Source organism: Colletes latitarsis, unplaced genomic scaffold (assembly GCF_051014445.1).
Source record: "Colletes latitarsis isolate SP2378_abdomen unplaced genomic scaffold, iyColLati1 scaffold0025, whole genome shotgun sequence".
Classification (NCBI taxonomy): domain Eukaryota; kingdom Metazoa; phylum Arthropoda; class Insecta; order Hymenoptera; family Colletidae; genus Colletes; species Colletes latitarsis.
Window position 1 is genome coordinate 9,140,097 of NW_027488375.1, and position 72,089 is coordinate 9,212,185.

Here is a 72,089-nt window from a genome sequence, read left to right on the forward strand (position 1 = left end):
ACCACGTAGTAATGTGGTACCACACAGAAACAGTCAAATAAACCTAGTTGCGATTAATATTTTAGAGGATAACGCCGGTTATGTCTCGGTTAGGTCTGGGATTTGCCCTCATCTGGCTCGAACTTTCGCATTTTTCTGATACTTGTTGGTCAGATCCTGGGCTTTATCTGGTTTGGATCACGCAGTAATGCGTTACCACACCGAAACAGTCAAATAAACCTGGTTGCGATTAATATTTTAGAGGATAACGCCGGTTATGTCTCAATTAGGTCTGGGATTTGCCCTCATCTGGCTCGTACTTTCGCGTTTTTCGCATACTTGTTGGCCAGATCCTGGGTTCTTTCTGGTTTGGATCCCGTTGTATTGTGGTTCCATAATGAAACAGTCAATTAAACCTGGTTGCGATTAATATTTTAGCGGATAACGCCGGTTATGTCTGGGTTAGGTCTGGGATTTTCCCTCATGTGGCTCGTACTTTCGCGTTTCTCGCATTCTTGTTGGCCCGATCCTGGGATTTTTCTGGTTTGGATCTCGTAGCAATGTGTTACCACACTGAAACAGTCATTAAAAGCATGTTCCGATTCGTATTTTAGAGGATAACGCCGGTTATGTCAGGCATAGTTCTGGTATTTGCAATCATCTGGCTCATACTTTCGCATTTTTCGCATACTTGTTGGCCAGATCATGGCCTTTTTCTGGTTTGGATCACGTAGTAATCCGGTACCACACCGAAACAGTCAATTAAACCTGGTTGCGGTTAATATTTTAGAGGATAACGCCGGTTATGTCTCGGTTAGGTCTGGGATTTGCCCTCATCTGGCTCGTACTTTCGCATTTTTCGCATACTTGTTCGCCAGATCCTGGGCTTTTTCTGATTTGGATCACGTAGTAATGTGGTACCACACTGAGACAGTTAACTAAACCTGGTTGCAATTAATATTTTAGAGGATAACGCCGGTTATGTCTCGGTTAGGTCTGGGATTTGCCCTCATCTGGATCGTTCTTTCCCATTTTTCGCATACTTGTTGGCCAGATCCTGGGTTCTTTCTGGTTTGGATCCCGTAGTAATGTGGTTCCACAACGAAACAGTCAATTAAACCTGGTTGCGATTAATATTTTAGCGGATAACGCCGGTTATGTCTGGGTTAGGTCTGGGATTTTCCCTCATGTGGCTCGTACTTTCGCGTTTCTCGCATTCTTGTTGTCCCGATCCTGGGATTTTTCTGGTTTGGATCTCGTAGTAATGTGTTACCACACTGAAACAGTCATTAAAAGCATGTTCCGATTCGTATTTTAGAGGATAACGCTGGTTATGTCAGGCATAGTTCTGGTATTTGCAATCATCATGCTCATACTTTCGCATTTTTCTCATCCTTGTTGGCCAGATCCTGGCCTTTCTCTGGTTTGGATCACGTGGTAATGCGGTACCACACCGAAACAGTCAATTAAACTTGGATGCGAATAATATTTTAGAGGATAACGTTGGTTATGCCTGGGATAGTTCTGGTATTTGCAATCATCTGGCTCATACTTTCGCGTTTTTCTCATAGTTGTTGGCGAGATCCTGGGTTTTTTCTGGTTTGGATCCCGTAGTAATGTGGTTCCACACCGAAACAGTCAATTAAACCTGGTTGCGATTAATATTTTCGAGGATAACGCCGGTTATGTCTCGGTTAGGTCTGGGATTTGCCCTCATCTGGATCGTACTTTCGCATTTTTCGCATACTTGTTAGCCAGATCCTGGTCTCTTTCTGGTTTGGATCATCGTAGCAATGCGGTACCACACCGAAACAGTCAATTATACCTGGTTGCGATTAATATTTTAGGGTATAACGCCGGTTACGTCTGGGTTAGTTCTGGAATTTGCAATCATCTGGCTCATGCTTTCGCATTTTTCGCATACCTGTAGGCCAGATCCTGGGCTTTGTCTGGTTTCGATCCCGTAGTAATGCGGTTCCACAACGAAACAGTCAATTAAACCTGGTTCAGATTAATATTTTAGAGGATAACGCCGGTTATGTCTCGGGTAGGTCTGGGATTTGTCCTCATCTGGCTCGTACTTTCACGTTTTTCGCATACTTGTTGGCCAGATCCTGGGCTTTTTCCGGTTTGGATCACGTAGCAATGTGGTACCTCACTGAAACAGTCAATTAAACCTGGTTGCGATTAATAATTTAGAGGATAACGCCGGTTATGTCTCGGGTAGGTCTGGGATTTGCCCACATCTGGCTCGTACTTTCGCTTTTTTCGCATTCTTGTTGGCCTGATCCTGGCCTCTTTCTGGTTTGGATCACGTAGTAATGCGGTACAACACCGAAACAGTCAATTATACCTGGTTGCGATTAATATTTTAGAGGATAACGCCGGTTATGTCTCGGTTAGGTCTGGGATTTGCCCTTATCTGGCTCGTACTTTCGCATTTTTCTCATACTTGTTGGCCATATCCTGGGCTTTATCTGGTTTGGATCACGTAGTAATGTGTTACCACACTGAAACAGTCATTAAAAGCATGTTCCGATTCGTATTTTAGAGGATAACGCTGGTTATGTCAGGGTTAGTTCTGGTATTTGCAATCATCATGCTCATACTTTCGCATTTTTCTCATCCTTGTTGGCCAGATCCTGGCCTTTCTCTGGTTTGGATCACGTGGTAATGCGGTACCACACCGAAACAGTCAATTAAACTGGTTGCGATCAATATTTTAGAGGATAACGCCGGCTATGTCTCGGCTAGGTCTGGGATTTGTCCTCATCTGACTCGTACTTTCACATTTTTCTCAAACTTGTTGGCCATATCCTGGGCTTTATCTGGTTTGGATCACGTAGTAATGCGGTACAACACCGAAACAGTCAATTAATCCTGGTTGCGATTAATATTTTAGAGGATAACGCTGGGTGTGTCTCGGTTAGGTCTAGGATTTGCCCCATCTGGCTCGTACTTTCGCGTTTTTCTCATAGTTGTTGGCCAGATCCTGGGTTTTTTCTGGTTTGGATCCCGTAGTAATGTGGTTCCACACCGAAACAGTCAATTGAACCTGGTTGCGATTAATATTTTAGAGGATAACGCGGGTTATGTCTCGTTTAGGTCTGGTATTTGCCCTCATCTGGCTGGGACTTTCGCATTTTTCGCATACTTGTTGGCCAGACCCTGGCCCTTTTCTGGTTTGGATCACGTAGTAATGTGGTACCACACTGAAACAGTCAATAGAAGCTGGTTCCGATATGTATTTTAGAGGATACCGCTGGTTATGTCTGGGTTAGTTCTGGTATTTGCTATCATCTGGCACATACTTTCGCTTTTTTCGCATACTTGTTGGCCTGATCCTGGCCTCTTTCTGGTTTGGATCACGTAGTAATGCGGTACAACACCGAAACAGTCAATTAAACCTGGTTGCGATTAATATTTTAGAGGATAACGCCGGTAATGTCTGGGCTAGGTCTGGTATTTGCCCTCATCTGGCTCGTACTTTCGCATTTTTCGCATACTTGTTGGCCAGATCTTGGACTTTTTCTGGTTTGGATCACGTAGTAATGCGTCACCACACCGAAACAGTCAATTAAACCTGGTTGCGATTAATATTTTAGAGGATAACGCCGGTTATGTCTCGGTTAGGTCTGGGATTTGCCCTTATCTGGCTCGTACTTTCGCATTTTTCTCATCCTTGTTGGCCAGATCCTGGCCTTTCTCTGGTTTGGATCACGTAGTAATGCGGTACCACACCGAAACGGTCAATTAAACCTGGTTGCGATTAATATTTTAGAGGATAACGCTGGTTATGTCTGGGTTAGTTCTGGTATTTGCAACCATCTGGCTCATGCTTTCGCATTTTTCGCATACCTGTTGGCCAGATCATGGGTTTTCTCTGTTTTGGATCCCGTAGTAATGTGGTATCACAACGAAACAGTCAATTAAACCTGGTTGAGATTAATATTTTAGCGGATAACGCCGGTTATGTCTCGGGTAGGTCTGGGATTTGTCCTCATCCGACTCGTACTTTCACGTTTCTCGCATTCTTGTTGGCCCGATCCTGGGATTTTTCTGGTTTGGATCTCGTAGTAATGTGTTACCACACTGAAACAGTCATTAAAAGCATGTTCCGATAAGTATTTTAGAGGATAACGCTGGTAATGTCTGGGTTAGTTCTGGTATTTGCTATCATCTGGCACATACATCCGCGTTTTTCGCATACTTGTTGGCCAGATCCTGTGCTTTTTCTGTTTTGGATCCCGTAGTAATGAGGTTCCACACCGAAACAGTCAATTCAACCTGGTTGCGATTAATATTTTGGAGGATAACGCCGGTTATGTCTCGGTTAGGTCTGGTATTTGCCCTCATCTGGCTCGGACCTTCGCATTTTTCGCATACTTGTTGGCCAGATCCCGGCCTTCTTCTGGCTTGGTCCACGTAGTAAAGTGGCACCAGACTGAAACAGTCAATTAAACCTGGTTGCGAATAATATTTTAGAGGATAACGCTAGTTATGTCTGGGATAGTTCTGGTATTTGCAATCACCTGGCTCATACTTTCGTTTTTTCTCATAGTTGTTGGCCAGATCCTGGGTTTTTTTCTGGTTTGGATCCCGTAGTAATGCGGTTCCACAACGAAACAGTCAATTAAACCTGGTTGCGATTAATATTTTATCGGATAACGCCGGTTATGTCTGGGTTAGGTCTGGTATTTGCCCTCATCTGGCTCGTACTTTCGCATTTTTCGCATACTTTTTGGCCAGATCCTGGGTTTTTTCTGGTTTGGATCCCGCAGTAATGTGGTTCCACAACGAAACAGTCAATTAAACCTTGTTGCGATTAATATTTTGGCGGATAACGCCGGTTATGTCTGGGTTAGGTCTGGTGTTTGCCCTCATCTGGCTCGTACTTTCGCAAGTTTCGCATACTTTTTGGCCAGATCCTGGCCTTTTTCTGGTTTGGATCACGTAGTGATGTGGCACCACACTGAAATAGTCATTAAAAACATGTTCTGATTCGTACTTTAGAGGATAACGCTGTCTATGTCAGGCATAGTTCTGGTATTTGCAATCATCTGGCTCATAATTTCGCATTTTTCGAATACTTGTTGGCCAGATCCTGGCCATTTTCTGGTTTGGATCACGTAGTAATGCGGTACCACACCGAAACAGTCAATTAAACCTGGTTGCGATTAATATTCTAGAGGATAACGCCGGTTATGTCTGGGTTAGGTCTGGGATTTGCCCTCATCTGGATCGTACTTTCGCATTTTTCGCATACTTGTTGGCCAGATCCTGCGTTTTTTCTGGTTTGGATCCCGCAGTAATGTGGTTCCACAACGAAACAGTCAATTAAACCTGGTTGCGATTAATATTTTAGAGGATAACGCCGGTTATGTCTCGGTTACGTCTGGGATTTGCCCTCATCTGGATCGTACTTTCGCATTTTTCGCATACTTGTTAGCCAGATCCTGGCCTCTTTCTGGTTTGGATCATCGTAGCAATGCGGTACCACACCGAAACAGTCAATTATACCTGGTTGCGATTAATATTTTAGGGGATAACGCCGGTTTTGTCTGGGTTAGGTCTGGTACTTGCCCTCATCTGGCTCGAACTTTCGCATTTTTCTCATACTTGTTGGCCAGATCCTGGGATTTATCTGGTTTGGATCACGTAGTAATGAGGTTTCACACCGAAACAGTCAATTAAACCTGGTTGCGAATAATATTTTAGAGGATAACGCTGGTTATGCCTGGGATAGTTCTGGTATTTGCAATCATCTGGCTCATACTTTCGCGTTTTTCTCATAGTTGTTGGCCAGATCCTGTGCTTTTTCTGTTTTGGATCCCGTAGTAATGAGGTTCCACACCGAAACAGTCAATTCAACCTGGTTGCGATTAATATTTTGGAGGATAACGCCGGTTATGTCTCGGTTAGGTCTGGTATTTGCCCTCATCTGGCTCGGACCTTCGCATTTTTCGCATACTTGTTGGCCAGATCCCGGCCTTCTTCTGGCTTGGTCCACGTAGTAAAGTGGCACCAGACTGAAACAGTCAATTAAACCTGGTTGCGAATAATATTTTAGAGGATAACGCTAGTTATGTCTGGGATAGTTCTGGTATTTGCAATCACCTGGCTCATACTTTCGTTTTTTCTCATAGTTGTTGGCCAGATCCTGGGTTTTTTTCTGGTTTGGATCCCGTAGTAATGCGGTTCCACAACGAAACAGTCAATTAAACCTGGTTGCGATTAATATTTTATCGGATAACGCCGGTTATGTCTGGGTTAGGTCTGGTATTTGCCCTCATCTGGCTCGTACTTTCGCATTTTTCGCATACTTTTTGGCCAGATCCTGGCCTTTGTCTGGTTTGTATCACGTAGTAATGCGGTACCACACCGAAACAGTCCATTAAACCTGGTTGCGATTAATATTTTACAGGATAACGCCGGTTATGTCTCGGTTTGGTCTGGGATTTGCACTCATCTGGCTCGTACTTTCGCATTTTTCGCATACTTGTTAGCCAGATCCTGGCCTCTTTCTGGTTTGGATCATCGTAGCAATGCGGTACCACACCGAAACAGTCAATTAAACCTGGTTGCGAATAATATTTTAGAGGATAACGCTGTTTATGTCTGGGATAGTTCTGGTATTTGCAATCATCTGGCTCATACTTTCGCTTTTTCGCATAGTTGTTGGCCAGATCCTGGGTTTTTTTCTGGTTTGGATCCCGTAGTAATGCTGTTCCACAGCGAAACAGTCAATTAAACCTGGTTGCGATTAATATTTTAGCGGATAACGCCGGTTATGTCTGGGTTAGGTCTGGTATTTGCCCTCATCTGGCTCGTACTTTCGCATTTTTCACATACTTGTTGGCCAGATCCTGGTCTTTTTCTGGTTTGGATCACGTAGTAATGCGGTACCACACCGAAACAGTCAATTAAATCTGGTTGCGATTAATATTTTAGAGGATAACGCTGTTTATGCCTGGGATAGTGCTGGTATTTGCAATCATCTGGCTCATACTTTCGCGTTTTTCTCATAGTTGTTGGCCAGATCCTGGGTTTTTTCTGGTTTGGATCCCGTAGTAATGTGGTTCCACACGGAAACAGTCAATTAAACCCGGTTGCGATTACTATTTTAGAGGATAACGGCGGTTATGTCTGTGTTAAGTCTGGTATTTGCCCTCCCCTGGGTCATACTATCGCATTTTTCGAATACTTGTCGTCCAGATCCTGTGTTTTTTCTGGGTTGGATCCCGTAGTAATGTGGTTCCACACCGAAACAGTCAATTAAACCTGGTTGCGATTAATATTTTAGGGGATAACGCCGGTTACGTCTCGGTTAGGTCTGGGATTTTCCCTCATCTGGTTCGTACTTTCGCATTTTTCGCATTCTTGTTGGCCCGATCCTGGGATGTTTCTGGTTTGGATCACGTAGTAATGTGTTACCACACTGAAACAGTCATTAAAAGCATGTTCCGATTCGTATTTTAGAGGATAACGCTGGTTATGTCAGGGTTAGTTCTGGTATTTGCATTCATCATGCTCATACTTTCGCATTTTTCTCATCCTTGTTTGCCAGACCCTGGCCTTTCTCTGGTTTGGATCACGTAGTAATGCGGCACCACACCGAAACAGTCAATTAAACCTGGTTGCGATTAATATTTTAGAGGATAACGCCGGTTATGTCTGGGTTAGGTCTGGTGTTTGCCCTCATCTGGCTGGTACTTTCGCATGTTTCGCATACTTTTTGGCCAGATCCTGGCCTTTTTCTTGTTTTGATCACGTAGTGATGTGGTACCACACTGAAACAGTCATTAAAAACATGTTCTGATTCGTGTTTTAGAGAATAACGCTGTTTATGTCAGGCATAGTTCTGGTATTTGCAATCATCTGGCTCATAATTACGCATTTTTCGGATACTTGCTGGCCAGATCCTGGCCTTTTTCTGGTTTGGATCACGTAGTAATGCGGTACCACACCGAAACAGTCAATTAAACCTGGTTGCGATTAATATTTTAGAGGATAACGCCGGTTATGTCTCGGTTAGGTCTGGTATTTGCCCTCATCTGGCTCGGACCTTCGCATTTTTCGCATACTTGTTGGCCAGATCCCGGCCTTCTTCTGGCTTGGTCCACGTAGTAAAGTGGCACCAGACTGAAACAGTCAATTAAACCTGGTTGCGAATAATATTTTAGAGGATAACGCAAGTTATGTCTGGGATAGTTCTGGTATTTGCAATCACCTGGCTCATACTTTCGTTTTTTCTCATAGTTGTTGGCCAGATCCTGGGTTTTTTTCTGGTTTGGATCCCGTAGTAATGCGGTTCCACAACGAAACAGTCAATTAAACCTGGTTGCGATTAATATTTTATCGGATAACGCCGGTTATGTCTGGGTTAGGTCTGGTATTTGCCCTCATCTGGCTCGTACTTTCGCATTTTTCGCATACTTTTTGGCCAGATCCTGGGTTTTTTCTGGTTTGATTCCCGCAGTAATGTGGTTCCACAACGAAACAGTCAATTAAACCTTGTTGCGATTAATATTTTGGCGGATAACGCCGGTTATGTCTGGGTTAGGTCTGGTGTTTGCCCTCATCTGGCTCGTACTTTCGCAAGTTTCGCATACTTTTTGGCCAGATCCTGGCCTTTTTCTGGTTTGGATCACGTAGTGATGTGGCACCACACTGAAATAGTCATTAAAAACATGTTCTGATTCGTACTTTAGAGGATAACGCTGTCTATGTCAGGCATAGTTCTGGTATTTGCAATCATCTGGCTCATAATTTCGCATTTTTCGGATACTTGTTGGCCAGATCCTGCGTTTTTTCTGGTTTGGATCCCGCAGTAATGTGGTTCCACAACGAAACAGTCAATTAAACCTGGTTGCGATTAATATTTTAGAGGATAACGCCGGTTATGTCTCGGTTACGTCTGGGATTTGCCCTCATCTGGATCGTACTTTCGCATTTTTCGCATACTTGTTAGCCAGATCCTGGCCTCTTTCTGGTTTGGATCATCGTAGCAATGCGGTACCACACCGAAACAGTCAATTATACCTGGTTGCGATTAATATTTTAGGGGATAACGCCGGTTTTGTCTGGGTTAGGTCTGGTACTTGCCCTCATCTGGCTCGAACTTTCGCATTTTTCTCATACTTGTTGGCCAGATCCTGGGATTTATCTGGTTTGGATCACGTAGTAATGAGGTTTCACACCGAAACAGTCAATTAAACCTGGTTGCGAATAATATTTTAGAGGATAACGCTGGTTATGCCTGGGATAGTTCTGGTATTTGCAATCATCTGGCTCATACTTTCGCGTTTTTCTCATAGTTGTTGGCCAGATCCTGTGCTTTTTCTGTTTTGGATCCCGTAGTAATGAGGTTCCACACCGAAACAGTCAATTCAACCTGGTTGCGATTAATATTTTGGAGGATAACGCCGGTTATGTCTCGGTTAGGTCTGGTATTTGCCCTCATCTGGCTCGGACCTTCGCATTTTTCGCATACTTGTTGGCCAGATCCCGGCCTTCTTCTGGCTTGGTCCACGTAGTAAAGTGGCACCAGACTGAAACAGTCAATTAAACCTGGTTGCGAATAATATTTTAGAGGATAACGCTAGTTATGTCTGGGATAGTTCTGGTATTTGCAATCACCTGGCTCATACTTTCGTTTTTTCTCATAGTTGTTGGCCAGATCCTGGGTTTTTTTCTGGTTTGGATCCCGTAGTAATGCGGTTCCACAACGAAACAGTCAATTAAACCTGGTTGCGATTAATATTTTATCGGATAACGCCGGTTATGTCTGGGTTAGGTCTGGTATTTGCCCTCATCTGGCTCGTACTTTCGCATTTTTCGCATACTTTTTGGCCAGATCCTGGCCTTTGTCTGGTTTGTATCACGTAGTAATGCGGTACCACACCGAAACAGTCCATTAAACCTGGTTGCGATTAATATTTTACAGGATAACGCCGGTTATGTCTCGGTTTGGTCTGGGATTTGCACTCATCTGGCTCGTACTTTCGCATTTTTCGCATACTTGTTAGCCAGATCCTGGCCTCTTTCTGGTTTGGATCATCGTAGCAATGCGGTACCACACCGAAACAGTCAATTAAACCTGGTTGCGAATAATATTTTAGAGGATAACGCTGTTTATGTCTGGGATAGTTCTGGTATTTGCAATCATCTGGCTCATACTTTCGCTTTTTCGCATAGTTGTTGGCCAGATCCTGGGTTTTTTTCTGGTTTGGATCCCGTAGTAATGCTGTTCCACAGCGAAACAGTCAATTAAACCTGGTTGCGATTAATATTTTAGCGGATAACGCCGGTTATGTCTGGGTTAGGTCTGGTATTTGCCCTCATCTGGCTCGTACTTTCGCATTTTTCACATACTTGTTGGCCAGATCCTGGTCTTTTTCTGGTTTGGATCACGTAGTAATGCGGTACCACACCGAAACAGTCAATTAAATCTGGTTGCGATTAATATTTTAGAGGATAACGCTGTTTATGCCTGGGATAGTGCTGGTATTTGCAATCATCTGGCTCATACTTTCGCGTTTTTCTCATAGTTGTTGGCCAGATCCTGGGTTTTTTCTGGTTTGGATCCCGTAGTAATGTGGTTCCACACGGAAACAGTCAATTAAACCCGGTTGCGATTACTATTTTAGAGGATAACGGCGGTTATGTCTGTGTTAAGTCTGGTATTTGCCCTCCCCTGGGTCATACTATCGCATTTTTCGAATACTTGTCGTCCAGATCCTGTGTTTTTTCTGGGTTGGATCCCGTAGTAATGTGGTTCCACACCGAAACAGTCAATTAAACCTGGTTGCGATTAATATTTTAGGGGATAACGCCGGTTTCGTCTCGGTTAGGTCTGGGATTTTCCCTCATCTGGTTCGTACTTTCGCATTTTTCGCATTCTTGTTGGCCCGATCCTGGGATGTTTCTGGTTTGGATCACGTAGTAATGTGTTACCACACTGAAACAGTCATTAAAAGCATGTTCCGATTCGTATTTTAGAGGATAACGCTGGTTATGTCAGGGTTAGTTCTGGTATTTGCATTCATCATGCTCATACTTTCGCATTTTTCTCATCCTTGTTTGCCAGACCCTGGCCTTTCTCTGGTTTGGATCACGTAGTAATGCGGCACCACACCGAAACAGTCAATTAAACCTGGTTGCGATTAATATTTTAGAGGATAACGCCGGTTATGTCTGGGTTAGGTCTGGTGTTTGCCCTCATCTGGCTGGTACTTTCGCATGTTTCGCATACTTTTTGGCCAGATCCTGGCCTTTTTCTTGTTTTGATCACGTAGTGATGTGGTACCACACTGAAACAGTCATTAAAAACATGTTCTGATTCGTGTTTTAGAGGATAACGCTGTTTATGTCAGGCATAGTTCTGGTATTTGCAATCATCTGGCTCATAATTACGCATTTTTCGGATACTTGCTGGCCAGATCCTGGCCTTTTTCTGGTTTGGATCACGTAGTAATGCGGTACCACACCGAAACAGTCAATTAAACCTGGTTGCGATTAATATTTTAGAGGATAACGCCAGTTATGTCTCGGTTAGGTCTGGGATTTGCCCTCATCTGGATCGTACTTTCGCATTTTTCGCATACTTGTTGGCCAGATCCTGCGTTTTTTCTGGTTTGGATCCCGCAGTAATGTGGTTCCACAACGAAACAGTCAATTAAACCTTGTTGCGATTAATATTTTAGAGGATAACGCCGGTTATGTGTCGGTTAGGTCTGGGATTTGCCCTCATCTGGATCGTACTTTCGCATTTTTCGCATACTTCTTAGCCAGATCCTGGCCTCTTTCTGGTTTGGATCATCGTAGCAATGCGGTACCACACCGAAACAGTCAATTATACCTGGTTGCGATTAATATTTTAGGGGATAACGCCGGTTTTGTCTGGGTTAGGTCTGGTATTTGCAATCATCTGGCTCATGCTTTCGCATTTTTCGCATACTTGTTGGCCAGATCCTGGGCTTTTTCTGGTTTGGATCGCGTAGTAGTGCGTTACCACACCGAAACGGTCAATTGAACCTGGTTGCGATTAATATTTTAGAGGATAACGCCAGTTATGTCTCGGTTAGGTCTGGGATTTGTCCTCATCTGGCTCGTACTTTCACGTTTTTCGCATACTTGTTGGCCAGATCCTGGGCTTTTTCCGGTTTGGATCACGTAGCAATGTGGTACCTCACTCAAACAGTCAATTAAACCTGGTTGCGATTAATAATTTAGAGGATAACGCCGGTTATGTCTCGGGTAGGTCTGGGATTTGCCCACATCTGGCTCGTACTTTCGCTTTTAACGCATTCTTGTTGGCCTGATCCTGGCCTCCTTCTGGTTTGGATCACGTAGCAATGTGGTACCTCACTCAAACAGTCAATAATACCTGGTTGCGATCAATATTTTAGAGGATAACGCCGGTTATGTCTCGGCTAGGTCTGGTATTTGCCCTCATCTGGCTGGGACTTTCGCATTTTTCGCATACTTGTTGGCCAGACCCTGGCCCTTTTCTGGTTTGGATCACGTAGTAATGCGTCACCACCCCGAAACAGTCAATTAAACCTGGTTGCGATTAATATTTTAGAGGATAACGCCGGTTATGTCTCGGTTAGGTCTGGGATTTGCCCTCATCTGGCTCGTACTTTGGCATTTTTCGCATACTTGTTGGCCAGATCCTGGGCTTTTTCTGGTTTGGATCGCGTAGTAGTGCGTTACCACACCGAAACAGTCAATTGAACCTGGTTGCGATTAATATTTTACAGGATAACGCCGGTTATGTCTCGGTTTGGTCTGGGATTTGCACTCATCTGTCTCGTACTTACGCATTTTTCGCATACTTGTTAGCCAGATCCTGGGCTTTTTCTGGTTTGGATCGCGTAGTAGTGCGTTACCACACCGAAACAGTCAATTGAACCTGGTTGCGATTAATATTTTAGAGGATAACGCCGGTTATGTCTCGGTTAGGTCTGGGATTTGCCCTTATCTGGCTCGTACTTTCGCATTTATCTCATCCTTGTTGGCCAGATCCTGGCCTTTCTCTGGTTTGGATCACGTAGTAATGCGGTACCACACCGAAACAGTCAATTAAACCTGGTTGCGATTAATATTTTACAGGATAACGCCGGTTATGTCTCGGTTTGGTCTGGGATTTGCACTCATCTGTCTCGTACTTTCGCATTTTTCGCATACTTGTTAGCCAGATCCTGGCCTCTTTCTGGTTTGGATCATCGTAGCAATGCGGTACCACACCGAAACAGTCAATTAAACCTGGATGCGAATAATATTTTAGAGGATAACGCTGGTTATGCCTGGGATAGTTCTGGTATTTGCAATCATCTGGCTCATACTTTCGCATTTTTCGCATACCTGTTGGCCAGATCCTGGGTTTTCTCTGTTTTGGATCCCGTAGTAATGTGGTACCACAACGAAACAGTCAATTAAACCTGGTTGAGATTAATATTTTAGCGGATAACGCCGGTTATGTCTGGGTTAGGTCTGGTATTTGCCCTCATCTGGCTCATACCTTCGCATTTTTCGCATACTTGTTGGCCATATCCTGGTTTTTTTTCTGGTTTGGATCCCGTAGTAATGTGGTTCCACACCGAAACAGTCAATAGAAGCTGGTTCCGATAAGTATTTTAAAGGATAACGCTGGTTATGTCTGGGTTAGTTCTGGTATTTGCTATCATCTGGCACATACTTCCGCGTTTTTCGCATACTTGTTGGCCAGATCCTGTGCTTTTTCTGTTTTGGATCCCGTAGTAATGAGGTTCCACACCGAAACAGTCAACTAAACTGGTTGCGATTAATATTTTAGAGGATAACGCCGGTTATGTCTCGGGTAAGTCTGGGATTTGTCCTCATCTGACTCGTACTTTCACGTTTCTCGCATTCTTGTTGGCCCGATCCTGGGATTTTTCTGGTTTGGATCTCGTAGTAATGTGTTACCACACTGAAACAGTCATTAAAAGCATGTTCCGATAAGTATTTTAGAGGATAACGCTGGTTATGTCTGGGTTAGTTCTGGTATTTGCTATCATCTGCCACATACTTCCGCGTTTTTCGCATACTTGTTGGCCAGATCCTGTGCTTTTTCTGTTTTGGATCCCGTAGTAATGAGGTTCCACACCGAAACAGTCAATTGAACCTGGTTGCGATTAATATTTTGGAGGATAACGCCGGTTATGTCTCGGTTAGGTCTGGTATTTGCCCTCATCCGGCTCGGACCTTCGCATTTTTCGCATACTTGTTGGCCAGATCCCGGCCATCTTCTGGCTTGGTCCACGTAGTAAAGTGGCACCAGACTGAAACAGTCAATTAAACCTGGTTGCGAATAATATTTTAGAGGATAACGCTAGTTATGTCTGGGATAGTTCTGGTATTTGCAATCATCTGGCTCATACTTTCGCTTTTTCTCATAGTTGTTGGCCAGATCCTGGGTTTTTTTCTGGTTTGGATCCCGTAGTAATGCGGTACCACACCGAAACAGTCAATTAAATCTGTTTGCGATTAATATTTTAGAGGATAATGCCGGTAATGTCTCGGTTAGGTCTGGTATTTGCCCTCATCTGCCGCGTACTTTCGCATTTTTCGCATTCTTGTTGGCCAGATCCTGGCCTTTTTCTGGCTTGGACCACGTAGTAATGTGTTACCACACTGAAACAGTCATTAAAAGCATGTTCCGATTCGTATTTTAGAGGATAACGCTGGTTATGTCAGAGTTAGTTCTGGTATTTGCAATCATCATGCTCATACTTTCGCATTTTTCTCATCCTTGTTGGCCAGATCCTGGCCTTTCTCTGGTTTGGATCACGTAGTAATGCGGTACCACACCGAAACAGTCAATTAAACGTGGTTGCGATTAATATTTTAGAGGATAACGCTGGTTATGTCTCGGTTAGGTCTGGGATTTGCCCCCATCTGGCTCGTACTTTCGCGTTTTTCTCATAGTTGTTGAACAGATCCTGGGTTTTTTCTGGTTTGGATCCCGTAGTAATGTGGTTCCACACCGAAACAGTCAATTGAACCTGGTTGCGATTAATATTTTAGAGGATAACGCCGGTAATGTCTCGGTTAGGTCTAATATTTGCCCTCATCTGGCGCATACTTTCGCATTTTTCGTATTCTTGTTGGCCAGATCCTGGCCTTTTTCTCTCTTGGACCACGTAGTAATGTGGTACCACACCGAAACAGTCAATTAAACTTGGATGCGAATAATATTTTAGAGGATAACGTTGGTTATGCCTGGGATAGATCTGGTATTTGCAATCATCTGGCTCATACTTTCGCGTTTTTCTCATAGTTGTTGGCCAGATCCTGGGTTTTTTCTGGTTTGGATCCCGTAGTAATGTGGTTCCACACCGAAACAGTCAATTGAACCTGGTTGCGATTAATATTTTGGAGGATAACGCCGGTTATGTCTCGGTTAGGTCTGGTATTTGCCCTCATCTGGCTCGGACCATCGCATTTTTCGCATACTTGATGGCCAGATCCCGGCCTTCTTCTGGCTTGGTCCACGTAGTAAAGTGGCACCAGACTGAAACAGTCAATTAAACCTGGTTGCGAATAATATTTTAGAGGATAACGCTGTTTATGTCTGGGATAGTTCTGGTATTTGCAATCATCTGGCTCATACTTTCGCTTTTTCGCATAGTTGTTGGCCAGATCCTGGGTTTTTTTCTGGTTTGGATCCCGTAGTAATGCTGTTCCGCAGCGAAACAGTCAATTAAACCTGGTTGCGATTAATATTTTAGCGGATAACGCCGGTTATGTCTGGGTTAGGTCTGGTATTTGCCCTCATCTGGCTCATACTTTCGCATTTTTCACATACTTGTTGGCCAGATCCTGGCCTTTTTCTGGTTTGGATCACGTAGTAATGCGGTACCACACCGAAACAGTCAATTAAATCTGGTTGCGATTAATATTTTAGAGGATAATGCCGGTAATGTCTCGGTTAGGTCTGGTATTTGCCCTCATCTGGCGCGTACTTTCGCATTTTTCGCATTCTTGTTGGCCAGATCCTGGCCTCTTTCTGGCTTGGACCACGTAGTAATGTGGTACCACACCGAAACAGTCAATTAAACCTGGTTGCGAATAATATTTTAGAGGATAACGCTGTTTATGCCTGGGATAGTTCTGGTATTTGCAATCATCTGGCTCATACTTTCGCGTTTTTCTCATAGTTATGGCCAGATCCTGGGTTTTTTCTGGTTTGGATCCCGTAGTAATGTGGTTCCACACGGAAACAGTCAATTAAACCCGGTTGCGATTAATATTTTAGAGGATAACGCCGGTTATGTCTGTGTTAAGTCTGGTATTTGCCCTCCCCTGGCTCACACTATCGCATTTTTCGAATACTTGTCGGCCAGATCCTGAGTTTTTTCTGGTTTGGATCCCGTAGTAATGTGGTTCCACACCGAAACAGTCAATTAAACCTGGTTGCGATTAATATATTAGGGGATAACGCCGGTTACGTCTCGGTTAGGTCTGGGATTTTCCCTCATCTGGTTCGTACTTTCGCATTTTTCGCATTCTTGTTGGCCCGATCCTGGGATGTTTCTGGTTTGGATCACGTAGTAATGTGTTACCACACTGAAACAGTCATTAAAAGCATGTTCCGATTCGTATTTTAGAGGATAACGCTGGTTATGTCAGGGTTAGTTCTGGTATTTGCAATCATCATGCTCATACTTTCGCATTTTTCTCATCCTTGTTGGCCAGATCCTGGCCTTTCTCTGGTTTGGATCACGTGGTAATGCGGTACCACACCGAAACAGTCAATTAAACCTGGTTGCGATTAATATTTTAGAGGATAACGCCGGTTATGTCTGGGTTAGGTCTGGTGTTTGCCCTCATCTGGCTCGTACTTTCGCATTTTTCGCATACTTGTTGGCCAGATCCTGGCCTTTCTCTGGTTTGGATCACGAAGTAATGCGGTACCACACCGAAACAGTCAATTAAACCTGGTTGCGATTAATATTTTCGAGGATAACGCCGGTTATGTCTCGGTTAGGTCTGGGATTTGCCCTCATCTGGATCGTACTTTCGCATTTTTCGCATACTTGTTAGCCAGATCCTGGTCTCTTTCTGGTTTGGATCATCGTAGCAATGCGGTACCACACCGAAACAGTCAATTATACCTGGTTGCGATTAATATTTTAGGGGATAACGCCGGTTTTGTCTGGGTTGGGTCTGGTACTTGCCCTCATCTGGCTCGAACTTTCGCATTTTTCTCATACTTGTTGGCCATATCCTGGGGTTTATCTGGTTTGGATCACGTAGTAATGAGGTTCCACACCGAAACAGTCAATTAAACTGGTTGCGATCAATATTTTAGAGGATAACGCCGGCTATGTCTCGGCTAGGTCTGGGATTTGTCCTCATCTGACTCGTACTTTCACATTTTTCGCATACTTGTTGGCCAGACCCTGGCCTTTCTCTGGTTTGGATCACGAAGTAATGCGGTACCACACCGAAACAGTCAATTAAACCTGGTTGCGATTAATATTTTAGGGGATAACGCCGGTTACGTCTGGGTTAGTTCTGGAATTTGCAATCATCTGGCTCATGCTTTCGCATTTTTCGCATACCTGTTGGCCAGATCCTGGGTTTTGTCTGGTTTCGATCCCGTAGTAATGCGGTTCCACAACGAAACAGTCAATTAAACCTGGTTCAGATTAATATTTTAGAGGATAACGCCGGTTATGTCTCGGTTAGGTCTGGGATTTGCCCTTATCTGGCTCGTACTTTCGCATTTTTCTCATACTTGTTGGCCATATCCTGGGCTTTATCTGGTTTGGATCACGTAGTAATGTGTTACCACACTGAAACAGTCATTAAAAGCATGTTCCGATTCGTATTTTAGAGGATAACGCTGGTTATGTCAGGGTTAGTTCTGGTATTTGCAATCATCATGCTCATACTTTCGCATTTTTCTCATCCTTGTTGGCCAGATCCTGGCCTTTCTCTGGTTTGGATCACGTGGTAATGCGGTACCACACCGAAACAGTCAATTAAACTGGTTGCGATCAATATTTTAGAGGATAACGCCGGCTATGTCTCGGCTAGGTCTGGGATTTGTCCTCATCTGACTCGTACTTTCACATTTTTCTCATACTTGTTGGCCATATCCTGGGCTTTATCTGGTTTGGATCACGTAGTAATGCGGTACAACACCGAAACAGTCAATTAAACCTGGTTGCGATTAATATTTTAGAGGATAACGCTGGGTGTGTCTCGGTTAGGTCTAGGATTTGCCCCATCTGGCTCGTACTTTCGCGTTTTTCTCATAGTTGTTGGCCAGATCCTGGGTTTTTTCTGGTTTGGATCCCGTAGTAATGTGGTACCACACTGAAACAGTCAATAGAAGCTGGTTCCGATATGTATTTTAGAGGATACCGCTGGTTATGTCTGGGTTAGTTCTGGTATTTGCTATCATCTGGCACATACTTTCGCTTTTTTCGCATACTTGTTGGCCTGATCCTGGCCTCTTTCTGGTTTGGATCACGTAGTAATGCGGTACAACACCGAAACAGTCAATTAAACCTGGTTGCGATTAATATTTTAGAGGATAACGCCGGTAATGTCTGGGCTAGGTCTGGTATTTGCCCTCATCTGGCTCGTACTTTCGCATTTTTCGCATACTTGTTGGCCAGATCTTGGACTTTTTCTGGTTTGGATCACGTAGTAATGCGTCACCACACCGAAACAGTCAATTAAACCTGGTTGCGATTAATATTTTAGAGGATAACGCCGGTTATGTCTCGGTTAGGTCTGGGATTTGCCCTTATCTGGCTCGTACTTTCGCATTTTTCTCATCCTTGTTGGCCAGATCCTGGCCTTTTTCTGGTTTGGATCTCGTAGTAATGTGTTACCACACTGAAACAGTCATTAAAAGCATGTTCCGATAAGTATTTTAGAGGATAACGCTGGTAATGTCTGGGTTAGTTCTGGTATTTGCTATCATCTGGCACATACATCCGCGTTTTTCGCATACTTGTTGGCCAGATCCTGTGCTTTTTCTGTTTTGGATCCCGTAGTAATGAGGTTCCACACCGAAACAGTCAATTCAACCTGGTTGCGATTAATATTTTGGAGGATAACGCCGGTTATGTCTCGGTTAGGTCTGGTATTTGCCCTCATCTGGCTCGTACTTTCGCAAGTTTCGCATACTTTTTGGCCAGATCCTGGCCTTTTTCTGGTTTGGATCACGTAGTAATGTGTTACCACACTGAAACAGTCATTAAAAGCATGTTCCGATTCGTATTTTAGAGGATAACGCTGGTTATGTCAGGGTTAGTTCTGGTATTTGCAATCATCATGCTCATACTTTCGCATTTTTCTCATCCTTGTTGGCCAGATCCTGGCCTTTCTCTGGTTTGGATCACGTGGTAATGCGGTACCACACCGAAACAGTCAATTAAACTGGTTGCGATCAATATTTTAGAGGATAACGCCGGCTATGTCTCGGCTAGGTCTGGGATTTGTCCTCATCTGACTCGTACTTTCACATTTTTCTCATACTTGTTGGCCATATCCTGGGCTTTATCTGGTTTGGATCACGTAGTAATGCGGTACAACACCGAAACAGTCAATTAAACCTGGTTGCGATTAATATTTTAGAGGATAACGCTGGGTGTGTCTCGGTTAGGTCTAGGATTTGCCCCATCTGGCTCGTACTTTCGCGTTTTTCTCATAGTTGTTGGCCAGATCCTGGGTTTTTTCTGGTTTGGATCCCGTAGTAATGTGGTTCCACACCGAAACAGTCAATTGAACCTGGTTGCGATTAATATTTTAGAGGATAACGCGGGTTATGTCTCGTTTAGGTCTGGTATTTGCCCTCATCTGGCTGGGACTTTCGCATTTTTCGCATACTTGTTGGCCAGACCCTGGCCCTTTTCTGGTTTGGATCACGTAGTAATGTGGTACCACACTGAAACAGTCAATAGAAGCTGGTTCCGATATGTATTTTAGAGGATACCGCTGGTTATGTCTGGGTTAGTTCTGGTATTTGCTATCATCTGGCACATACTTTCGCTTTTTTCGCATACTTGTTGGCCTGATTCTGGCCTCTTTCTGGTTTGGATCACGTAGTAATGCGGTACAACATCGAAACAGTCAATTAAACCTGGTTGCGATTAATATTTTAGAGGATAACGCCGGTAATGTCTGGGCTAGGTCTGGTATTTGCCCTCATCTGGCTCGTACTTTCGCATTTTTCGCATACTTGTTGGCCAGATCTTGGACTTTTTCTGGTTTGGATCACGTAGTAATGCGTCACCACACCGAAACAGTCAATTAAACCTGGTTGCGATTAATATTTTAGAGGATAACGCCGGTTATGTCTCGGTTAGGTCTGGGATTTGCCCTTATCTGGCTCGTACTTTCGCATTTTTCTCATCCTTGTTGGCCAGATCCTGGCCTTTCTCTGGTTTGGATCACGTAGTAATGCGGTACCACACCGAAACGGTCAATTAAACCTGGTTGCGATTAATATTTTAGAGGATAACGCTGGTTATGTCTGGGTTAGTTCTGGTATTTGCAACCATCTGGCACATGCTTTCGCATTTTTCGCATACCTGTTGGCCAGATCATGGGTTTTCTCTGTTTTGGATCCCGTAGTAATGTGGTATCACAACGAAACAGTCAATTAAACCTGGTTGAGATTAATATTTTAGCGGATAACGCCGGTTATGTCTGGGTTAGGTCTGGTATTTGCCCTCATCTGGCTCATACCTTCGCATTTTTTGCATACTTGTTGGCCATATCCTGGTTTTTTTTCTGGTTTGGATCCCGTAGTAATGTGGTTCCACACCGAAACAGTCAATAGAAGCTGGTTCCGATAAGTATTTTAAAGGATAACGCTGGTTATGTCTGGGTTAGTTCTGGTATTTGCTATCATCTGGCACATACTTCCGCGTTTTTCGCATACTTGTTGTCCAGATCCTGTGCTTTTTCTGTTTTGGATCCCGTAGTAATGAGGTTCCACACCGAAACAGTCAATTAAACTGGTTGCGATTAATATTTTAGAGGATAACGCCGGTTATGTCTCGGGTAGGTCTGGGATTTGTCCTCATCCGACTCGTACTTTCACGTTTCTCGCATTCTTGTTGGCCCGATCCTGGGATTTTTCTGGTTTGGATCTCGTAGTAATGTGTTACCACACTGAAACAGTCATTAAAAGCATGTTCCGATAAGTATTTTAGAGGATAACGCTGGTAATGTCTGGGTTAGTTCTGGTATTTGCTATCATCTGGCACATACATCCGCGTTTTTCGCATACTTGTTGGCCAGATCCTGTGCTTTTTCTGTTTTGGATCCCGTAGTAATGAGGTTCCACACCGAAACAGTCAATTCAACCTGGTTGCGATTAATATTTTGGAGGATAACGCCGGTTATGCCTCGGTTAGGTCTGGTATTTGCCCTCATCTGGCTCGGACCTTCGCATTTTTCGCATACTTGTTGGCCAGATCCCGGCCTTCTTCTGGCTTGGTCCACGTAGTAAAGTGGCACCAGACTGAAACAGTCAATTAAACCTGGTTGCGAATAATATTTTAGAGGATAACGCTAGTTATGTCTGGGATAGTTCTGGTATTTGCAATCACCTGGCTCATACTTTCGTTTTTCTCATAGTTGTTGGCCAGATCCTGGGTTTTTTTCTGGTTTGGATCCCGTAGTAATGCGGTTCCACAACGAAACAGTCAATTAAACCTGGTTGCGATTAATATTTTATCGGATAACGCCGGTTATGTCTGGGTTAGGTCTGGTATTTGCCCTCATCTGGCTCGTACTTTCGCATTTTTCGCATACTTTTTGGCCAGATCCTGGCCTTTGTCTGGTTTGTATCACGTAGTAATGCGGTACCACACCGAAACAGTCCATTAAACCTGGTTGCGATTAATATTTTACAGGATAACGCCGGTTATGTCTCGGTTTGGTCTGGCATTTGCACTCATCTGGCTCGTACTTTCGCATTTTTCGCATACTTGTTAGCCAGATCCTGGCCTCTTTCTGGTTTGGATCATCGTAGCAATGCGGTACCACACCGAAACAGTCAATTAAACCTGGATGCGAATAATATTTTAGAGGATAACGCTGGTTATGCCTGGGATAGTTCTGGTATTTGCAATCATCTGGCTCATACTTTCGCGTTTTTCTCATAGTTGTTGGCCAGATCCTGGGTTTTTTCTGGTTTGGATCCCGTAGTGATGCGGTACCACACCGAAACAGTCAATTAAATCTGGTTGCGATTAATATTTTAGAGGATAATGCCGGTAATGTCTCGGTTAGGTCCTGGTATTTGCCCTCATCTGGCGCGTACTTTCGCATTTCTCGCATTCTTGTTGGCCAGATCCTGGCCTTTTTCTGGCTTGGACCACGTAGTGATGTGGTACCACACCGAAACAGTCAATTAAACCTGGTTGCGAATAATATTTTAGAGGGTAGCGCTGGTTATGCCTGGGATAGTTCTGGTATTTTCAATCATCTGGCTCATACTTTCGCGTTTTACTCATAGTTGTTGGCCAGATCCTGGGTTTTTTCTGGTTTGGATCCCGTAGTAATGTGGTTCCACACGGAAACAGTCAATTAAACCCGGTTGCGAATAATATTTTAGAGGATAACGCCGGTTATGTCTGTGTTAAGTCTGGTATTTGCCCTCCCCTGGCTCATACTATCGCATTTTTCGAATACTTGTCGTCCAGATCCTGGGTTTTTTCTGGTTTGGATCCCATAGTAATATGGTTCCACACCGAAACAGTCAATTAAACCTGGTTGCGATTAATATTTTAGGGGATAACGCCGGTTACGTCTCGGTTAGTTCTAGTATTTGCAATCATCTGGCTCATACTTTCGCATTTTTCGCATACCTGTTGGCCAGATCCTGGGTTTCCTCTGGTTTGGATCCCGTAGTAATGTGGTTCCACACCGAAACAGTCAATTAAACCTGGTTGCGATTAATATTTTACAGGATAACGCCGGTTATGTCTGGGTTAGGTCTGGTGTTTGCCCTCATCTGGCTCGTACTTTCGCAAGTTTCGCATACTTTTTGGCCAGATCCTGGCCTTTTTCTGGTTTGGATCACGTAGTGATGTGGCACCACACTGAAATAGTCATTAAAAACATGTTCTGATTCGTACTTTAGAGGATAACGCTGTCTATGTCAGGCATAGTTCTGGTATTTGCAATCATCTGGCTCATAATTTCGCATTTTTCGGATACTTGTTGGCCAGATCCTGGCCATTTTCTGGTTTGGATCACGTAGTAATGCGGTACCACACCGAAACAGTCAATTAAACCTGGTTGCGATTAATATTCTAGAGGATAACGCCGGTTATGTCTGGGTTAGGTCTGGGATTTGCCCTCATCTGGATCGTACTTTCGCATTTTTCGCATACTTGTTGGCCAGATCCTGCGTTTTTTCTGGTTTGGATCCCGCAGTAATGTGGTTCCACAACGAAACAGTCAATTAAACCTGGTTGCGATTAATATTTTAGAGGATAACGCCGGTTATGTCTCGGTTACGTCTGAGATTTGCCCTCATCTGGATCGTACTTTCGCATTTTTCGCATACTTGTTAGCCAGATCCTGGCCTCTTTCTGGTTTGGATCATCGTAGCAATGCGGTACCACACCGAAACAGTCAATTATACCTGGTTGCGATTAATATTTTAGGGGATAACGCCGGTTTTGTCTGGGTTAGGTCTGGTACTTGCCCTCATCTGGCTCGAACTTTCGCATTTTTCTCATACTTGTTGGCCAGATCCTGGGATTTATCTGGTTTGGATCACGTAGTAATGAGGTTTCACACCGAAACAGTCAATTAAACCTGGTTGCGAATAATATTTTAGAGGATAACGCTGGTTATGCCTGGGATAGTTCTGGTATTTGCAATCATCTGGCTCATACTTTCGCGTTTTTCTCATAGTTGTTGGCCAGATCCTGTGCTTTTTCTGTTTTGGATCCCGTAGTAATGAGGTTCCACACCGAAACAGTCAATTCAACCTGGTTGCGATTAATATTTTGGAGGATAACGCCGGTTATGTCTCGGTTAGGTCTGGTATTTGCCCTCATCTGGCTCGGACCTTCGCATTTTTCGCATACTTGTTGGCCAGATACCGGCCTTCTTCTGGCTTGGTCCACGTAGTAAAGTGGCACCAGACTGAAACAGTCAATTAAACCTGGTTGCGAATAATATTTTAGAGGATAACGCTAGTTATGTCTGGGATAGTTCTGGTATTTGCAATCACCTGGCTCATACTTTCGTTTTTTCTCATAGTTGTTGGCCAGATCCTGGGTTTTTTTCTGGTTTGGATCCCGTAGTAATGCGGTTCCACAACGAAACAGTCAATTAAACCTGGTTGCGATTAATATTTTATCGGATAACGCCGGTTATGTCTGGGTTAGGTCTGGTATTTGCCCTCATCTGGCTCGTACTTTCGCATTTTTCGCATACTTTTTGGCCAGATCCTGGCCTTTGTCTGGTTTGTATCACGTAGTAATGCGGTACCACACCGAAACAGTCCATTAAACCTGGTTGCGATTAATATTTTACAGGATAACGCCGGTTATGTCTCGGTTTGGTCTGGGATTTGCACTCATCTGGCTCGTACTTTCGCATTTTTCGCATACTTGTTAGCCAGATCCTGGCCTCTTTCTGGTTTGGATCATCGTAGCAATGCGGTACCACACCGAAACAGTCAATTAAACCTGGATGCGAATAATATTTTAGAGGATAACGCTGGTTATGCCTGGGATAGTTCTGGTATTTGCAATCATCTGGCTCATACTTTCGCGTTTTTCTCATAGTTGTTGGCCAGATCCTGGGTTTTTTCTGGTTTGGATCCCGTAGTGATGCGGTACCACACCGAAACAGTCAATTAAATCTGGTTGCGATTAATATTTTAGAGGATAATGCCGGTAATGTCTCGGTTAGGTCCTGGTATTTGCCCTCATCTGGCGCGTACTTTCGCATTTTTCGCATTCTTGTTGGCCAGATCCTGGCCTTTTTCTGGCTTGGACCACGTAGTGATGTGGTACCACACCGAAACAGTCAATTAAACCTGGTTGCGAATAATATTTTAGAGGGTAGCGCTGGTTATGCCTGGGATAGTTCTGGTATTTGCAATCATCTGGCTCATACTTTCGCGTTTTACTCATAGTTGTTGGCCAGATCCTGGGTTTTTTCTGGTTTGGATCCCGTAGTAATGTGGTTCCACACGGAAACAGTCAATTAAACCCGGTTGCGAATAATATTTTAGAGGATAACGCCGGTTATGTCTGTGTTAAGTCTGGTATTTGCCCTCCCCTGGCTCATACTATCGCATTTTTCGAATACTTGTCGTCCAGATCCTGGGTTTTTTCTGGTTTGGATCCCATAGTAATATGGTTCCACACCGAAACAGTCAATTAAACCTGGTTGCGATTAATATTTTAGGGGATAACGCCGGTTACGTCTCGGTTAGTTCTAGTATTTGCAATCATCTGGCTCATACTTTCGCATTTTTCGCATACCTGTTGGCCAGATCCTGGGTTTCCTCTGGTTTGGATCCCGTAGTAATGTGGTTCCACACCGAAACAGTCAATTAAACCTGGTTGCGATTAATATTTTACAGGATAACGCCGGTTATGTCTCGGTTAGGTCTGGGATTTGCACTCATCTGGCCCGTACTTTCGCATTTTTCGCATACTTGTTCGCCAGATCCTGGGTTTTTTCTGGTTTGGATCCCGCAGTAATGTGGTTCCACAACGAAACAGTCAATTAAACCTTGTTGCGATTAATATTTTGGCGGATAACGCCGGTTATGTCTGGGTTAGGTCTGGTGTTTGCCCTCATCTGGCTCGTACTTTCGCAAGTTTCGCATACTTTTTGGCCAGATCCTGGCCTTTTTCTGGTTTGGATCCCGTAGTAATGTGGTTCCACACGGAAACAGTCAATTAAACCCGGTTGCGAATAATATTTTAGAGGATAACGCCGGTTATGTCTGTGTTAAGTCTGGTATTTGCCCTCCCCTGGCTCATACTATCGCATTTTTCGAATACTTGTCGTCCAGATCCTGGGTTTTTTCTGGTTTGGATCCCATAGTAATATGGTTCCACACCGAAACAGTCAATTAAACCTGGTTGCGATTAATATTTTAGGGGATAACGCCGGTTACGTCTCGGTTAGTTCTAGTATTTGCAATCATCTGGCTCATACTTTCGCATTTTTCGCATACTTGTTGGCCAGATCCTGGCCATTTTCTGGTTTGGATCACGTAGTAATGCGGTACCACACCGAAACAGTCAATTAAACCTGGTTGCGATTAATATTCTAGAGGATAACGCCGGTTATGTCTGGGTTAGGTCTGGGATTTGCCCTCATCTGGATCGTACTTTCGCATTTTTCGCATACTTGTTGGCCAGATCCTGCGTTTTTTCTGGTTTGGATCCCGCAGTAATGTGGTTCCACAACGAAACAGTCAATTAAACCTGGTTGCGATTAATATTTTAGAGGATAACGCCGGTTATGTCTCGGTTACGTCTGAGATTTGCCCTCATCTGGATCGTACTTTCGCATTTTTCGCATACTTGTTAGCCAGATCCTGGCCTCTTTCTGGTTTGGATCATCGTAGCAATGCGGTACCACACCGAAACAGTCAATTATACCTGGTTGCGATTAATATTTTAGGGGATAACGCCGGTTTTGTCTGGGTTAGGTCTGGTACTTGCCCTCATCTGGCTCGAACTTTCGCATTTTTCTCATACTTGTTGGCCAGATCCTGGGATTTATCTGGTTTGGATCACGTAGTAATGAGGTTTCACACCGAAACAGTCAATTAAACCTGGTTGCGAATAATATTTTAGAGGATAACGCTGGTTATGCCTGGGATAGTTCTGGTATTTGCAATCATCTGGCTCATACTTTCGCGTTTTTCTCATAGTTGTTGGCCAGATCCTGTGCTTTTTCTGTTTTGGATCCCGTAGTAATGAGGTTCCACACCGAAACAGTCAATTCAACCTGGTTGCGATTAATATTTTGGAGGATAACGCCGGTTATGTCTCGGTTAGGTCTGGTATTTGCCCTCATCTGGCTCGGACCTTCGCATTTTTCGCATACTTGTTGGCCAGATACCGGCCTTCTTCTGGCTTGGTCCACGTAGTAAAGTGGCACCAGACTGAAACAGTCAATTAAACCTGGTTGCGAATAATATTTTAGAGGATAACGCTAGTTATGTCTGGGATAGTTCTGGTATTTGCAATCACCTGGCTCATACTTTCGTTTTTTCTCATAGTTGTTGGCCAGATCCTGGGTTTTTTTCTGGTTTGGATCCCGTAGTAATGCGGTTCCACAACGAAACAGTCAATTAAACCTGGTTGCGATTAATATTTTATCGGATAACGCCGGTTATGTCTGGGTTAGGTCTGGTATTTGCCCTCATCTGGCTCGTACTTTCGCATTTTTCGCATACTTTTTGGCCAGATCCTGGCCTTTGTCTGGTTTGTATCACGTAGTAATGCGGTACCACACCGAAACAGTCCATTAAACCTGGTTGCGATTAATATTTTACAGGATAACGCCGGTTATGTCTCGGTTTGGTCTGGGATTTGCACTCATCTGGCTCGTACTTTCGCATTTTTCGCATACTTGTTAGCCAGATCCTGGCCTCTTTCTGGTTTGGATCATCGTAGCAATGCGGTACCACACCGAAACAGTCAATTAAACCTGGATGCGAATAATATTTTAGAGGATAACGCTGGTTATGCCTGGGATAGTTCTGGTATTTGCAATCATCTGGCTCATACTTTCGCGTTTTTCTCATAGTTGTTGGCCAGATCCTGGGTTTTTTCTGGTTTGGATCCCGTAGTGATGCGGTACCACACCGAAACAGTCAATTAAATCTGGTTGCGATTAATATTTTAGAGGATAATGCCGGTAATGTCTCGGTTAGGTCCTGGTATTTGCCCTCATCTGGCGCGTACTTTCGCATTTTTCGCATTCTTGTTGGCCAGATCCTGGCCTTTTTCTGGCTTGGACCACGTAGTGATGTGGTACCACACCGAAACAGTCAATTAAACCTGGTTGCGAATAATATTTTAGAGGGTAGCGCTGGTTATGCCTGGGATAGTTCTGGTATTTGCAATCATCTGGCTCATACTTTCGCGTTTTACTCATAGTTGTTGGCCAGATCCTGGGTTTTTTCTGGTTTGGATCCCGTAGTAATGTGGTTCCACACGGAAACAGTCAATTAAACCCGGTTGCGAATAATATTTTAGAGGATAACGCCGGTTATGTCTGTGTTAAGTCTGGTATTTGCCCTCCCCTGGCTCATACTATCGCATTTTTCGAATACTTGTCGTCCAGATCCTGGGTTTTTTCTGGTTTGGATCCCGTAGTAATATGGTTCCACACCGAAACAGTCAATTAAACCTGGTTGCGATTAATATTTTAGGGGATAACGCCGGTTACGTCTCGGTTAGTTCTAGTATTTGCAATCATCTGGCTCATACTTTCGCATTTTTCGCATACCTGTTGGCCAGATCCTGGGTTTCCTCTGGTTTGGATCCCGTAGTAATGTGGTTCCACACCGAAACAGTCAATTAAACCTGGTTGCGATTAATATTTTACAGGATAACGCCGGTTATGTCTCGGTTAGGTCTGGGATTTGCACTCATCTGGCTCGTACTTTCGTATTTTTCGCATACTTGTTCGCCAGATCCTGGGTTTTTTCTGGTTTGGATCCCGCAGTAATGTGGTTCCACAACGAAACAGTCAATTAAACCTTGTTGCGATTAATATTTTGGCGGATAACGCCGGTTATGTCTGGGTTAGGTCTGGTGTTTGCCCTCATCTGGCTCGTACTTTCGCAAGTTTCGCATACTTTTTGGCCAGATCCTGGCCTTTTTCTGGTTTGGATCACGTAGTGATGTGGCACCACACTGAAATAGTCATTAAAAACATGTTCTGATTCGTACTTTAGAGGATAACGCTGTCTATGTCAGGCATAGTTCTGGTATTTGCAATCATCTGGCTCATAATTTCGCATTTTTCGGATACTTGTTGGCCAGATCCTGGCCATTTTCTGGTTTGGATCACGTAGTAATGCGGTACCACACCGAAACAGTCAATTAAACCTGGTTGCGATTAATATTCTAGAGGATAACGCCGGTTATGTCTGGGTTAGGTCTGGGATTTGCCCTCATCTGGATCGTACTTTCGCATTTTTCGCATACTTGTTGGCCAGATCCTGCATTTTTTCTGGTTTGGATCCCGCAGTAATGTGGTTCCACAACGAAACAGTCAATTAAACCTGGTTGCGATTAATATTTTAGAGGATAACGCCGGTTATGTCTCGGTTACGTCTGGGATTTGCCCTCATCTGGATCGTACTTTCGCATTTTTCGCATACTTGTTAGCCAGATCCTGGCCTCTTTCTGGTTTGGATCATCGTAGCAATGCGGTACCACACCGAAACAGTCAATTATACCTGGTTGCGATTAATATTTTAGGGGATAACGCCGGTTTTGTCTGGGTTAGGTCTGGTACTTGCCCTCATCCGGCTCGAACTTTCGCATTTTTCTCATACTTGTTGGCCAGATCCTGGGATTTATCTGGTTTGGATCACGTAGTAATGAGGTTTCACACCGAAACAGTCAATTAAACCTGGTTGCGAATAATATTTTAGAGGATAACGCTGGTTATGCCTGGGATAGTTCTGGTATTTGCAATCATCTGGCTCATACTTTCGCGTTTTTCTCATAGTTGTTGGCCAGATCCTGGGTTTTTTCTGGTTTGGATCCCGTAGTAATGTGGTTCCACACCGAAACAGTCAATTGAACCTGGTTGCGATTAATATTTTGGAGGATAACGCCGGTTATGTCTCGGTTAGGTCTGGTATTTGCCCTCATCTGGCTCGGACCTTCGCATTTTTCGCATACTTGATGGCCAGATCCCGGCCTTCTTCTGGCTTGGTCCACGTAGTAAAGTGGCACCAGACTGAAACAGTCAATTAAACCTGGTTGCGAATAATATTTTAGAGGATAACGCTGTTTATGTCTGGGATAGTTCTGGTATTTGCAATCATCTGGCTCATACTTTCGCTTTTTCGCATAGTTGTTGGCCAGATCCTGGGTTTTTTTCTGGTTTGGATCCCGTAGTAATGCTGTTCCACAGCGAAACAGTCAATTAAACCTGGTTGCGATTAATATTTTAGCGGATAACGCCGGTTATGTCTGGGTTAGGTCTGGTATTTGCCCTCATCTGGCTCGTACTTTCGCACTTTTCACATACTTGTTGGCCAGATCCTGGCCTTTTTCTGGTTTGGATCACGTAGTAATGCGGTACCACACCGAAACAGTCAATTAAACCTGGTTGCGATTAATATTCTAGAGGATAACGCCGGTTATGTCTGGGTTAGGTCTGGGATTTGCCCTCATCTGGATCGTACTTTCGCATTTTTCGCATACTTGTTGGCCAGATCCTGCATTTTTTTTGGTTTGGATCCCGCAGTAATGTGGTTCCACAACGAAACAGTCAATTAAACCTGGTTGCGATTAATATTTTAGAGGATAACGCCGGTTATGTCTCGGTTACGTCTGGGATTTGCCCTCATCTGGATCGTACTTTCGCATTTTTCGCATACTTGTTAGCCAGATCCTGGCCTCTTTCTGGTTTGGATCATCGTAGCAATGCGGTACCACACCGAAACAGTCAATTATACCTGGTTGCGATTAATATTTTAGGGGATAACGCCGGTTTTGTCTGGGTTAGGTCTGGTACTTGCCCTCATCTGGCTCGAACTTTCGCATTTTTCTCATACTTGTTGGCCAGATCCTGGGATTTATCTGGTTTGGATCACGTAGTAATGAGGTTTCACACCGAAACAGTCAATTAAACCTGGTTGCGAATAATATTTTAGAGGATAACGCTGGTTATGCCTGGGATAGTTCTGGTACTTGCAATCATCTGGCTCATACTTTCGCGTTTTTCTCATAGTTGTTGGCCAGATCCTGGGTTTTTTCTGGTTTGGATCCCGTAGTAATGTGGTTCCACACCGAAACAGTCAATTGAACCTGGTTGCGATTAATATTTTGGAGGATAACGCCGGTTATGTCTCGGTTAGGTCTGGTATTTGCCCTCATCTGGCTCGGACCTTCGCATTTTTCGCATACTTGATGGCCAGATCCCGGCCTTCTTCTGGCTTGGTCCACGTAGTAAAGTGGCACCAGACTGAAACAGTCAATTAAACCTGGTTGCGAATAATATTTTAGAGGATAACGCTGTTTATGTCTGGGATAGTTCTGGTATTTGCAATCATCTGGCTCATACTTTCGCTTTTTCGCATAGTTGTTGGCCAGATCCTGGGTTTTTTTCTGGTTTGGATCCCGTAGTAATGCTGTTCCACAGCGAAACAGTCAATTAAACCTGGTTGCGATTAATATTTTAGCGGATAACGCCGGTTATGTCTGGGTTAGGTCTGGTATTTGCCCTCATCTGGCTCGTACTTTCGCATTTTTCACATACTTGTTGGCCAGATCCTGGCCTTTTTCTGGTTTGGATCACGTAGTAATGCGGTACCACACCGAAACAGTCAATTAAATCTGGTTGCGATTAATATTTTAGAGGATAACGCTGTTTATGCCTGGGATAGTGCTGGTATTTGCAATCATCTGGCTCATACTTTCGCGTTTTTCTCATAGTTGTTGGCCTGATCCTGGGTTTTTTCTGGTTTGGATCCCGTAGTAATGTGGTTCCACACGGAAACAGTCAATTAAACCCGGTTGCGATTACTATTTTAGAGGATAACGGCGGTTATGTCTGTGTCAAGTCTAGTATTTGCCCTCCCCTGGGTCATACTATCGCATTTTTCGAATACTTGTCGTCCAGATCCTGTGTTTTTTCTGGGTTGGATCCCGTAGTAATGTGGTTCCACACCGAAACAGTCAATTAAACCTGGTTGCGATTAATATTTTAGGGGATAACGCCGGTTACGTCTCGGTTAGGTCTGGGATTTTCCCTCATCTGGTTCGTACTTTCGCATTTTTCGCATTCTTGTTGGCCCGATCCTGGGATGTTTCTGGTTTGGATCACGTAGTAATGTGTTACCACACTGAAACAGTCATTAAAAGCATGTTCCGATTCGTATTTTAGAGGATAACGCTGGTTATGTCAGGGTTAGTTCTGGTATTTGCATTCATCATGCTCATACTTTCGCATTTTTCTCATCCTTGTTTGCCAGACCCTGGCCTTTCTCTGGTTTGGATCACGTAGTAATGCGGCACCACACCGAAACAGTCAATTAAACCTGGTTGCGATTAATATTTTAGAGGATAACGCCGGTTATGTCTGGGTTAGGTCTGGTGTTTGCCCTCATCTGGCTCGTACTTTCGCATGTTTCGCATACTTTTTGGCCAGATCCTGGCCTTTTTCTTGTTTGGATCACGTAGTGATGTGGTACCACACTGAAACAGTCATCAAAAACATGTTCTGATTCGTGTTTTAGAGGATAACGCTGTTTATGTCAGGCATAGTTCTGGTATTTGCAATCATCTGGCTCATAATTACGCATTTTTCGGATACTTGCTGGCCAGATCCTGGCCTTTTTCTGGTTTGGATCACGTAGTAATGCGGTACCACACCGAAACAGTCAATTAAACCTGGTTGCGATTAATATTTTAGAGGATAACGCCAGTTATGTCTCGGTTAGGTCTGGGATTTGCCCTCATCTGGATCGTACTTTCGCATTTTTCGCATACTTGTTGGCCAGATCCTGCGTTTTTTCTGGTTTGGATCCCGCAGTAATGTGGTTCCACAACGAAACAGTCAATTAAACCTTGTTGCGATTAATATTTTAGAGGATAACGCCGGTTATGTCTCGGTTAGGTCTGGGATTTGCCCTCATCTGGATCGTACTTTCGCATTTTTCGCATACTTCTTAGCCAGATCCTGGCCTCTTTCTGGTTTGGATCATCGTAGCAATGCGGTACCACACCGAAACAGTCAATTATACCTGGTTGCGATTAATATTTTAGGGGATAACGCCGGTTTTGTCTGGGTTAGGTCTGGCACTTGCCCTACATCTGGCTCGAACTTTCGCATTTTTCTCATACTTGTTGGCCAGATCCTGGGCTTTATCTGGTTTGGATCACGTAGTAATGAGGTTCCACACCGAAACAGTCAATTCAACTGGTTGCGATCAATATTTTAGAGGATAACGCCGGTTATGTCTCGGCTAGTTCTGGGATTTGTCCTCATCTGACTCGTACTTTCACATTTTTCGCATACTTGTTGGCCAGATCCTGGCCTTTCTCTGGTTTGGATCACGAAGTAATGCGGTACCACACCGAAACAGTCAATTAAACCTGGTTGCGATTAATATTTTAGGGGATAACGCCAGTTACGTCTGGGTTAGTTCTGGTATTTGCAATCATCTGGCTCATGCTTTCGCATTTTTCGCATACTTGTTGGCCAGATCCTGGGCTTTTTCTGGTTTGGATCGCGTAGTAGTGCGTTACCACACCGAAACAGTCAATTGAACCTGGTTGCGATTAATATTTTAGAGGATAACGCCAGTTATGTCTCGGTTAGGTCAGGGATTTGTCCTCATCTGGCTCGTACTTTCGCATTTTTCACATACTTGTTGGCCAGATCCTGGCCTTTTTCTGGTTTGGATCACGTAGTAATGCGGTACCACACCGAAACAGTCAATTAAACCTGGTTGCGATTAATATTCTAGAGGATAACGCCGGTTATGTCTGGGTTAGGTCTGGGATTTGCCCTCATCTGGCTCGTACTTTCGCATTTTTCACATACTTGTTGGCCAGATCCTGGCCTTTTTCTGGTTTGGATCACGTAGTAATGCGGTACCACACCGAAACAGTCAATTAAACCTGGTTGCGATTAATATTCTAGAGGATAACGCCGGTTATGTCTGGGTTAGGTCTGGGATTTGCCCTCATCTGGATCGTACTTTCGCATTTTTCGCATACTTGTTGGCCAGATCCTGCATTTTTTTTGGTTTGGATCACGTAGTAATGCGGTACCACACCGAAACAGTCAATTAAATCTGGTTGCGATTAATATTTTAGAGGATAACGCTGTTTATGCCTGGGATAGTGCTGGTATTTGCAATCATCTGGCTCATACTTTCGCGTTTTTCTCATAGTTGTTGGCCAGATCCTGGCCTTTTTCTGGTTTGGATCACGTAGTAATGTGGTTCCACACCGAAACAGTCAATTGAACCTGGTTGCGATTAATATTTTAGAGGATAACGCCAGTTATGTCTCGGTTAGGTCAGGGATTTGTCCTCATCTGGCTCGTACTTTCGCATTTTTCACATACTTGTTGGCCAGATCCTGGCCTTTTTCTGGTTTGGATCACGTAGTAATGCGGTACCACACCGAAACAGTCAATTAAACCTGGTTGCGATTAATATTTTAGGGGATAACGCCAGTTACGTCTGGGATAGTTCTGGTATTTGCAATCATCTGGCTCATACTTTCGCTTTTTCGCATAGTTGTTGGCCAGATCCTGGGTTTTTTTCTGGTTTGGATCCCGTAGTAATGCTGTTCCACAGCGAAACAGTCAATTAAACCTGGTTGCGATTAATATTTTAGCGGATAACGCCGGTTATGTCTGGGTTAGGTCTGGTATTTGCCCTCATCTGGCTCGTACTTTCGCATTTTTCACATACTTGTTGGCCAGATCCTGGCCTTTTTCTGGTTTGGATCACGTAGTAATGCGGTACCACACCGAAACAGTCAATTAAATCTGGTTGCGATTAATATTTTAGAGGATAACGCTGTTTATGCCTGGGATAGTGCTGGTATTTGCAATCATCTGGCTCATACTTTCGCGTTTTTCTCATAGTTGTTGGCCTGATCCTGGGTTTTTTCTGGTTTGGATCCCGTAGTAATGTGGTTCCACACGGAAACAGTCAATTAAACCCGGTTGCGATTACTATTTTAGAGGATAACGGCGGTTATGTCTGTGTTAAGTCTGGTATTTGCCCTCCCCTGGGTCATACTATCGCATTTTTCGAATACTTGTCGTCCAGATCCTGTGTTTTTTCTGGGTTGGATCCCGTAGTAATGTGGTTCCACACCGAAACAGTCAATTAAACCTGGTTGCGATTAATATTTTCGGGGATAACGCCGGTTACGTCTCGGTTAGGTCTGGGATTTTCCCTCATCTGGTTCGTACTTTCGCATTTTTCGCATTCTTGTTGGCCCGATCCTGGGATGTTTCTGGTTTGGATCACGTAGTAATGTGTTACCACACTGAAACAGTCATTAAAAGCATGTTCCGATTCGTATTTTAGAGGATAACGCTGGTTATGTCAGGGTTAGTTCTGGTATTTGCATTCATCATGCTCATACTTTCGCATTTTTCTCATCCTTGTTTGCCAGACCCTGGCCTTTCTCTGGTTTGGATCACGTAGTAATGCGGCACCACACCGAAACAGTCAATTAAACCTGGTTGCGATTAATATTTTAGAGGATAACGCCGGTTATGTCTGGGTTAGGTCTGGTGTTTGCCCTCATCTGGCTCGTACTTTCGCATGTTTCGCATACTTTTTGGCCAGATCCTGGCCTTTTTCTTGTTTGGATCACGTAGTGATGTGGTACCACACTGAAACAGTCATCAAAAACATGTTCTGATTCGTGTTTTAGAGGATAACGCTGTTTATGTCAGGCATAGTTCTGGTATTTGCAATCATCTGGCTCATAATTACGCATTTTTCGGATACTTGCTGGCCAGATCCTGGCCTTTTTCTGGTTTGGATCACGTAGTAATGCGGTACCACACCGAAACAGTCAATTAAACCTGGTTGCGATTAATATTTTAGAGGATAACGCCAGTTATGTCTCGGTTAGGTCTGGGATTTGCCCTCATCTGGATCGTACTTTCGCATTTTTCGCATACTTGTTGGCCAGATCCTGCGTTTTTTCTGGTTTGGATCCCGCAGTAATGTGGTTCCACAACGAAACAGTCAATTAAACCTTGTTGCGATTAATATTTTAGAGGATAACGCCGGTTATGTCTCGGCTAGGTCTGGGATTTGCCCACATCTGGCTCGTACTTTCGCTTTTAACGCATTCTTGTTGGCCTGATCCTGGCCTCCTTCTGGTTTGGATCACGTAGCAATGTGGTACCTCACTCAAACAGTCAATAATACCTGGTTGCGATTAATAATTTAGAGGATAACGCCGGTTATGTCTCGGGTAGGTCTGGGATTTGCCCTCATCTGGATCGTACTTTCGCATTTTTCGCATTCTTGTTGGCCCGATCCTGGGATGTTTCTGGTTTGGATCACGTAGTAATGTGTTACCACACTGAAACAGTCATTAAAAGCATGTTCCGATTCGTGTTTTAGAGGATAACGCTGTTTATGTCAGGCATAGTTCTGGTATTTGCAATCATCTGGCTCATGCTTTCGCATTTTTCGCATACTTGTTGGCCAGATCCTGGGCTTTTTCTGGTTTGGATCGCGTAGTAGTGCGTTACCACACCGAAACAGTCAATTGAACCTGGTTGCGATTAATATTTTAGAGGATAACGCCAGTTATGTCTCGGTTAGGTCTGGGATTTGTCCTCATCTGGCTCGTACTTTCACGTTTTTCGCATACTTGTTGGCCAGATCCTGGGCTTTTTCCGGTTTGGATCACGTAGCAATGTGGTACCTCACTCAAACAGTCAATTAAACCTGGTTGCGATTAATAATTTAGAGGATAACGCCGGTTATGTCTCGGGTAGGTCTGGGATTTGCCCACATCTGGCTCGTACTTTCGCTTTTAACGCATTCTTGTTGGCCTGATCCTGGCCTCCTTCTGGTTTGGATCACGTAGCAATGTGGTACCTCACTCAAACAGTCAATAATACCTGGTTGCGATCAATATTTTAGAGGATAACGCCGGTTATGTCTCGGCTAGGTCTGGTATTTGCCCTCATCTGGCTGGGACTTTCGCATTTTTCGCATACTTGTTGGCCAGACCCTGGCCCTTTTCTGGTTTGGATCACGTAGTAATGCGTCACCACACCGAAACAGTCAATTAAACCTGGTTGCGATTAATATTTTAGAGGATAACGCCGGTTATGTCTCGGTTAGGTCTGGGATTTGCCCTCATCTGGCTCGTACTCTGGCATTTTTCGCATACTTGTTGGCCAGATCCTGGGCTTTTTCTGGTTTGGATCGCGTAGTAGTGCGGTACCACACCGAAACAGTCAATTGAACCTGGTAGCGATTAATATTTTAGAGGATAACGCCGGTTATGTCTCGGTTAGGTCTGGGATTTGCCCTTATCTGGCTCGTACTTTCGCATTTTTCTCATCCTTGTTGGCCAGATCCTGGCCTTTCTCTGGTTTGGATCACGTAGTAATGCGGTACCACACCGAAACAGTCAATTAAACCTGGTTGCGATTAATATTTTACAGGATAACGCCGGTTATGTCTCGGTTTGGTCTGGGATTTGCACTCATCTGTCTCGTACTTTCGCATTTTTCGCATACTTGTTAGCCAGATCCTGGCCTCTTTCTGGTTTGGATCATCGTAGCAATGCGGTACAACACCGAAACAGTCAATTAAACCTGGATGCGAATAATATTTTAGAGGATAACGCCGGTTATGTCTCGGTTAGGTCTGGGATTTGCCCTCATCTGGCTCGTACTTTGGCATTTTTCGCATACTTGTTGGCCAGATCCTGGGCTTTTTCTGGTTTGGATCGCGTAGTAGTGCGTTACCACACCGAAACAGTCAATAGAAGCTGGTTCCGATATGTATTTTAGAGGATAACGCTGGTTATGTCTGGGTTAGTTCTGGTATTTGCTATCATCTGGCACATACTTTCGCTTTTTTCGCATACTTGTTAGCCAGATCTTGGACATTTTCTGGTTTGGATCACGTAGTAATGCGTCACCACACCGAAACAGTCAATTAAACCTGGTTGCGATTAATATTTTAGAGGAAAACGCCGGTTATGTCTCGGTTAGGTCTGGGATTTGCCCTCATCTGGCTCGTACTTTGGCATTTTTCGCATACTTGTTGGCCAGATCCTGGGCTTTTTCTGGTTTGGATCGCGTAGTAGTGCGTTACCACACCGAAACAGTCAATTGAACCTGGTTGCGATTAATATTTTAGAGGATAACGCCGGTTATGTCTCGGTTAGGTCTGGGATTTGCCCTTATCTGGCTCGTACTTTCGCATTTTTCTCATCCTTGTTGGCCAGATCCTGGCCTTTCTCTGGTTTGGATCACGTAGTAATGCGGTACCACACCGAAACAGTCAATTAAACCTGGTTGCGATTAATATTTTACAGGATAACGCCGGTTATGTCTCGGTTTGGTCTGGGATTTGCACTCATCTGTCTCGTACTTTCGCATTTTTCGCATACTTGTTAGCCAGATCCTGGCCTCTTTCTGGTTTGGATCATCGTAGCAATGCGGTACCACACCGAAACAGTCAATTAAACCTGGATGCGAATAATATTTTAGAGGATAACGCTGGTTATGCCTGGGATAGTTCTGGTATTTGCAATCATCTGGCTCATACTTTCGCATTTTTCGCATACCTGTTGGCCAGATCCTGGGTTTTCTCTGTTTTGGATCCCGTAGTAATGTGGTACCACAACGAAACAGTCAATTAAACCTGGTTGAGATTAATATTTTAGCGGATAACGCCGGTTATGTCTGGGTTAGGTCTGGTATTTGCCCTCATCTGGCTCATACCTTCGCATTTTTCGCATACTTGTTGGCCATATCCTGGTTTTTTTTCTGGTTTGGATCCCGTAGTAATGTGGTTCCACACCGAAACAGTCAATAGAAGCTGGTTCCGATAAGTATTTTAAAGGATAACGCTGGTTATGTCTGGGTTAGTTCTGGTATTTGCTATCATCTGGCACATACTTCCGCGTTTTTCGCATACTTGTTGGCCAGATCCTGTGCTTTTTCTGTTTTGGATCCCGTAGTAATGAGGTTCCACACCGAAACAGTCAATTAAACTGGTTGCGATTAATATTTTAGAGGATAACGCCGGTTATGTCTCGGGTAAGTCTGGGATTTGTCCTCATCTGACTCGCACTTTCACGTTTCTCGCATTCTTGTTGGCCCGATCCTGGGATTTTTCTGGTTTGGATCTCGTAGTAATGTGTTACCACACTGAAACAGTCATTAAAAGCATGTTCCGATAAGTATTTTAGAGGATAACGCTGGTTATGTCTGGGTTAGTTCTGGTATTTGCTATCATCTGCCACATACTTCCGCGTTTTTCGCATACTTGTTGGCCAGATCCTGTGCTTTTTCTGTTTTGGATCCCGTAGTAATGAGGTTCCACACCGAAACAGTCAATTGAACCTGGTTGCGATTAATATTTTGGAGGATAACGCCGGTTATGTCTCGGTTAGGTCTGGTATTTGCCCTCATCTGGCTCGGACCTTCGCATTTTTCGCATACTTGTTGGCCAGATCCCGGCCTTCTTCTGGCTTGGTCCACGTAGTAAAGTGGCACCAGACTGAAACAGTCAATTAAACCTGGTTGCGAATAATATTTTAGAGGATAACGCTAGTTATGTCTGGGATAGTTCTAGTATTTGCAATCATCTGGCTCATACTTTCGCTTTTTCTCATAGTTGTTGGCCAGATCCTGGGTTTTTTTCTGGTTTGGATCCCGTAGTAATGCGGTACCACACCGAAACAGTCAATTAAATCTGTTTGCGATTAATATTTTAGAGGATAATGCCGGTAATGTCTCGGTTAGGTCTGGTATTTGCCCTCATCTGCCGCGTACTTTCGCATTTTTCGCATTCTTGTTGGCCAGATCCTGGCCTTTTTCTGGCTTGGACCAAGTAGTAATGTGTTACCACACTGAAACAGTCATTAAAAGCATGTTCCGATTCGTATTTTAGAGGATAACGCTGGTTATGTCAGAGTTAGTTCTGGTATTTGCAATCATCATGCTCATACTTTCGCATTTTTCTCATCCTTGTTGGCCAGATCCTGGCCTTTCTCTGGTTTGGATCACGTAGTAATGCGGTACCACACCGAAACAGTCAATTAAACCTGGTTGCGATTAATATTTTACAGGATAACGCCGGTTATGTCTCGGTTTGGTCTGGGATTTGCACTCATCTGGCTCGTACTTTCGCATTTTTCGCATACTTGTTAGCCAGATCCTGGCCTCTTTCTGGTTTGGATCATCGTAGCAATGCGGTACCACACCGAAACAGTCAATTAAACCTGGATGCGAATAATATTTTAGAGGATAACGCTGGTTATGCCTGGGATAGTTCTGGTATTTGCAATCATCTGGCTCATACTTTCGCGTTTTTCTCATAGTTGTTGGCCAGATCCTGGGTTTTTTCTGGTTTGGATCCCGTAGTAATGCGGTACCACACCGAAACAGTCAATTAAATCTGTTTGCGATTAATATTTTAGAGGATAATGCCGGTAATGTCTCGGTTAGGTCTGGTATTTGCCCTCATCTGCCGCGTACTTTCGCATTTTTCGCATTCTTGTTGGCCAGATCCTGGCCTTTTTCTGGCTTGGACCACGTAGTAATGTGGTGCCACACCGAAACAGTCAATTAAACCTGGTTGCGAATAATATTTTAGAGGATAACGCTGCTTATGCCTGGGATAGTTCTGGTATTTGCAATCATCTGGCTCATACTTTCGCATTTTTCGCATTCTTGTTGGCCAGATCCTGGCCTTTTTCTGGCTTGGACCACGTAGTGATGTGGTACCACACCGAAACAGTCAATTAAACCTGGTTGCTAATAATATTTTAGAGGATAACGCCGGTTATGTCTCGGTTAGGTCTGGGATTTGCCCTCATCTGGATCGTACTTTCGCATTTTTCGCATACTTGTTGGCCAGATCCTGCGTTTTTTCTGGTTTGGATCCCGCAGTAATGTGGTTCCACAACGAAACAGTCAATTAAACCTGGTTGCGATTAATATTTTAGAGGATAACGCCGGTTATGTCTCGGTTAGGTCTGGGATTTGCCCTCATCTGGATCGTACTTTCGCATTTTTCGCATACTTGTTAGCCAGATCCTGGCCTCCTTCTGGTTTGGATCACGTAGCAATGTGGTACCTCACTCAAACAGTCAATAATACCTGGTTGCGATCAATATTTTAGAGGATAACGCCGGTTATGTCTCGGCTAGGTCTGGTATTTGCCCTCATCTGGCTGGGACTTTCGCATTTTTCGCATACTTGTTGGCCAGACCCTGGCCCTTTACTGGTTTGGATCACGTAGTAATGCGTCACCACACCGAAACAGTCAATTAAACCTGGTTGCGATTAATATTTTAGAGGATAACGCCGGTTATGTCTCGGTTAGGTCTGGGATTTGCCCTCATCTGGCTCGTACTTTGGCATTTTTCGCATACTTGTTGGCCAGATCCTGGGCTTTTTCTGGTTTGGATCGCGTAGTAGTGCGGTACCACACCGAAACAGTCAATTGAACCTGGTTGCGATTAATATTTTAGAGGATAACGCCGGTTATGTCTCGGTTAGGTCTGGGATTTGCCCTTATCTGGCTCGTACTTTCGCATTTTTCTCATCCTTGTTGGCCAGATCCTGGCCTTTCTCTGGTTTGGATCACGTAGTAATGCGGTACCACACCGAAACAGTCAATTAAACCTGGTTGCGATTAATATTTTACAGGATAACGCCGGTTATGTCTCGGTTTGGTCTGGGATTTGCACTCATCTGTCTCGTACTTTCGCATTTTTCGCATACTTGTTAGCCAGATCCTGGCCTCTTTCTGGTTTGGATCATCGTAGCAATGCGGTACAACACCGAAACAGTCAATTAAACCTGGATGCGAATAATATTTTAGAGGATAACGCCGGTTATGTCTCGGTTAGGTCTGGGATTTGCCCTCATCTGGCTCGTACTTTGGCATTTTTCGCATACTTGTTGGCCAGATCCTGGGCTTTTTCTGGTTTGGATCGCGTAGTAGTGCGTTACCACACCGAAACAGTCAATAGAAGCTGGTTCCGATATGTATTTTAGAGGATAACGCTGGTTATGTCTGGGTTAGTTCTGGTATTTGCTATCATCTGGCACATACTTTCGCTTTTTTCGCATACTTGTTAGCCAGATCTTGGACATTTTCTGGTTTGGATCACGTAGTAATGCGTCACCACACCGAAACAGTCAATTAAACCTGGTTGCGATTAATATTTTAGAGGATAACGCCGGTTATGTCTCGGTTAGGTCTGGGATTTGCCCTCATCTGGCTCGTACTTTGGCATTTTTCGCATACTTGTTGGCCAGATCCTGGGCTTTTTCTGGTTTGGATCGCGTAGTAGTGCGTTACCACACCGAAACAGTCAATTGAACCTGGTTGCGATTAATATTTTAGTGGATAACGCCGGTTATGTCTCGGTTAGGTCTGGGATTTGCCCTTATCTGGCTCGTACTTTCGCATTTTTCTCATCCTTGTTGGCCAGATCCTGGCCTTTCTCTGGTTTGGATCACGTAGTAATGCGGTACCACACCGAAACAGTCAATTAAACCTGGTTGCGATTAATATTTTACAGGATAACGCCGGTTATGTCTCGGTTTGGTCTGGGATTTGCACTCATCTGTCTCGTACTTTCGCATTTTTCGCATACTTGTTAGCCAGATCCTGGCCTCTTTCTGGTTTGGATCATCGTAGCAATGCGGTACCACACCGAAACAGTCAATTAAACCTGGATGCGAATAATATTTTAGAGGATAACGCTGGTTATGCCTGGGATAGTTCTGGTATTTGCAATCATCTGGCTCATACTTTCGCATTTTTCGCATACCTGTTGGCCAGATCCTGGGTTTTCTCTGTTTTGGATCCCGTAGTAATGTGGTACCACAACGAAACAGTCAATTAAACCTGGTTGAGATTAATATTTTAGCGGATAACGCCGGTTATGTCTGGGTTAGGTCTGGTATTTGCCCTCATCTGGCTCATACCTTCGCATTTTTCGCATACTTGTTGGCCATATCCTGGTTTTTTTTCTGGTTTGGATCCCGTAGTAATGTGGTTCCACACCGAAACAGTCAATAGAAGCTGGTTCCGATAAGTATTTTAAAGGATAACGCTGGTTATGTCTGGGTTAGTTCTGGTATTTGCTATCATCTGGCACATACTTCCGCGTTTTTCGCATACTTGTTGGCCAGATCCTGTGCTTTTTCTGTTTTGGATCCCGTAGTAATGAGGTTCCACACCGAAACAGTCAATTAAACTGGTTGCGATTAATATTTTAGAGGATAACGCCGGTTATGTCTCGGGTAAGTCTGTGATTTGTCCTCATCTGACTCGTACTTTCACGTTTCTCGCATTCTTGTTGGCCCGATCCTGGGATTTTTCTGGTTTGGATCTCGTAGTAATGTGTTACCACACTGAAACAGTCATTAAAAGCATGTTCCGATAAGTATTTTAGAGGATAACGCTGGTTATGTCTGGGTTAGTTCTGGTATTTGCTATCATCTGCCACATACTTCCGCGTTTTTCGCATACTTGTTGGCCCGATCCTGTGCTTTTTCTGTTTTGGATCCCGTAGTAATGAGGTTCCACACCGAAACAGTCAATTGAACCTGGTTGCGATTAATATTTTGGAGGATAACGCCGGTTATGCCTCGGTTAGGTCTGGTATTTGCCCTCATCTGGCTCGGACCTTCGCATTTTTCGCATACTTGTTGGCCAGATCCCGGCCTTCTTCTGGCTTGGTCCACGTAGTAAAGTGGCACCAGACTGAAACAGTCAATTAAACCTGGTTGCGAATAATATTTTAGAGGATAACGCTAGTTATGTCTGGGATAGTTCTGGTATTTGCAATCATCTGGCTCATACTTTCGCTTTTTCTCATAGTTGTTGGCCAGATCCTGGGTTTTTTTCTGGTTTGGATCCCGTAGTAATGCGGTACCACACCGAAACAGTCAATTAAATCTGTTTGCGATTAATATTTTAGAGGATAATGCCGGTAATGTCTCGGTTAGGTCTGGTATTTGCCCTCATCTGCCGCGTACTTTCGCATTTTTCGCATTCTTGTTGGCCAGATCCTGGCCTTTTTCTGGCTTGGACCACGTAGTAATGTGTTACCACACTGAAACAGTCATTAAAAGCATGTTCCGATTCGTATTTTAGAGGATAACGCTGGTTATGTCAGAGTTAGTTCTGGTATTTGCAATCATCATGCTCATACTTTCGCATTTTTCTCATCCTTGTTGGCCAGATCCTGGCCTTTCTCTGGTTTGGATCACGTAGTAATGCGGTACCACACCGAAACAGTCAATTAAACCTGGTTGCGATTAATATTTTACAGGATAACGCCGGTTATGTCTCGGTTTGGTCTGGGATTTGCACTCATCTGGCTCGTACTTTCGCATTTTTCGCATACTTGTTAGCCAGATCCTGGCCTCTTTCTGGTTTGGATCATCGTAGCAATGCGGTACCACACCGAAACAGTCAATTAAACCTGGATGCGAATAATATTTTAGAGGATAACGCTGGTTATGCCTGGGATAGTTCTGGTATTTGCAATCATCTGGCTCATACTTTCGCGTTTTTCTCATAGTTGTTGGCCAGATCCTGGGTTTTTTCTGGTTTGGATCCCGTAGTAATGCGGTACCACACCGAAACAGTCAATTAAATCTGTTTGCGATTAATATTTTAGAGGATAATGCCGGTAATGTCTCGGTTAGGTCTGGTATTTGCCCTCATCTGCCGCGTACTTTCGCATTTTTCGCATTCTTGTTGGCCAGATCCTGGCCTTTTTCTGGCTTGGACCACGTAGTAATGTGATGCCACACCGAAACAGTCAATTAAACCTGGTTGCGAATAATATTTTAGAGGATAACGCTGCTTATGCCTGGGATAGTTCTGGTATTTGCAATCATCTGGCTCATACTTTCGCATTTTTCGCATTCTTGTTGGCCAGATCCTGGCCTTTTTCTGGCTTGGACCACGTAGTGATGTGGTACCACACCGAAACAGTCAATTAAACCTGGTTGCTAATAATATTTTAGAGGATAACGCCGGTTATGTCTCGGTTAGGTCTGGGATTTGCCCTCATCTGGATCGTACTTTCGCATTTTTCGCATACTTGTTGGCCAGATCCTGCGTTTTTTCTGGTTTGGATCCCGCAGTAATGTGGTTCCACAACGAAACAGTCAATTAAACCTGGTTGCGATTAATATTTTAGAGGATAACGCCGGTTATGTCTCGGTTAGGTCTGGGATTTGCCCTCATCTAGATCGTACTTTCGCATTTTTCGCATACTTGTTAGCCAGATCCTGGCCTCTTTCTGGTTTGGATCATCGTAGCAATGCGGTACCACACCGAAACAGTCAATTATACCTGGTTGCGATTAATATTTTAGGGGATAACGCCGGTTTTGTCTGGGTTAGGTCTGGTACTTGCCCTCATCTGGCTCGAACTTTCGCATTTTTCTCATACTTGTTGGCCAGATCCTGGGCTTTATCTGGTTTGGATCACGTAGTAATAAGGTTCCACACCGAAACAGTCAATTCAACTGGTTGCGATCAATATTTTAGAGGATAACGCCGGTTATGTCTCGGCTAGTTCTGGGATTTGTCCTCATCTGACTCGTACTTTCACATTTTTCGCATACTTGTTGGCCAGATCCTGGCCTTTCTCTGGTTTGGATCACGAAGTAATGCGGTACCACACCGAAACAGTCAATTAAACCTGGTTGCGATTAATATTTTAGGGGATAACGCCAGTTACGTCTGGGTTAGTTCTGGTATTTGCAATCATCTGGCTCATGCTTTCGCATTTTTCGCATACTTGTTGGCCAGATCCTGGGTTTTGTCTGGTTTCGATCCCGTAGTAATGTGGTTCCACAACGATGCAGTCAATTAAACCTGGTTCAGTTTAATATTTTAGAGGATAACGCCGGTTATGCCTCGGGTAGGTCTGGGATTTGTCCTCATCTGGCTCGTACTTTCACGTTTTTCGCATGCTTGTTGGCCAGATCCTGGGCTTTTTCCGGTTTGGATCACGTAGCAATGTGGTACCTCACTCAAACAGTCAATTAAACCTGGTTGCGATTAATAATTTAGAGGATAACGCCGGTTATGTCTCGGGTAGGTCTGGGATTTGCCCACATCTGGCTCGTACTTTCGCTTTTAACGCATTCTTGTTGGCCTGATCCTGGCCTCCTTCTGGTTTGGATCACGTAGTAATGCGGTACCACACCGAAACAGTCAATTAAACCTGGTTGCGATTAATATTTTACAGGATAACGCCGGTTATGTCTCGGTTTGGTCTGGGATTTGCACTCATCTGTCTCGTACTTTCGCATTTTTCGCATACTTGTTAGCCAGATCCTGGCCTCTTTCTGGTTTGGATCATCGTAGCAATGCGGTACAACACCGAAACAGTCAATTAAACCTGGATGCGAATAATATTTTAGAGGATAACGCCGGTTATGTCTCGGTTAGGTCTGGGATTTGACCTCATCTGGCTCGTACTTTGGCATTTTTCGCATACTTGTTGGCCAGATCCTGGGCTTTTTCTGGTTTGGATCGCGTAGTAGTGCGTTACCACACCGAAACAGTCAATAGAAGCTGGTTCCGATATGTATTTTAGAGGATAACGCTGGTTATGTCTGGGTTAGTTCTGGTATTTGCTATCATCTGGCACATACTTTCGCTTTTTTCGCATACTTGTTAGCCAGATCTTGGACTTTTTCTGGTTTGGATCACGTAGTAATGCGTCACCACACCGAAACAGTCAATTAAACCTGGTTGCGATTAATATTTTAGAGGATAACGCCGGTTATGTCTCGGTTAGGTCTGGGATTTGCCCTCATCTGGCTCGTACTTTGGCATTTTTCGCATACTTGTTGGCCAGATCCTGGGCTTTTTCTGGTTTGGATCGCGTAGTAGTGCGTTACCACACCGAAACAGTCAATTGAACCTGGTTGCGATTAATATTTTAGAGGATAACGCTGGTTATGCCTGGGATAGTTCTGGTATTTGCAATCATCTGGCTCATACTTTCGCATTTTTCGCATACCTGTTGGCCAGATCCTGGGTTTTCTCTGTTTTGGATCCCGTAGTAATGTGGTACCACAACGAAACAGTCAATTAAACCTGGTTGAGATTAATATTTTAGCGGATAACGCCGGTTATGTCTGGGTTAGGTCTGGTATTTGCCCTCATCTGGCTCATACCTTCGCATTTTTCGCATACTTGTTGGCCATATCCTGGTTTTTTTTCTGGTTTGGATCCCGTAGTAATGTGGTTCCACACCGAAACAGTCAATAGAAGCTGGTTCCGATAAGTATTTTAAAGGATAACGCTGGTTATGCCTGGGTTAGTTCTGGTATTTGCTATCATCTGGCACATACTTCCGCGTTTTTCGCATACTTGTTGGCCAGATCCTGTGCTTTTTCTGTTTTGGATCCCGTAGTAATGAGGTTCCACACCGAAACAGTCAATTAAACTGGTTGCGATTAATATTTTAGAGGATAACGCCGGTTATGTCTCGGGTAAGTCTGGGATTTGTCCTCATCTGACTCGTACTTTCACGTTTCTCGCATTCTTGTTGGCCCGATCCTGGGATTTTTCTGGTTTGGATCTCGTAGTAATGTGTTACCACACTGAAACAGTCATTAAAAGCATGTTCCGATAAGTATTTTAGAGGATAACGCTGGTTATGTCTGGGTTAGTTCTGGTATTTGCTATCATCTGCCACATACTTCCGCGTTTTTCGCATACTTGTTGGCCAGATCCTGTGCTTTTTCTGTTTTGGATCCCGTAGTAATGAGGTTCCACACCGAAACAGTCAATTGAACCTGGTTGCGATTAATATTTTGGAGGATAACGCCGGTTATGTCTCGGTTAGGTCTGGTATTTGCCCTCATCTGGCTCGGACCTTCGCATTTTTCGCATACTTGTTGGCCAGATCCCGGCCTTCTTCTGGCTTGGTCCACGTAGTAAAGTGGCACCAGACTGAAACAGTCAATTAAACCTGGTTGCGAATAATATTTTAGAGGATAACGCTAGTTATGTCTGGGATAGTTCTGGTATTTGCAATCATCTGGCTCATACTTTCGCTTTTTCGCATAGTTGTTGGCCAGATCCTGGGTTTTTTTCTGGTTTGGATCCCGTAGTAATGCGGTACCACACCGAAACAGTCAATTAAATCTGTTTGCGATTAATATTTTAGAGGATAATGTCGGTAATGTCTCGGTTAGGTCTGGTATTTGCCCTCATCTGCCGCGTACATTCGCATTTTTCGCATTCTTGTTGGCCAGATCCTGGCCTTTTTCTGGCTTGGACCACGTAGTAATGTGTTACCACACTGAAACAGTCATTAAAAGCATGTTCCGATTCGTATTTTAGAGGATAACGCTGGTTATGTCAGAGTTAGTTCTGGTATTTGCAATCATCATGCTCATACTTTCGCATTTTTCTCATCCTTGTTGGCCAGATCCTGGCCTTTCTCTGGTTTGGATCACGTAGTAATGCGGTACCACACCGAAACAGTCAATTAAACCTGGTTGCGATTAATATTTTACAGGATAACGCCGGTTATGTCTCGGTTTGGTCTGGGATTTGCACTCATCTGGCTCGTACTTTCGCATTTTTCGCATACTTGTTAGCCAGATCCTGGCCTCTTTCTGGTTTGGATCATCGTAGCAATGCGGTACCACACCGAAACAGTCAATTAAACCTGGATGCGAATAATATTTTAGAGGATAACGCTGGTTATGCCTGGGATAGTTCTGGTATTTGCAATCATCTGGCTCATACTTTCGCGTTTTTCTCATAGTTGTTGGCCAGATCCTGGGTTTTTTCTGGTTTGGATCCCGTAGTAATGCGGTACCACACCGAAACAGTCAATTAAATCTGTTTGCGATTAATATTTTAGAGGATAATGCCGGTAATGTCTCGGTTAGGTCTGGTATTTGCCCTCATCTGCCGCGTACTTTCGCATTTTTCGCATTCTTGTTGGCCAGATCCTGGCCTTTTTCTGGCTTGGACCACGTAGTAATGTGGTGCCACACCGAAACAGTCAATTAAACCTGGTTGCGAATAATATTTTAGAGGATAACGCTGCTTATGCCTGGGATAGTTCTGGTATTTGCAATCATCTGGCTCATACTTTCGCATTTTTCGCATTCTTGTTGGCCAGATCCTGGCCTTTTTCTGGCTTGGACCACGTAGTGATGTGGTACCACACCGAAACAGTCAATTAAACCTGGTTGCTAATAATATTTTAGAGGATAACGCTGGTTATGCCTGGGATAGTTCTGGTATTTGCAATCATCTGGCTCATACTTTCGCGTTTTACTCATAGTTGTTGGCCAGATCCTGGGTTTTTTCTGGTTTGGATCCCGTAGTAATGTGGTTCCACACGGAAACAGTCAATTAAACCCGGTTGCGATTAATATTTTAGAGGATAACGCCGGTTATGTCTGTGTTAAGTCTGGTATTTGCCCTCCCCTGGCTCATACTATCGCATTTTTCGAATACTTGTCGGCCAGATCCTGGGTTTTTTCTGATTTGGATCCCGTAGTAATGTGGTTCCACACCGAAACAGTCAATTAAACCTGGTTGCGATTAATATTTTAGGGGATAATGCCGGTTACGTCTCGGTTAGTTCTAGTATTTGCAATCATCTGGCTCATACTTTCGCATTTTTCGCATTCCTGTTGGCCAGATCCTGGGTTTCCTCTGGTTTGGATCACGTAGTAATGCGTTACCACACCGAAACAGTCAATTAAACCTGCTTGCGATTAATATTTTACAGGATAACGCCGGTTATGTCTCGGTTTGGTCTGGGATTTGCACTCATCTGGCTCGTACTTTCGCATTTTTCGCATACTTGTTAGCCAGATCCTGGCCTCTTTCTGGTTTGGATCATCGTAGCAATGCGGTACCACACCGAAACAGTCAATTAAACCTGGATGCGAATAATATTTTAGAGGATAACGCTGGTTATGCCTGGGATAGTTCTGGTATTTGCAATCATCTGGCTCGTACTTTCGCATTTTTCGCATACTTGTTCGCCAGATCCTGGGTTTTTTCTGGTTTGGATCCCGCAGTAATGTGGTTCCACAACGAAACAGTCAATTAAACCTGGTTGCGATTAATATTTTGGCGGATAACGCCGGTTATGTCTGGGTTAGGTCTGGTGTTTGCCCTCATCTGGCTCGTACTTTCGCATGTTTCGCATACTTTTTGGCCAGATCCTGGCCTTTTTCTGGTTTGGATCACGTAGTGATGTGGCACCACACTGAAACAGTCATTAAAAACATGTTCTGATTCGTACTTTAGAGGATAACGCTGTTTATGTCAGGCATAGTTCTGGTATTTGCAATCATCTGGCTCATAATTTCGCATTTTTCGGATACTTGTTGGCCAGATCCTGGCCATTTTCTGGTTTGGATCACGTAGTAATGCGGTACCACACCGAAACAGTCAATTAAACCTGGTTGCGATTAATATTCTAGAGGATAACGCCGGTTATGTCTCGGTTAGGTCTGGGATTTGCCCACATCTGGATCGTACTTTCGCATTTTTCGCATACTTGTTGGCCAGATCCTGCGTTTTTTCTGGTTTGGATCCCGCAGTAATGTAGTTCCACAACGAAACAGTCAATTAAACCTGGTTGCGATTAATATTTTAGAGGATAACGCCGGTTATGTCTCGGTTAGGTCTGGGATTTGCCCTCATCTGGATCGTACTTTCGCATTTTTCGCATACTTGTTAGCCAGATCCTGGCCTCTTTCTGGTTTGGATCATCGTAGCAATGCGGTACCACACCGAAACAGTCAATTATACCTGGTTGCGATTAATATTTTAGGGGATAACGCCGGTTTTGTCTGGGTTAGGTCTGGTACTTGCCCTCATCTGGCTCGAACTTTCGCATTTTTCTCATACTTGTTGGCCAGATCCTGGGCTTTATCTGGTTTGGATCACGTAGTAATGAGGTTCCACACCGAAACAGTCAATTAAACTGGTTGCGATCAATATCTTAGAGGATAACGCCGGTTATGTCTCGGCTAGGTCTGGGACTTGTCCTCGTCTGACTCGTAGTTTCACGTTTTTCGCAGACTTGTCGGCCAGATCCTGTCCTTTCTCTGGTTTGGATCACGAAGTAATGCGGTACCACGCCTAAACAGTCAATTAAACCTGGTTGCGATTAATATTTTAGGGGATAACGCCGGTTACGTCTGGGTTAGTTCTGGTATATGCAATCATCTGGCTCATACTTTCGCATTTTTCGCATACTTGTTGGCCAGATCCTGGGTTTTGTCTGGTTTCGATCCCGTAGTAATGTGGTTCCACAACGAAACAGTCAATTAAACCTGGTTGAGATTAATATTTTAGAGGATAACGCCGGTTATGTCTCGGTTAGGTCTGGGATTTGCCCTCATCTGGCTCGTACTTTCGCATTTATCGCATACTTGTTGGCCAGATCCTGGGTTCTTTCTGGTTTGGATCCCGTAGTAATGTGGTTCCACAACGAAACAGTCAATTAAACCTGGTTGCGATTAATATTTTAGCGGATAACGCCGTTTATGTCTGGGTTAGTTCTGGTATTTGCAATCATCTGGCTCATACTTTCGCATTTTTCGCATACTTGTTGGCCAGGTCCTGGCCTTTTTCTGGTCTGGATCACGTAGTAATGCAGTACCACACCGAAACAGTCAATTAAACCTGGTTGCGATTAATATTTTAGAGGATAACGCCGTTTATGTCTGGGTTAGTTCTGGTATTTGCAATCATCTGGCTCATACTTTCGCATTTTTCGCATACTTGTTGGCCAGATCCTGGCCTCTTTCTGGTTTGGATCATCGTAGCAATGCGGTACCACACCGAAACAGTCAATTATACCTCGTTGCGATTAATATTTTAGGGGATAACGCCGGTTACGTCTCGGTTAGGTCTGGGATTTTCCCTCATCTGGCTCGTACTTTCACATTTTTCGCATTCTTGTTGGCCCGATCCTGGGCTTTTTCTGGTTTGGATCACGTAGTAATGTGGTGCCACACTGAAACAGTCATTAAAAGCATGTTCCGATGCGTATTTTAGAGGATAACCCTGGTTATGTCAGGGTTAGTTCTGGTATTTGCAATCATCTGGATCATATATTCGCATTTTTCTCATCCTTGTTGGCCAGATCCTGGCCTTTCTCTGGTTTGGATCACGTAGTAATGCGGTACCACACCGAAACAGTCAATTAAACCTGGTTGCGATTAATATTTTAGGGGATAACGCCGGTTATGTCTGGGTTAGTTCTGGTATTTGCAATCATCTGGCTCATACTTTCGCATTTTTCGCATACTTGTTGGCCAGATCCTGGCCTCTTTCTGGTTTGGATCATCGTAGCAATGCGGTACCACACCGAAACAGTCAATTAAACCTGGTTGCGATTAATATTTTAGGGGATAACGCCGGTTATGTCTGGGTTAGTTCTGGTATTTGCAATCATCTGGCTCATACTTTCGCATTTTTCGCATACTTGTTGGCCAGATCCTGGCCTCTTTCTGGTTTGGATCATCGTAGTAATGCGGTACCACACCGAAACAGTCAATTAAACGTGGTTGCGATTAATATTTTAGAGGATAACGCTGGTTATGTCTCGGTTAGGTCTGGGATTTGCCCCCATCTGGTTCGTAATTTCGCGTTTTTCTCATAGTTGTTGAACAGATCCTGGGTTTTTTCTGGTTTGGATCCCGTAGTAATGTGGTTCCACACCGAAACAGTCAATTGAACCTGGTTGCGATTAATATTTTAGAGGATAACGCCGGTAATGTCTCGGTTAGGTCTAATATTTGCCCTCATCTGGCGCATACTTTCGCATTTTTCGTATTCTTGTTGGCCAGATCCTGGCCTTTTTCTCTCTCGGACCACGTAGTAATGTGGTACCACACCGAAACAGTCAATTAAACCTGGATGCGAATAATATTTTAGAGGATAACGCTGGTTATGCCTGGGATAGTTCTGGTATTTGCAATCATCTGGCTCATACTTTCGCGTTTTTCTCATAGTTGTTGGCCAGAGCCTGGGTTTTTTCTGGTTTGGATCCCGTAGTAATGTGGTTCCACACCGAAACAGTCAATTGAACCTGGTTGCGATTAATATTTTGGAGGATAACGCCGGTTATGTCTCGGTTAGGTCTGGTATTTGCCCTCATCTGGTTCGGACCTTCGCATTTTTCGCATACTTGATGGCCAGATCCCGGCCTTCTTCTGGCTTGGTCCACGTAGTAAAGTGGCTCCAGACTGAAACAGTCAATTAAACCTGGTTACGAATAATATTTTAGAGGATAACGCTGTTTATGTCTAGGATAGTTCTGGTATTTGCAATCATCTGGCCCATACTTTCGCTTTTTCGCATAGTTGTTGGCCAGATCCTGGCCTTTTTCTGGTTTGGATCACGTAGTAATGCGGTACCACACCGAAACAGTCAATTAAATCTGGTTGCGATTGATATTTTAGAGGATAATGCCGGTAATGTCTCGGTTAGGTCTGGTATTTGCCCTCATCTGGCGCGTACTTTCGCATTTTTCGCATTCTTGTTGGCCAGATCCTGGCCTTTTTCTGGCTTGGACCACGTAGTAATGTGGTACCACACCGAAACAGTCAATTAAACCTGGTTGCGAATAATATTTTGGAGGATAACGCGGGTTATGTCTCGGTTAGGTCTGGTATTTGCCCTCATCTGGCTCATGCTTTAGCATTTTTCGCATACTTGTTGGCCAGATCCTGGGTTTTGTCTGGTTTCGATCCCGTAGTAATGTGGTTCCACAACGAAACAGTCAATTAAACCTGGTTCAGATTAATATTTTAGAGGATAACGCCGGTTATGTCTCGGGTAGGTCTGGGATTTGCCCACATCTGGCTCGTACTTTCGCTTTTTTCGCATTCTTGTTGGCCTGATCCTGGCCTCTTTCTGGTTTGGATCCCGTAGTAATGCGGTACAACACCGAAACAGTCAATTAAACCTGGTTGCGATTAATATTTTAGAGGATAACGCGGGTTATGTCTCGGTTAGGTCTGGTATTTGCCCTCATCTGGCTGGGACTTTCGCATTTTTCGCATACTTGTTGGCCAGACCCTGGCCCTTTTCTGGTTTGGATCACGTAGTAATGTGGTACCACACTGAAACAGTCAATAGAAGCTGGTTCCGATATGTATTTTAGAGGATAACGCTGGTTATGTCTGGGTTAGTTCTAGTATTTGCTATCATCTGGCACATACTTTCGCTTTTTTCGCATACTTGTTGGCCAGATCCTGGGCTTTTTCTGGTTTGGATCACGTAGTAATGCGATACCACACCGAAACAGTCAATTAAATCTGGTTGCGATTAATATTTTAGAGGATAATGCCGGTAATGTCTGGGCTAGGTCTGGTATTTGCCCTCATCTGGCTCGTACTTTCGCATTTTTCGCATACTTGTTGGTCAGATCTTGGAGTTTTTCTGGTTTGGATCACGTAGTAATGCGTCACCACACCGAAACAGTCAATTAAACCTGGTTGCGATTAATATTTTAGAGGATAACGCGGGTTATGTCTCGGTTAGGTCTGGTATTTGCCCACATCTGGCTGGGACTTTCGCATTTTTCGCATACTTGTAGGCCAGATCCTGCGTTGTCTCTGGTTTGGATCCCGCAGTAATGTGGTTCCACAACGAAACAGTCAATTAAACCTTGTTGCGATTAATATTTTAGAGGATAACGCCGGTTATGTCTCGGTTAGGTCTGGGATTTGCCCTCATCCGGATCGTACTTTCGCATTTTTCGCATACTTGTTAGCCAGATCCGGGCCTCTTTCTGGTTTGGATCATCGTAGCAATGCGGTACCACACCGAAACAGTCAATTATACCTGGTTGCGATTAATATTTTAGGGGATAACGCCGGTTTTGTCTGGGTTAGGTCTGGGATTTGTCCTCATCTGACTCGTACTTTCACATTTTTCGCATACTTGTTGGCCAGATCCTGGCCTTTCTCTGGTTTGGATCACGAAGTAATGCGGTACCACACCGAAACAGTCAATTAAACCTGGTTGCGATTAATATTTTAGGGGATAACGCCGGTTACGTCTGGGTTAGTTCTGGTATTTGCAATCATCTGGTTCATGCTTTAGCATTTTTCGCATACTTGTTGGCCAGATCCTGGGTTTTGTCTGGTTTCGATCCCGTAGTAATGTGGTTCCACAACGAAACAGTCAATTAAACCTGGTTCAGATTAATATTTTAGAGGATAACGCCGGTTATGTCTCGGTTAGGTCTGGGATTTGCCCACATCTGGCTCGTACTTTCGCTTTTTTCGCATTCTTGTTGGCCTGATCCTGGCCTCTTTCTGGTTTGGATCCCGTAGTAATGCGGTATAACACCGAAACAGTCAATTAAACCTGGTTGCGATTAATATTTTAGAGGATAACGCGGGTTATGTCTCGGTTAGGTCTGGTATTTGCCCTCATCTGGCTGGGACTTTCGCATTTTTCGCATACTTGTTGGCCAGACCCTGGCCCTTTTCTGGTTTGGATCACGTAGTAATGTGGTACCACACTGAAACAGTCAATAGAAGCTGGTTCCGATATGTATTTTAGAGGATAACGCTGGTTATGTCTGGGTTAGTTCTGGTATTTGCTATCATCTGGCACATACTTTCGCTTTTTTCGCATACTTGTTGGCCAGATCCTGGGCTTTTTCTGGTTTGGATCACGTAGTAATGCGGTACCACACCGAAACAGTCAATTAAATCTGGTTGCGGTTAATATTTTAGAGGATAATGCCGGTAATGTCTGGGCTAGGTCTGGTATTTGCCCTCATCTGGCTCGTACTTTCGCATTTTTCGCACACTTGTTGGCCAGATCTTGGACTTTTTCTGGTTTGGATCACGTAGTAATGCGTCACCACACCGAAACAGTCAATTAAACCTGGTTGCGATTAATATTTTAGAGGATAGCGCCGGTTATGTCTGGGTTAGTTCTGGTATTTGCAACCATCTGGCTCATACTTTCGCATTTTGCGCATACCTGTTGGCCAGATCCTGGGTTTTCTCTCTTTTGGATCCCGTAGTAATGTGGTACCACAACGAAACAGTCAATTAAACCTGGTTGAGATTAATATTTTAGCGGATAACGCCGGTTATGTCTGGGTTAGGTCTGGTATTTGCCCTCATCTGGCTCATACCTTCGCATTTTTCGCATACTTGTTGGCCATATCCTGGTTTTTTTTCTGGTTTGGATCCCGTAGTAATGTGGTTCCACACCGAAACAGTCAATAGAAGCTGGTTCCGATAAGTATTTTAAAGGATAACGCTGGTTATGTCTGGGTTAGTTCTGGTATTTGCTATCATCTGGCACATACTTTCGCGTTTTTCTCATAGTAGTTGGCCAGATCCTGGCCATTTTCTGGTTTGGATCACGTAGTAATGTGTTACCAGACTGAAACAGTCATTAAAAGCATGTTCCGATTCGTATTTTAGAGGATAACGCTGGTTATGTCAGAGTTAGTTCTGGTAATTGCAATCATCATGCTCATACTTTCGCATTTTTCTCATAGTTGTTGGCCAGATCCTCGGTTTTTTCTGGTTTGGATCCCGTAGTAATGTGGTTCCACACCGAAACAGTCAATTAAACCTGGTTGCGATTAATATTTTAGGGGATAACGCCGGTTACGTCTCGGTTAGGTCTAATATTTGCCCTCATCTGGCGCATACTTTCGCATTTTTCGTATTCTTGTTGGCCAGATCCTGGCCTTTTTCTCTCTTGGACCACGTAGTAATGTGGTACCACACCGAAACAGTCAATTAAACCTGGATGCGAATAATATTTTAGAGGATAATGCCGGTAATGTCTCGGTTAGGTCTGGTATTTGCCCTCATCTGGCGCGCACTTTCGCATTTTTCGCATTCTTGTTGGCCAGATCCTGGCCTTTTTCTGGCTTGGACCACGTAGTAATGTGGTACCACACCGAAACAGTCAATTAAACCTGGTTGCGAATAATATTTTAGAGGATAACGCTGTTTATGCCTGGGATAGTTCTGGTATTTGCAATCATCTGGCTCATACTTTCGCGTTTTTCTCATAGTTGTTGGCCAGATCCTGGGTTTTTTCTGGTTTGGATCCCGTAGTAATGTGGTTCCACACGGAAACAGTCAATTAAACCCGGTTGCGATTAATATTTTAGAGGATAACGCAGGTTATGTCTGTGTTAAGTCTGGTATTTGCCCTCCCCTGGCTCATACTATCGCATTTTTCGAATACTTGTCGGCCAGATCCTGAGTTTTTTCTGGTTTGGATCCCGTAGTAATGTGGTTCCACACCGAAACAGTCAATTAAACCTGGTTGCGATTAATATTTTAGGGGATAACGCCGGTTACGTCTCGGTTAGGTCTCAGATTTTCCCTCATCTGGTTCGCACTTTCGCATTTTTCGCATTCTTGTTGGCCCGATCCTGGGATGTTTCTGGTTTGGATCACGTAGTAATGTGTTACCACACTGAAACAGTCATTAAAAGCATGTTCCGATTCGTATTTTAGAGGATAACGCTGGTTATGTCAGGGTTAGTTCTGGTATTTGCAATCATCATGCTCATACTTTCGCATTTTTCTCATCCTTGTTGGCCAGATCCTGGCCTTTCTCTGGTTTGGATCACGTAGTAATGCGGTACCACACCGAAACAGTCAATTAAACCTGGTTGCGATTAATATTTTAGAGGATAACGCCGGTTATGTCTGGGTTAGGTCTGGTGTTTGCCCACATCTGGCTCGTACTTTCGCATGTTTCGCATACTTTTTGGCCAGATCCTGGCCTTTTTCTGGTTTGGATCACGTAGTGATGTGGTACCACACTGAAGCAGTCATTAAAAACATGTTCTGATTCGTGTTTTAGAGGATAACGCTGTTTATGTCAGGCATAGTTCTGGTATTTGCAATCATCTAGCTCATAATTTCGCATTTTTCGGATACTTGCTGGCCAGATCCTGGCCTTTTTCTGGTTTGGATCACGTAGTAATGCGGTACCACACCGAAACAGTCAATTAAACCTGGTTGCGATTAATATATTAGAGGATAACGCCGGTTATGTCTCGGTTAGGTCTGGGATTTGCCCTCATCTGGATCGTACTTTAGCATTTTTCGCATACTTGTTGGCCAGATCCTGCGTTTTCTCTGGTTTGGATCCCGCAGTAATGTGGTTCCACAACGAAACAGTCAATTAAACCTTGTTGCGATTAATATTTTAGAGGATAACGCCGGTTATGTCTCGGTTAGGTCTGGGATTTGCCCTCATCCGGATCGTACTTTCGCATTTTTCGCATACTTGTTAGCCAGATCCTGGCCTCTTTCTGGTTTGGATCATCGTAGCAATGCGGTACCACACCGAAACAGTCAATTATACCTGGTTGCGATTAATATTTTAGGGGATAACGCCGGTTTTGTCTGGGTTAGGTCTGGTACTTGCCCTCATCTGGCTCGAACTTTCGCATTTTCCTCATACTTGTTGGCCAGATCCTGGGCTTTATCTGGTTTGGATAACGTAGTAATGAGGTTCCACACCGAAACAGTCAATTAAACTGGTTGCGATCAATATTTTAGAGGATAACGCCGGTTATGACTCGGCTAGGTCTGGGATTTGTCCTCATCTGACTCGTACTTTCACATTTTTCGCATACTTGTTGGCCAGATCCTGGCCTTTCTCTGGTTTGGATCACGAAGTAATGCGGTACCACACCGAAACAGTCAATTAAACCTGGTTGCGATTAATATTTTAGGGGATAACGCCGGTTACGTCTGGGTTAGTTCTGGTATTTGCAATCATCTGGCTCATGCTTTCGCATTTTTCGCATACTTGTTGGCCAGATCCTGGGTTTTGTCTGGTTTCGATCCCGTAGTAATGTGGTTCCACAACGAAACAGTCAATTAAACCTGGTTCAGATTAATATTTTAGAGGATAACGCCGGTTATGTCTCGGGTAGGTCTGGGATTTGCCCACATCTGGCTCGTACTTTCGCTTTTTTCGCATTCTTGTTGGCCTGATCCTGGCCTCTTTCTGGTTTGGATCCCGTAGTAGTGCGGTACAACACCGAAACAGTCAATTAAACCTGGTTGCGATTAATATTTTAGAGGATAACGCTGGGTGTGTCTCGGTTAGGTCTAGGATTTACCCCCATCTGGCTCGTACATTCGCGTTTTTCTCATAGTTGTTGGCCAGATCCTGGGTTTTTTCTGGTTTGGATCCCGTAGTAATGTGGTTCCACACCGAAACAGTCAATTGAACCTGGTTGCGATTAATATTTTAGAGGATAACGCGGGTTATGTCTCGGTTAGGTCTGGTATTTGCCCTCATCTGGCTGGGACTTTCGCATTTTTCGCATACTTGTTGGCCAGACCCTGGCCCTTTTCTGGTTTGGATCACGTAGTAATGTGGTACCACACTGAAACAGTCAATAGAAGCTGGCTCCGATATGTATTTTAGAGGATAACGCTGGTTATGTCTGGGTTAGTTCAGGTATTTGCTATCATCTGGCACATACTTTCGCTTTTTTCGCATACTTGTTGGCCAGATCCTGGGCTTTTTCTGGTTTGGATCACGTAGTAATGCGGTACCACACCGAAACAGTCAATTAAATCTGGTTGCGATTAATATTTTAGAGGATAATGCCGGTAATGTCTGGGCTAGGTCTGGTATTTGCCCTCATCTGGCTCGTACTTTCGCATTTTTCGCATACTTGTTGGCCAGATCTTGGACTTTTTCTGGTTTGGATCACGTAGTAATGCGTCACCACACCGAAACAGTCAATAAAACCTGGTTGCGATTAATATTTTAGAGGATAACGCCGGTTATGTCTCGGTTAGGTCTGGGATTTGCCCTCATCTGGCTCGTACTTTGGCATTTTTCGCATACTTTTTGGCCAGATCCTGGGCTTTTTCTGGTTTGGATCGCGTAGTAGTGCGTTACCACACCGAAGCAGTCAATTAAACCTGGTTGCGATTAATATTTTAGAGGATAACGCTGGTTATGTCTGGGTTAGTTCTGGTATTTGCAACCATCTGGCTCATACTTTCGCATTTTTCGCATACCTGTTGGCCAGATCCTGGGTTTTCTCTGTTTTGGATCCCGTAGTAATGTGGTACCACAACGAAACAGTCAATTAAACCTGGTTGAGATTAATATTTTAGCGGATAACGCCGGTTATGTCTGGGTTAGGTCTGGTATTTGCAATCATCTGGCTCATACTTTCGCGTTTTTCGCATAGTAGTTGGCCAGATCCTGGCCATTTTCTGGTTTGGATCAGGTAGTAATGTGTTACCACACTGAAACAGTCATTAAAAGCATGTTCCGATTCGTATTTTAGAGGATAACGCTGGTTATGTCAGAGTTAGTTCTGGTATTTGCAATCATCATGCTCATACTTTCGCATTTTTCTCATAGTTGTTGGCCAGATCCTCGGTTTTTTCTGGTTTGGATCCCGTAGTGATGCGGTACCACACCGAAACAGTCAATTAAATCTGGTTGCGATTAATATTTTAGAGGATAATGCCGGTAATGTCTCGGTTAGGTCTGGTATTTGCCCTCATCTGGCGCGTACTTTCGCATGTTTCGCATTCTTGTTGGCCAGATCCTGGCCTTTTTCTGGCTTGGATCACGTAGTAATGCGGTACCACACCGAAACAGTCAATTATACCTGGTTGCGATTAATATTCTAGAGGATAACGCCGGTTATGTCTCGGTTAGGTCTGGGATTTGCCCTCATCTGGATCGTACTTTCGCATTTTTCGCATACGTGTTGGCCAGATCCTGCGTTTTTTCTGGTTTGGATCCCGCAGTAATGTGGTTCCACAACGAAACAGTCAATTAAACCTGGTTGCGATTAATATTTTAGAGGATAACGCCGGTTATGTCTCGGTTAGGTCTGGGATTTGCCCTCATCTGGATCGTACTTTCGCGTTTTTCGCATACTTGTTAGCCAGATCCTGGCCTCTTTCTGGTTTGGTTCATCGTAGCAATGCGGTACCACACCGAAACAGTCAATTATACCTGGTTGCGATTAATATTTTAGGGGATAACGCTGGTTATGTCTGGGTTAGTTCAGGTATTTGCTATCATCTGGCACATACTTTCGCTTTTTTCGCATACTTGTTGGCCAGATCCTGGGCTTTTTCTGGTTTGGATCACGTAGTAATGCGGTACCACACCGAAACAGTCAATTAAATCTGGTTGCGATTAATATTTTAGAGGATAATGCCGGTAATGTCTGGGCTAGGTCTGGTATTTGCCCTCATCTGGCTCGTACTTTCGCATTTTTCGCATACTTGTTGGCCAGATCTTGGACTTTTTCTGGTTTGGATCACGTAGTAATGCGTCACCACACCGAAACAGTCAATAAAACCTGGTTGCGATTAATATTTTAGAGGATAACGCCGGTTATGTCTCGGTTAGGTCTGGGATTTGCCCTCATCTGGCTCGTACTTTGGCATTTTTCGCATACTTTTTGGCCAGATCCTGGGCTTTTTCTGGTTTGGATCGCGTAGTAGTGCGTTACCACACCGAAACAGTCAATTAAACCTGGTTGCGATTAATATTTTAGAGGATAACGCTGGTTATGTCTGGGTTAGTTCTGGTATTTGCAACCATCTGGCTCATACTTTCGCATTTTTCGCATACCTGTTGGCCAGATCCTGGGTTTTCTCTGTTTTGGATCCCGTAGTAATGTGGTACCACAACGAAACAGTCAATTAAACCTGGTTGAGATTAATATTTTAGCGGATAACGCCGGTTATGTCTGGGTTAGGTCTGGTATTTGCAATCATCTGGCTCATACTTTCGCGTTTTTCGCATAGTAGTTGGCCAGATCCTGGCCATTTTCTGGTTTGGATCAGGTAGTAATGTGTTACCACACTGAAACAGTCATTAAAAGCATGTTCCGATTCGTATTTTAGAGGATAACGCTGGTTATGTCAGAGTTAGTTCTGGTATTTGCAATCATCATGCTCATACTTTCGCATTTTTCTCATAGTTGTTGGCCAGATCCTCGGTTTTTTCTGGTTTGGATCCCGTAGTGATGCGGTACCACACCGAAACAGTCAATTAAATCTGGTTGCGATTAATATTTTAGAGGATAATGCCGGTAATGTCTCGGTTAGGTCTGGTATTTGCCCTCATCTGGCGCGTACTTTCGCATGTTTCGCATTCTTGTTGGCCAGATCCTGGCCTTTTTCTGGCTTGGATCACGTAGTAATGCGGTACCACACCGAAACAGTCAATTATACCTGGTTGCGATTAATATTCTAGAGGATAACGCCGGTTATGTCTCGGTTAGGTCTGGGATTTGCCCTCATCTGGATCGTACTTTCGCATTTTTCGCATACGTGTTGGCCAGATCCTGCGTTTTTTCTGGTTTGGATCCCGCAGTAATGTGGTTCCACAACGAAACAGTCAATTAAACCTGGTTGCGATTAATATTTTAGAGGATAACGCCGGTTATGTCTCGGTTAGGTCTGGGATTTGCCCTCATCTGGATCGTACTTTCGCGTTTTTCGCATACTTGTTAGCCAGATCCTGGCCTCTTTCTGGTTTGGTTCATCGTAGCAATGCGGTACCACACCGAAACAGTCAATTATACCTGGTTGCGATTAATATTTTAGGGGATAACGCCGGTTTTGTCTGGGTTAGGTCTGGTACTTGCCCTCATCTGGCTCGAACTTTCGCATTTTTCTCATACTTGTTGGCCAGATCCTGGGCTTTATCTGGTTTGGATCACGTAGTAATGAGGTTCCACACCGAAACAGTCAATTAAACTGGTTGCGATCAATATTTTAGAGGATAACGCCGGTTATGTCTCGGCTAGGTCTGGGATTTTTCCTCATCTGACTCGTACTTTCACGTTTTTCGCAGACTTGTTGGCCAGATCCTGGCCTTTCTCTGGTTTGGATCACGAAGTAATGCGGTACCACACCTAAACAGTCAATTAAACCTGGTTGCGATTAATATTTTAGGGGATAACGCCGGTTACGTCTGGGTTAGTTCTGGCATTTGCAATCATCTGGCTCATACTTTCGCATTTTTCGCATACTTGTTGGCCAGATCCTGGGTTTTGTTTGGTTTCGATCCCGTAGTAGTGTGGTTCCACAACGAAACAGTCAATTAAACCTGGTTGAGATTAATATTTTAGACGATAACGCCGGTTATGTCTCGGGTAGGTCTGGGATTTGTCCTCATCTGGCTCGTACTTTCACGTTTTCCGCTTACTTGTTGGCCAGATCCTGGCCTCTTTCTGGTTTGGATCACGCAGTAATGCGGTACAACACCGAAACAGTCAATTAAACCTGGTTGCGATTAATATTTTAGAGGATAACGCTGGTTATGTCTCGGTTAGGTCTGGGATTTGCCCCCATCTGGCTCGTACTTTCGCGTTTTTCTCTTAGTTGTTGGCCAGATCCTGGGTTTTTTCTGGTTTGGATCCCGTAGTAATGTGGTTCCACACCGGAACAGTCAATTGAACCTGGTTGCGATTAATATTTTAGAGGATAACGCCGGTTATGTCTCGGTTAGGTCTGGTATTTGCCCTCATCTGGCTGGGACTTTCGCATTTTTCGCATACTTCTTGGCCAGACCCTGGCCCTTTTCTGGTTTGGATCACGTAGTAATGTGGTACCACACTGAAACAGTCAATAGAAGCTGGTTCCGATATGTATTTTAGAGGATAACGCTGGTTATGTCTGGGTTAGTTCTGGTATTTGCTATCATCTGGCACATACTTTCGCTTTTTTCGCACACATGTTGGCCAGATCCTGGGCTTTTTCTGGTTTGGATCACGTAGTAATGCGGTACCACACCGAAACAGTCAATTAAATCTGGTTGCGATTAATATTTTAGAGGATAATGCCGGTAATGTCTGGGCTAGGTCTGGTATTTGCCCTCATCTGGCTCGTACTTTCGCATTTTTCGCATACTTGTTGGCCAGATCTTGGAGGTTTTCTGGTTTGGATCACGTAGTAATGCGTCACCACACCGAAACAGTCAATTAAACCTGGTTGCGATTAATATTTTAGGGGATAACGCCGGTTATGTCTCGGTTAGGTCTGGGATTTGCACTCATCTGGCTCGTACTTTCGCATTTTTCGCATACTTGTTGGCCAGATCCTGGGCTTTTTCTGGTTTGGATCGCGTAGTAGTGCGTTACCACACCGAAACAGTCAATTAAACCTGGTTGCGATTAATATTTTAGAGGATAACGCCGGTTATGTCTCGGTTAGGTCTGGGATTTGCTCTTATCTGGCTCGTACTTTCGCATTTTTCTCATCCTTGTTGGCCAGATCCTGGCCTTTCTCTGGTTTGGATCACGTAGTAATGCGGTACCACACCGAAACAGTCAATTAAACCTGGTTGCGATTAATATTTTAGAGGATAACGCTGGTTATGTCTGGGTTAGTTCTGGTATTTGCAACCATCTGGCTCATACTTTCGCATTTTTCGCATACCTGTTGGCCAGATCCTGGGTTTTCTCTGTTTTGGATCCCGTAGCAATGTGGTACCACAACGAAACAGTCAATTAAACCTGGTTGAGATTAATATTTTAGCGGATAACGCCGGTTATGTCTGGGTTAGGTCTGGTATTTGCCCTCATCTGGCTCATACCTTCGCATTTTTCGCATACTTGTTGGCCATATCCTGGGTTTTTTTCTGGTTTGGATCCCGTAGTAATGTGGTTCCACACCGAAACAGTCAATAGAAGCTGGTTCCGATAAGTATTTTAGAGGATAACGCTGGTTATGTCTGGGTTAGTTCTGGTATTTGCTATCATCTGGCACATACTTCCGCGTTTTTCGCATACTTGTTGGCCAGATACTGTGCTTTTTCTGTTTTGGATCCCGTAGTAATGAGGTTCCACCCCGGAACAGTCAATTAAACTGGATGCGATTAATATTTTGGAGGATAACGCCGGTTATGTCTCGGGTAGGTCTGGGATTTGTTCTCATCTGACTCGTACTTTCACGTTTCTCGCATTCTTGTTGGCCCGATCCTGGGATTTTTCTGGTTTGGATCTCGTAGTAATGTGTTACCACACTGAAACAGTCATTAAAAGCATGTTCCGATAAGTATTTTAGAGGATAACGCTGGTTATGTCAGGCATAGTTCTGGTACTTTTTTTTTTTTTTTTTTTTTTTTTTTTTTTTTTTGTCGTGGGGAAAATCTTCGAAAGACTCCCTCCCACCTCCTTGGGGAGAGGTGGGAGGGGTGTGTGGGATTCCCCGCGCACGTACAACGTCAGGCGCGGGACCTACCCACTAAAAACCCCACGGTGACCCTTCGGCACGCTTTGGGAGGATACCGGGAATCGCTCGAAGCATTCTTCCGGTATCCTCCCCGTGCCCGCGCTTTCGCGCCCATGCCCCGGGGGGACAATCGGTCCCCCCAGTAGACACACTGCCTCATAGCGGCGGGACGGGGCCACTCCATCCCGCCGCTATCCGTCCCGGGGCCGCGTTTAGTGGCGGCTGCGAGCCCCAACTCGCAACCGCCCGCGACCCCGTTTCCACCCCTCGGCGGCCGGGCGTTCATGGCCGCACCAGACCGCCGAGGGTGTCTCCCCTTGCGTCGGACCGGTAGGGGGAGGCACTCCTACCCCCAACCGGTCCGACCCGGCGCCGCCTGGCGGGAGGAGGGTCCCCTCCGGACCCCCCTCCCAGCCTAGGTCATCCGCCACGCCGAGGCGGCCGCCCGCGACGCCTCGCGACCGGGCGACGACCTCGGGCCACCGCACGAGCGCGAGCTTCAGCGCGCCGCTGAAGCTCGCGCTCCCTCCCCGCGGCCTCCTTCTGCAACATTACGTTCTCGCAGAAGGAGGCCACGGCCCTCCACTTCTCCTCGCTGCCGAGCATGGCGCGCACCACGCCCGGCAGCGAGACATCCCGCCCGACGACGCCGACCAGGACACGGCGCTCCCCCTCCCACGCGGGGCATACCTCCAGGGTATGATCCGCCGTGTCCTGCTCAGCGTCGCAGTGGCAGCAACGCGCCGTCGGCTCCTTCCCTATCCGGCTCAGGTATCTTCCGAAGCTGCCATGCCCGGAAAATACCTGTGCCAGCCGGTAGGTGAGGCTGCCATGGCCTCTGTCCAGCCACTCCTTCAGGAGTGGCCGAACAGCCCCGACAATCCGGTGCCCCGCGGTTGGCAGAGCCAGCCGCTCCTGCCACGCGAGCAACACGGACTGCCGGGCCTGGCGCCTCAAATCGCCCCAAGCAGGTTCCTGCCCGCCCGGGACCGCCCCCACCCCCGCGCGACGGTCCACGCGGTGCCGGTACATCACCGCGTGCGACCGCGCGAGCAGGTCCATGGGCGGCATCCCCGCTAGAACCGTCGCCGCCTCATGTGACATGGTCCGATACCCGCGGACGACCCTGAGCGCCATGCGCCTCTGCACCCGACGCAGCATAGTCATGCTGCGCCGGGAGGCAGCCAGGTCGTCCGCCCAGACGGGGGCCCCGTATAGGGCCACCGACTGGACCATTGCCACATAGAGGCGACGAACTCGGCCCGCCGGGCCCCCCAGGTTGGGCAGGATCCGGCCCAGAGCCGCAACCATCCTTTCCAACCGGGGGACCAGGCAGCGGAAATGCTTCTCGAAACGCCAGTGGCTATCGAGGATCAGCCCTAGATACCTGATCTGGGGCTTCACCTCGATGTCAGCCCCACCCACCCGAATCAGAGGGGGTGGCGGATCCTGCCGAGGTGAATGAAACGCAATCACCTCGGTCTTATGGACCGCCACCGTCATCCCCATCCCCCTGATCCGGTCGACGACGCGTTGCGACCCCTCCTCCGCGCGACGCATGGCGCTCCCCCAGTGCGCCCCGACGGCCAGCACCAGTGTGTCATCCGCATAACACACCGTGCTGACGCCGTTGGGGAGGCCGGCCCGCAACACCGAGTCGTACGCGATGTTCCACAGGAGTGGCCCGAGGACCGACCCCTGCGGAACACCGCAGTACACCTCCCTCCGCATATCACCATCCCGGCCCGGATACTCGATCCACCTGCCGCGGAGATAATCCCCGACGGCCGCCCTGAGACAAGGGGGGACTCGATGATATTCGAGTCCCCTCCTTATCTCTTCCCAGGGGAGGGTGTTAAAGGCATTGGCAATATCCAAGGATATTGCCAATGCCACCCCTCCCCGGGAGACGGCCGCCTCCGAGAGGGCCCTCACACGACGTATCGCGTCGATAGTCGATCGGCCCCCCCGGAAACCGAACTGGCAGTCGGCCAGACCGGGATCACCCCGCGACAGGTGCCCGACGAGGCGGGCAGCAATCACACGCTCGAAGAGCTTACCAACCTCGTCGAGGAGACAAATGGGCCGGTATGCGGAGGGAGACTCCGCGGGCCGACCCTCCTTCCGGAGGAGGACCATCCTCGCCACCTTCCAACTGGGGGGGAATCGCCCGTCCCTCAGGCAGCGGTCGAACAACCGCCTGAGGTCGGCCCCAAGGACGCCCTGGGTCAAGACCCAAACCCGGCCGGGCACACCATCCGGACCCGGGGCCGTGTTACTACCCCGAGCCGTCTGATGGCCGCTGCCAGCTCCTCCTGCGTGACCCCCAGCTCGGCCGTCCACTCCACTGGGACAGCCGCCGCCGCCGGAGGACGCGGTCCCCTCTCCCCAATTGGGAAGAGTGTATTGACCACGTCCTCCAGCAGCCGGGGGTCAAGACCCTCGGTCACGGGGGGCGCCCACGGGCGGAGCTTATTCAGCACCACCTTATATGGGCGCCCCCATGGATCGTCATCAAGGGTCTGAAGGAGCTCCTTCCATGCCTGGGTCTTGGCCCATTTGATGGCGACCTGCAGAGCAACCCGCGCCACGCGGTATGCTCCATACAGGTCATCAGCTGCCCTCGCTCGCGCCACGCCGTCGCCTGTACGTTGACGACGGCGCGCGCGGGTGTACTGGCGTCGGGCGCGGACAGTCGCGACTCGCAACTCCGCGATCGCGTCCGACCACCAGTACACCGCCCGGCGAGGAGAAGCCCGCCCGACCCGAGGCATCGCCGCGTCGCAAATACCCGCGACCAATGCTCCGAGCCGGGCGACCTCCTCCTCTATGCTCGGCAACTCGGCCGCTCCCTGCGGCCAAGTTGCAGCGAGGGCAGCTGCCATCAGGGCGTCCTTGTCCAGGCGCCGAAGCGCCCAGCGGCGTGGTGGGGTGCCACGCTGGCGGCCGTGTCGGGATGCACTCGCGGCGGCAGAGACCTCCATCCGGATGTACCGGTGATCGGAGAGTGTCTCTGCCCCCGCGACCACGTGCCAACCCGACACCATGCGCACGGCGTTGGGGGTCGCGAATCCAACATCCACGATGGACCCCCCATATCGCCGCACGCATGTGTGCTCCGACCCCCGGTTCAATACCCGGAGGTCGAGCCCCGCCGCCCAATCGCCCAGGATCCCGCCGCGAACGGAGGTCCTGGGAGATCCCCAAGCCACCGACTTGGCATTAAAATCCCCCAGGACCAGCACCGGCCGGGCCGCGTAGCGCTGCACGCATGCCGCGACCTCGGCCAAGTACAGCTCGAACGCAGCGTGACCGCTACGGGGCGAAATGTAGCACCCCAACACAGCGACTCCCCCCCAGTCCACGGCGACGAATCCCCGACCGCGCTCCAACAAGGAGAACGGTGGGGACCCGTCGCCCCCTCCCCATACCGTCGCCACCAAGCCGTCCGCGTCGCCCACCCAATGAGGGTGATCAGGGACGCGGTACGGCTCAGCGGCGACCGCCAGGCCAACGCCCCACTCCGCGAGGACTTGGGACATCAAGTCCTGTGCCGCGCGGCAGTGGTTGAGGTTAGCCTGGAGGAGGAGGCGGGGCGGCATTAATTAATGGCCGCGACAGCCTCCTCCCGGCCGTCCGTCCCCGTAGCACCGTCCACCTCCATGGAGGACGATGCCACCGCGCTCGGCACCGGAGCAGGTGCAGCCCGCCTCTTCCTCTCCTTCCGGGAGGGGGGGGAGCACTTCTTGCTCCCCACCCTGTGATCGGCTGGCCTCCCCATGTCCGCACACAGCGGGCAGTGGGGGGCCGCCGAGCACTGGCTCGCACGGTGCTCTTTGGCACCGCAGCGGTAACACTGACCGCTGCGGTCCACCGGCGAGGTGCACCACTGCCTCACGTGCCCCAATTCGAGGCAGCGGTGACACTGGAGCGGGCGCGGCGCGAGGATTTCCACTCGCGCCGAAACCCACCCCACCAACACCCTCCCGGATTCCGCCACCTTACGGGCGGCGGAGAGGGGGCACCGGACCCACACCGACCCGAGGCCGGAGGGCGACCTGCGGATCTCTCCGGTCCGCAGGTCCTCCACAGGACAGTCCCCCGCCCTCGCAAGGGCACGGGACACATCCTGTGCGCTGACCGAGTCGTCCAGCCCACAAACGCGCATCTCCGTGCGCTTCGTGGGCCGGGCGACCCGGACACCTCGCTCGCCCAGCTGCTCCCGGAGCCTCTGGGCGAGACGATCCGCCTTCGCGCCGCCTTCTGCACCGGGGATCTCCAGCAAGAGACCCCCGGTCACGGCCCTCTTCGCCCTCACGGAGGCGATGCCCAGCACTTCCAGGGAGATATTCTCCCTGGCGAGCCGCATCGTCTCCGCGAGGGTCAGGTCGCCCCCCTGCGCAACGGTCAGCGTCACCGCTGCCGTTTTTGGGGGACGACCTGGTCGTGCCTTCCCGACCTTCGCGGCCTTTACCTTGGCCGCCGGCGGCGGAGGCGGAGGCTGCGGTTGCGAGGCCTTCCTCGCCGCCCGCTTCGCCTTCCGCCCCACCACCTCACTCCACGCCACACCCCCTTGGGAGGGTGCCGTGGAGGACGCGACCACCGCGACCACGGGTACACCACCCCCCTTGGGGGTCGCGACCCGGGGCCCTGGTGCCGCAACGCTGGGCGGAGCCTTCACTCCGCCCTTCTTTGCCTTCCCCGACTGTACCGGAACAGGTCGGGGAGGCACCGCCTTCCTGCTGACCGCTCTTCCGGCGAGGAGCTCCTCCCGGAAGGCGGCCAGCTTGCCATCGATCATGTCCCCAATCCTCCTCAGAAGATCGTCTTCTGAGACTTCTTCACGGGCGGAGTGCGGGTGGAGGGGCCCGCGGTGCCCCGCACCACTGCCGCCGCACTCCGCTTATTTACCTCCGCCGACGGACGCGGCGGTGGAGGAGGAGGGAGGATGGGAGGGAGGGCCGCGCTGTTCCACAGCGCCTCTGCCCTCCTCCTCCCCTGTCGCTCCTCCCCCAACAGGAGCTGCAGACGGGCGTTCCGCCCTCTGAGCTCCCGCGCCGCCTCCCTCATTTCCTCCGCCGCGGCCTTCAGTGCCTCCGCGCCACCGCTTTTCTGCCCCTTAAAGGCGCAGGCAGCGGCGACTTTCTCCACCCGCCTCAGGGACGAGGAGATCCTCTCCGATATCTCCTCGGTCACCTCGTCCCTGAGGCAACTCAGCCTCACCGACGGGCTCATCGCCCCGCCCACCTCGACGACGGCCTGCCCCGTCCTCTTCCTCTTAGAGCCTATGTGGCTCGTGCTGGAGGAGAAGGACGAGACCGACGCCGTCTCGTCGTCCTCCTCCACCCTCCACGAAGCCGGACCTGGCGCTGAGTGGGGCGCGAGCGCCACCACCCTAACCCCAACCCCGTCACCGTCCTCCCCAACCGACAAAACCCGCCCCATCCCCATTTTATTTTCTGTGTCCATAAAAATCCCACGAGATGGTCGGAAATAAAGGTCCACCCGGGCAGAGCCGCCTTACCCGGGTAAGCCTAATACTCCGGGGGTTCGGCAGGTTCCCCGGAGGTGGTCGCTTGGGATTGGGCCTTCTCCCCCAACCATGCATCCCATCGCCGCGCACCATAGCTTAGGATTGGAGGGCAATTTTATAGAGTCGCCATACTCGTGGCCCAGGCGGTTAAGCCAAGACCCCCGTTCCTCCTGCCGTCATGTACCATTCACAAAACCAATAGGGAATTGTGAATGGGTCGTTGTGACGACCAACAGGAGGCTTACGGTGTGTGTATGACTCGGGTACCCCGGGTTCGTTAAGCCCGTACTGCAGCTGAAAGGCTGGCAGCCCCTGAGGGATAGTTCTGGTACTAGCAATCATCTGGCTCATACTTTCGCATTTTTCTCATCCTTGTTGGCCAGATCCTGGCTTTTCTCTGGTTTGGATCACGTAGTAATGCGGTACCACACCGAAACAGTCAATTAAACCTGGTTGCGATTAACATTTTAGGGGATAACGCCGCTTATGTCTGGGTTAGTTCTGGTATTTGCAGTCATCTGGCTCATACTTTCGCATTTTTCGCATTCTTGTTGGCCAGATCCTGGGTTTTTTCTGGTTTGGATCCCGTAGTATTGTGGTTCCACAACGAAACAGTCAATTAAACCTGGTTGAGATTAATATTTTAGAGGATAACGCCGGTTATGTCTCGGGTAGGTCTGGGATTTGTCCTCATCTGGCTCGTACTTTCACGTTTTTCGCATACTTGTTGGCCAGATCCTGGCCTTTTTCTGGTTTGGATCACGTAGTAATGTGGTACCACACTGAAACAGTCAATAGAAGCTGGTTCCGATCAGTATTTTAGAGGATAACGCCGGTTATGTCTGGGTTAGGTCTGGGATTTTCCCTCATGTGGCTCGTACTTTCGCGTTTCTCGCATTCTTGTTGGCCCGGTCCTGGGATTTTTCTGGTTTGGATCTCGTAGTAATGTGTTACCACACTGAAACAGTCATTAAAAGCATGTTCCGATTCGTATTTTAGAGGATAACGCTGGTTATGTCAGGGTTAGTTCTGGTATTTGCAATCATCTGGATCATATATTCGCATTTTTCTCATCCTTCTTGGCCAGATCCTGGCCTTTCTCTGGTTTGGATCACGTAGTAATGCGGTACCACACCGAAACAGTCAATAGAAGCTGGTTGCGATTAATATTTTAGAGGATAACGCCGGTTATGTCTCGGTTAGGTCTGGTATTTGCCCTCATCTGGCTGGGACTTCCGCATTTTTCGCATACTTGTTGGCCAGACCCTGGCCCTTTTCTGTGTTTGGATCACGTAGTAATGTGGTACCACACTGAAACAGTCAATAGAAGCTGGTTCCGATATGTATTTTAGATG